Source organism: Muntiacus reevesi, chromosome 3 (genome assembly GCF_963930625.1).
Source record: "Muntiacus reevesi chromosome 3, mMunRee1.1, whole genome shotgun sequence".
NCBI classification, from domain to species: domain Eukaryota; kingdom Metazoa; phylum Chordata; class Mammalia; order Artiodactyla; family Cervidae; genus Muntiacus; species Muntiacus reevesi.
The window spans coordinates 264,866,666-264,937,031 of record NC_089251.1 but is presented as its reverse complement, the minus strand read 5'-3'; the positions used below and the strand labels follow the sequence as shown (position 1 = coordinate 264,937,031).

The 70,366-nt window shown below is 54.9% G+C and overlaps 1 protein-coding gene across 1 annotated transcript; it reads left to right on the top strand.

Annotated features, from left to right (window-relative positions):
* The first annotated feature begins 13,640 nt into the window (after window positions 1–13,640).
* Window positions 13,641–53,523, top strand: HS6ST1 (heparan sulfate 6-O-sulfotransferase 1). Its single transcript, XM_065931990.1, has 2 exons — window positions 13,641–14,470; window positions 50,279–53,523. Exons 1-2 carry the CDS (start codon window positions 13,944–13,946, stop codon window positions 50,985–50,987), a joined length of 1,236 nt encoding a protein of 411 aa, XP_065788062.1. The 5' UTR covers window positions 13,641–13,943; the 3' UTR covers window positions 50,988–53,523.
* The last annotated feature ends 16,843 nt before the right edge of the window (window positions 53,524–70,366 follow it).

Here is a 70,366-nt window from a genome sequence, read left to right as displayed (position 1 = left end):
GAATCAAGGCCACTTCTCCATGATCTCTCTCTCCCCTCACCCCATCCTGTCCTCATCTGTACAAGCTCACGTCCTCACACAAAACCAACACCTTGCAACAGTACTGTGGTTAGACTTGCACAGGTGGGCCGGTCGCCCAGGGCCTTGGTGTTCCCCTCTCTGAGCTGGACAACAGAAGGGCCGCCGTTGCGAGGATGCTGGAGGCGGTGGTCCTCAGGCTGCTGGGCACAGTGCCCCCCCAAGCAGGTGCTCAAGGACCTGTCTCACCACCTGAAATACTTAGTTCTTTTCTAGACAAGTTTCCCCAGGGTCCCCACCACTCAGCGGGTGGGGCGTCCATTGCCTCAAACACCTCCAGCCAGGGAAAAGATGTGGCTGGGGTGAGTGACCACAGCATCTCTGACCACCCCAGCATTGCCCACACCACCAGCAGTGGGATGGCACACACCTGGATCTGGTGAGCTGGACCATGGAGAGCCCTTGCTTCACCAGCCTGATTTCAAACATAGTTGGCTAGGATTAAGAGTTTTCTTAGAAAGGAATGAGAGGGTGGGTGTGGCTACAAAGGTGATCCGGTGGAAAGACAAAGGCTGTGGAGGCCCAGCGTGCCTCCTGGTCACACTGGGACCATTGCTGACACCTTTTCTTTGTCTAATCAGCGCTGACTGAGCATCTACTACATGCCAGGAGCTGCCCCACGGAGCCCGCCCGGTGAGCAGAGAGGTCGTGCCTGTTCACTCACCTCAAAATGGCAAGCTCATCTCCTAACCATCCTATATCATGTCCTTTGCAGAAGGTTTTTACGTGTGTTTTAAGAGAATCATGAACTTTCTCTCCTTGTATTCCTACTATAAATCCTATTTTGTCATGGTTCAGTATTACTAGATTTGATTTTCTCCTATTTATTGTTTTTACACTTATATTCAAGTGAATTTCGTCTACAGTTATATGCACATGTGCATCTGTGTGTGTGTGTGTGTATGCACGCACGTGTACACATAGATGCTGACCTTATCAAGTTTTGACATCAAGGAAATTCTATGGGAACAACTTACCCAAAGTTTGGTAGATTTTGACTATAAAATTGCTTGCACCAATGAGAAACTGCAACAGAAAACAAGTATTCTATTTATAGCAGCAATACAAATGAAGTATCTAGATATAAATTTTTCTCGGCTGTACTGTTCTTTTAATTTGATGTATCTTGTACATACAACCAAACACACAGATCTTTACCTTCCAGTTCAAGAATTCTGACAGTTTCAAATGACCAAGTCAAGTTCCAGAATATTTCCATCACCCCAGAAAGCTTCCTCATGCTCTTTTACTGCCAATTTTTGACACAAGCTTTGACAATCAATTACCATTCTGATTTCTGTCACTAGAGATTAGTTTTGCTTGCTATAGAAATTCATGTAAATGAAGCATGCCATATGAACTTTTTTGTATCTGGCCTCTTTCAATACAGCATATTTTTTGTTTGTTTGTTTGTTTGCTTTTGTTTTTGTTGTTTTTTATTAGTTTGAAGGCTAATTACTTTACAATATTGTAGTGGGTTTTGTCATACATTGACATGAATCAGCCGTGGAGTTACGTGTATTCCCCATCTCCATCCCCCCTCCCACCTCCCTCTCTTCCCGATCCCTCCGGGTCCTCCCAGTGCACCAGGCCCGAGCACTTGTCTCATGCATCCAACCTGGGCTGGTGATCTGTTTCACCCTAGATAATATACATGTTTCAATGCTGTTCTCTTGAAACATCCCACCCTCGCCTTCTCCCACAGAGTCTAAAAGTCTGTTCTGTACATCTGTGTCTCTTTTTCTGTTTTGTATATAGGGTTATTGTTACCATCTTTCTAAATGCCATATATATGTGTTAGTATATTGTAATGGTCTTTATCTTTCTGGCTTACTTCACTCTGTATAATGGGCTCCAGTTTCATCCATCTCATTAGAACTGATTCAAATGAATTCTTTTTAATGGCTGAGTAATATTCCATGGTGTATACGTACCACAGCTTCCTTATCCATTCGTCTGCTGATGGGCATCTAGGTTGCTTCCATGTCCTGGCTATTATAAACAGTGCTGCGATGAACGTTGGGTTGCACGTGTCTCTTTCAGATCTGGTTTCCTCAGTGTGTATGCCCAGAAGAGGGATTGTTGGGTCATATGGCAGTTCTATTTTCAGTTTTTTAAGAAATCTCCACACTCTTCTCCATAATGGCTCAATACAGCATATTTTTTATATTCAACCACAGAGATATGTATATCAATGTTCATTTTATTGGTATTTAGCATTCCAAAACTATATAACAAAATTGTTTAATTCATTCACCTATGAATGGATTTTGGATGTTTCTAGTGTTTGGTAATTTGACTAAAACTGTAAGGTACATTTATGTACAAGGTTTTTTTAAGTCCCTAGGGGTGGAATTGCCAGGTCATAAGTGTTTATTTAGCTTCATAAGGAACTGCCATCCTATTTTACATGCCCATAAGTAATGTATGAGAGTTTCAATTACTCCACACTTGATATTCTCAGTTACCACTATATATTGATCTAGAAGGTATAGCTAATCTAGTAGGTATATAGTGGGAACTCAGTGTGGTTTTAATTTGCTTTTACTGGATGACTACTAATACTGAGCATCTCTTAAGTGCTTATTGGCCATTTATATATCTTCTTTTGTGAATTGTCTACAACTCTTTGCCCATTTTAATTTGGGTTGTCTAAATGTTAATGATTTTTAGGAATTCTTCAGCACATATTATAAATACGAATCCTTTATCAGATATCCATATCATGATAATGTTTTCCTCATCTGTAGCTTGCCTGCTATTTTTTTCTTAATAGAATCTTTATATGCTCTTGATGATGTCCAATTATTATTTTTTGATTTATGGTTCATGTTTTTGTGCTAATCCAGTCAGTATCTTCGTCTTCCTCAAAGTTTTAAATATTCTCCTGTTTTCCTTCTAAAAGACTGATGGTTCTAAGTCTACATTTAGATGAAGTTTTGAATTATTTTCTGAGTGGCACTGTTTTATACAAATATCTAGTTTGTTTCAGCATCATGTTTAATGTTTTCCTTTCCCCTTTCCTGGAGAAGGAAATGGCAACCCACTCCAGTACTCTTACCTGGAAAATTCCATGGATGGAGGAGCCTGGTAGCCTACAGTCCATGGGGTCGCAAAGAGTCGGACACGACTGAGAGACTTCACTTCACTTTCACCTCTCCCCTTTGAATTAATTTAGCTCCTTGATAAAGAATCAGTTGAAAGACAAAGGCATTTGCCCTCCTATGTTCACTGTAGCCCTATTCACAACAGCCGAGATATGGAAACAGCCTAAATATCCATCCACAGAAGAATGGATAAAGAAAATGTGCTTCACATATAAAACAGAATGTTACTCAACCTTCAAAGAGAAGAAAATCCTGTCACTTGTGACAATATATATGAACCTGGAGGACATTATGCTAAGTGAAATAAGCCAGACACATAAACATAAATATTGTATGGGCTCACTTATATGTGTCGTATTCTTTTAAAAATCCAAACTCATAGTAACAGAAAGTGAAATAGTGAATTCTAAGGTCTGGGGCATGGAGAAAAGGAGCAAATTTTTAAAAAAAGCAATTGACCATATTATGTAGGTGTATTTCCCAGCTCTCTGTTCTGTTCCATGGATCCATCCGTCTGTCCCTATGGCATCCTATACCACCTTGATGACTGCAGCTCAGTTGGAAGTTGCAAAACCAAGTATGCACCTCTTTCATGTTACTCGTTTACAAGATATTTTGGCTCATCTATATCCTTTACTTTTTCACATAAAGTTTAAAATCAGCTTTCTTCAAAATGACTGCATGGAATTTTGTTTGGTATTGTGTTGAGCCCATAAACCAATTTGAAGAAAATTGGCATCTTCTTGATACTGTAAACTCTGATCCATGAACATGGTGTATCTCTCCATTAACTTGGCCCTTACTTAATTTCTCTCAACAACGTTTGTGCAGTTTTCACTATGAAGGTCTCGTTCACCTTTCATCAGATTTATTCACAGGTATTTCAATGTTATTTTTGAGCATTTTTTATCTCACTTTTGTAGTTTTAGTATGCCTCCTTTATAAGATTGAAGACATTCTCTTCTATTTGTAGCTAACAGAGATTTTTTTTTATAATGAATATATGTTGAATTTTATCACATTTTTTCTGCAGTTTTAAAAATAATGATACATTGGTTATCCTTTAGTCATTTAGCTTTCTTTATTCACCACTTTATGGTGGTGAGTTACATTGATCTGTTTTGCAATTAATATTAAAGGGATAAAGTTCTTTATCCCTGACATAAACCCCACTTGATCATTATATGGTATTCTTTCTAGCATTGCTGATGTCTTGCTAATATACTGCTAAGAATTTTCACGTATATGTTTATGAAGGATATTAGTCTAATTATAATTTTTGGTCAAGTTTCAGTATCAGGGTCAAGCTGGCCTTATAAAATGATTTGAGACACATTCCCTCTTCCTTTATTTTCTCCAAAGAGTTTTGTCAGATTGACAGTGCTTCCACAAATATTTGATAGAATTTTCTGAAGAAGCCATTGGGCCTAGAGTTTTCTTTGTAGAAGTTTTTAATTATAAGTTTAATGTCTATGATAGACATAGGGTTATTTAGACTTTCTATTCTTGTGTGTTTCAGTCATTTGCAGTTTTCAAGGAATTTGTCAGGTTCATCTAAGTTGTTGAACTTCCTGGCATAATGTTGTTCACAATATTCTCTCATTATCACTTTAATATTTGTATGATCTTGGATGAAAAGTTTTTTTTATTTTTGTTTTTGGGTTTTTTTTTATTTCAGTATTTAATGCTGTTCAATGACTGGGTAACTTGCAAAAGAAAAAAATATATGACCAAAAAGAATGAAAATGACTCATTGTAAATAGTACTTGAATAAATACAAATTAAAACAGTGAGATACCATTTATCACCTATCAACCTACTACAGTCTGAAAATAGTGAGTCCTTCATTTAATAAAGTATATCGTTGTTCTTTAATAAATCTCACCTGGCCACTCACTGTCAGGGACCTCCCCCCGACTCTCCTCCTGGTGCCGCCTAGCTCACCTGTGACTTCAGCGGCATCACCAGTCTTCCGGGTGCAGGATAGGCCCATGTAGGCTCCTTATGCTCCCAGTCTCGGGGCAGGAAATGCCCAGGTCCCTTCCTCCATCACATGAGGTCTCTGTGCAGCCCTGCCCCTGTGCTGTCCTCCAGTCCCAGGTCTCACACTAGCTTCCCCTCCCCTTCCGCCTTCCAGAATTCCCCTTAGGTGGTTTCCTCTAGTTTCCAGGGTTTGTAGCTGTACTTAGCAGGAAGCAGTAGGAAGAAACAGTCCAGATCAGAAGCTGAAGCATTGCTTTTGATTTCTCCATCTGCTCCAATCTGCTTGACAGCTCCATGCCAGGGTTACAGCAGAGAACACCTGATTTAGCCCCATCCGGTCATTCTAGTCTGAGCCAATCATTGTTAAGTCTTTATTTTAATTTTTAGCTCTTGTTTTTGAAAAGTAGAAATTCACACGGAAAGAGAGAGCATAGTATAACGAACGTGCACCTGCTCATCAGTCAGCAACATCTACAGATAGCAGCCCACACCCATCATGTTTCAGAGGCACCCCCTCTCCACAGAAGCATCTTCCAGCATTTAAAAGCAAATTCCATAAGTCATTCAAATTGTATCTCTCATCATACTGTGACCCTCAAACCCTCCCTTTGGACAACCTGATCTCTATTTGCATGGCTCAAGTTAATTCTTTCAGAATTCTGAATTCTTAGGAGTCTAGGAGGGCCCAGAGCAAGAGAGCACATGAGATGCACAGGAAGTGGGCTAGCTCCTGGAGTGGATCTGGCCACTGTCCTGCAAGGGAAGGCTGTGGAGCACCCTACATGCATGGTCATCGGCCTTGCTGCAGCCCCAGACTGCCTGTCACCAAAATAGCCTGGCCCCAGTTGGCCCATGGGAAGCCACCCTACTCTGGGATACAGTCAAGTTCAATATCCCTAGAAGGGGCACCAGAAGCTTCTGGGCCCCCTCTCAGCCACAAAGAAACCAAAGGCTCCTTGGGAAAACCAATTCTACCTGTTGGGGCCTGCCACTATCGACATGGGCTGCCTTGCAGAGCAGACTACCCGACCGAGCACCTCCGAGGAGACGGGGCCCCTTACAGACACCTCGGTATTCACAAACACCTACTTCATCTTGAAATGTTAAAGATAAAAGATTTAGAACATCTGTGTCTCTCAGTGAAGTTTGCCTTTTAAGCCAACTTGTTTGTTGTTTAGTCACTAAGTCGTGTCCTACTCTCTTGCGACCCCAAGGATTGTAGCCGGCCAGGCCGCTCTGTCCTTGGGATTTCCCAGGCAAGAATACTGGAGTGGGTTGCCATTTCCTTCTCCATCAAGCCAACTGGCCAGGTGCAAAGTCAGAAAGCCTCATTTTGGAGTTCTGATGCCCAAACTGCCCAAGACAAGAGGATGCCTCCAGCAAAAGAGAGCAATGTCAGGACCACAGGATGCAAATGAGATGGGTGTATTAACATATTCAAAACATCTCATTCCCATGAGGACATGATGGAGGCTGTGTGAGGGAAACAAGAGCCCGGAGGTGGAACACAGAAGTCCCAAACCTGCCAAGCCAGGGAGAGCTGGGTCAGCCCACGGGGAGGGGAAGGCTGGACCCCAACCCAGAACCGAGTTCTTGAATTCTCCCAGGGCTGGCAGCCCAGAAGTGGGAAAGTGACAGGACCCTTAGCCACAGTTCTCAGCAGGAAGGGAACAGTGCAACCTTGGCCAAGTACTTACACTGGTTCAGCCTCAACTTTCCCATCTGTAATGGGACCCTCTCTGCCAGGGTACAATGATGCCCATAGGGCAGCTGAGAGAACTGAATAAGATAATGTCCAGAGGAAGCACATGAGAGGAGCTGGTGGTCTGTATTCAATGGAGTGTTTACCTGGATCTTTACCCCTTGATGTATGTTAGTTCACTTATTCCTTACAACAATCCTATGAAGTAATCTAGGCTCAGAGAGGTTAAGAAACCTGCCTGGGTCATACAGTTGGTTGGACAGAGCCGAGAAGTGAACATAGCACTCTGATTCTAGAAGCCCCACTTTATATGGCAGAGGTGGAGACCCTCCTCCTTGGGATCCCAGCCCAGGGGGTCTCAAGGGACCAGCCTGAGGAAGGAAGGAGTGTCCCAAGTCTTGGTCACCCAAAAGCCAAAAGTCCCACGAGGAGGCTCTTACCCAGCCCCAGGGCAGCCAGGGTGTGCAGGCAGCCCCCTACCCCGGGCATCCTCATCTGACGGGCAGCCTCTCCCTGTCTTGCAGAGAAAGCCCTCGGTTCTCTGCCTGCCTCCTCCTCTAGCTGGACTGCTGGCCTTGGCCTGGCCTCCCCGAATCTCACTTTCCTCACCTGTAGAGATGGGGGCAACAGCCAGACTTGCCTGAAAAGTTGCCATGTGTGCTGACGGATTCCATGAGAAGCTGCCTAAGGGGCTGGTTGGGCTGGTTCTGGGCACAGAAGCAGGCTGACCACCTGGGGCCAGCAGGTCTGTGCTGTGTTTGACAGGCTCTGCTGCCTGCTTGAGCCAGAAGCAGACCCCTCTCCTGACCACCCGCTGCATGCAGCCACCGCCAGGCCTTGTCCACAGCCCAGGCCTCAGCCATGCGGGTGTCCCAGTTCACCCCACCCACAATGGGGGGTGCCCCCTAGCAGCCACAGAGTTGAAGGTGATGCTGTGGCCAGGGAAGAGTGTCCTCATCCCTCTTGTGGTGCCCAGAGGGTTGTCACCTGCCTCCTCCTAGACACTCAGAACCCCTCGGCCAGGGCCCAGTTAGGCCCGGGTCACAAAACACCCCTCTGTAGAGGAAGGGGTTAAAGAAGGGAAGAGAGAAAAATGAATGGCAAGAACATTCCCATCTGGAGAGACAGGTGGTCACTGCAGAGCAGGGAGCAGGCACTGTGGCCAGTCAGGTCCCAGCTGCTGGCTCTGGGGAACAGAGGGGCCATGCCTCCCAGGGTCCAGTCTCCAGGACAGGCCAGCCCCCTCCCCACAGGCCACTGGGGCAGGCCGCCCACACGAGCAGCAGCGCAGGGACCCTCTCTGCCACCCTGTCCTCTCCATAAAGATGCCGGCATCCCCACTTCTGTGTTCGCACCCCAGCTCAAAGCCCCACTAACGGCCCTGGACCTGTCAGGGAGAGAAGCTGCCATTAGAAAAACCAACCAAATGTCACACCAACTTGAATCTATCAGGAGGGTGAATGTTAAATAACTGCCTAAAGTAACAGAAGAATCTGTTAAAAAGGAAGGACAGCTGAGGCAGAAGTGGGAAACACACCCCCACGAGGCCCCCAGAAGTCGGTGGAGGGGCACACGCTAAGTGAGAGGTGACCGGCTGTGCTGGGGACAGAGACGCGAGCTGGTTAGGAGCCTCGCATGGAGGGGAGGATGCTGACCACACCCCCTAGCTTTGTGAGGCATTGGGGGGGAGCTGGAGAGACCCTCCCTCACCCACCACCCCGTGCCCTGGCCCCCGTGTCCTGGGGGCTCCCCCCATCTGTTCCATGTTGCCCTCAAAAGGGCCGCTGTCCCCCCAGGAGATAGTCACTGCCCTTCCAGGTGGCTCCCCCGACACCAGCTAGGCCAGGGCCCCTTCTGGGCAGAAAAAAATCATATGAATCTGGAATGAGGTCCCATTTGGAGCTGGACACACCAACAGACACTTCTCACCTCTCTCTTCCTTTGCCCTGGAATTTCCAAAGGTCTGTCCCTCTGTGAGAAGTTTCCACATAGAAGAAAGGGGACAGTGCCCTGAGGATAACCTGGTGCCCATCTACGCCTCCCCAAGGTGGCTGGACCTGACCCTGACTGCTTCAGGCACTGCCCGGCCAACACCCTGAGGCAGGCAGAGGAAGGCCCACCCAGCCCGTCCTGTGGACCCGCTGGGAAGGGAGACTCAGAAATGGGTCTAGGCCGGGTGGGTCTCTGCCGCCCCGCGGCCCCCATCAGTCCCCTCTGCACAGCAGGGACCAGGCAGAGGAGCAGGCCACGCTCCCAGGTGTGAGCTGCCAGCAGCCCTGACCCCGGCAGGAGCTGCGGGAGAGTCACTCACACCCATCTCCCCCCGGGCCACAGCTAGTTCACAAACTTCAGCTTTCAGAGGCACGGAGAGGATGTGGACTAAATCATTTTCATCTCAGAACAGTATTTGCAGAGTCCTGCTTGTCAGGGTCTGCTCTGTCCTCCAGACACTGGCCACTGAGCGCTCAGGACACAGAGAGTGTGCTCTCGGCGCCCCTCCCCCAGAACTGACAGGCCCCGAGGCTTCCAAAGTGCAGGCAGAGGTGGGGACTGCCCTTCAACCCCTAACCCTGGCTTGGGATAAAAGGAAGCGGGTACTGCGCAGAACCTGCAGTGCCAGCCAGCCCTGGACAAGGGGACAGCCCTGCGGTGTAAGGGGCAGGTGAGAAGGCTCCTGGAGGAGGAGGCCTTAGACAGGCAGCTAGGACTCCCCAGACGGGTGGAGAGGTTAGATGGCGCCAAGACTGGAGGCAAGCAGAGCGGGGACCCCTGCAGAGAGAGGCCTCCATAGACGGGAGGCTAAACCAGAGTGGCCGTGAGTCGCCCAACTCAGCCCCCTGGGGCCCCCACCCACCCAGGTCCCACTGGGGTCAGGACAGGCGTCTCACGTCCCCCCAGGAGGTGCCAATCGCAGCTACGCCGATTCCACCGCGATCCAGGGTCGGCTTTAAAAGTTTGCCCCCAGACAAACCCCTCTCTCTCTCCGCCACTCCGTGGGAAGTGCGGCCATCCCCGGAGAAGGGTCTGAGGACAGAGGCGGGTTGCCTTCCTCCACTCCAGAAACAACAATAGGCGACCGGCCGAAACAGAAGGAGGGAATCAAGTGTGGAAAATCCCCCAGTCCCGCAATGTCAATGCTGGGCACACGGCGGGCAGGCGGCCGGGCGGCCGCGGTGCTGCCCCCACGCGCCCTTCGGTGGAACTACAAGCCCGGGAGAGAGGGGCGCCGTAGATTGATCTCCTGGTTCTCAGACTCTGAGGACGGACGGCAGCGAGGGAGGGAAAGCTTGCGTTTGGATTCCTAAGGCTATTTTAGGCTCAAAGGAAATTACATTTTATTCCTAAAGGCTGAATCGTCTCACTTCTTGCATTTCCCCAAAGCAGACGTACAGTGACTTGTTTTTATTTGATCATCACATTCTACCATTAGCCATGTTCTTTCCCCTTTCTTCCACATTAAGTCAGAAATCATACATTAAAGACTTTATGAAGTGAATATTCAGAGGACAAAGAAAGTCACGGACAGGAGGGCGGTGACTGCTTTTCCCTGAACTCTGAAAATACTCAAGGCTGGACGCTGCCTCCAGCAAGCTATCAGCCCTCCTTATACTCATACCCGATCTTAGAACGATGGGGAGTCTTGGCTACCAAGCTGATCAAGGTGGAGACAAAGGAAGCAGGGTGAGGAGGCTCCACTGAGCGCCAGGCGCCTGGTGATGCCGTGCGCTCGCAAGAAACGCACACTGGCCTTCGGCGTACCTGTTTCTGCCAGTTTGTCAGGGGATGACAGTGAATGTTGATGAGGCTTAGGCTGGGGAGAGGGAAAGTCTGGATTCCATCCCTTCCTGAAGGTCCATGGAGTCACTGAAGCAACTTGACTCCGCTCGTGGCTCCTCTGACTCAACTCTGAGATGGAGAAACTCACCTACAGCCATGGGATCTCATAATGTGTGTGCAGCACTTAAAGGGGATAACTAAGTAAAATCCTATGGGTGTCTAGGAAGAGTTTCTTCCCCGCTAAGAGAATTTCTATAAGGAAAGTGCTTCTAAACTAAATATGGGGTTCCCTATGGCCATTCTGGCAGAAACAAGCTGGATTAAGCAGCTTCCCTGTTGTTTAATCACTAAGTCATGTCTGACTCTTTGTAACTCCATGCGCTGTAGCCCGCCAGGCTCCTCTGTCCATGGGATTTCCCAGGCAAGAATACTGGAGTGGGTTGCCATTTCCTTCTCTAGAGGATCTTCCTGACCCAGGGATCAAACTCATGTCTCCTGCTTGGCAGGCAGACTCTTTACCACTGAGCCACCAGCGAGGCCCCCAGCTTCCCTGGGGGAGCTGCTAATCCGTGGTCAGACAGCTCTGGGCAGAGCGACCACCCACTGGGGACCCTGTACTGGGACTCTCTACCCTCTCTGGGCCTCAGTTTCTCCATTGGAACAATCAGATTGTCACAAGATGAGGCCACAAGCCAAGCACAGATGGTTTGGGTGGCCTCTCGGTAACAGTCCAGGTTTCTTGTGAACATTCTGGACCACGTTCCCATGTGGCATCAGAGATCATCACGAGGAGCTGAGGAGTGGTCCTTCCGGACCTCTCTCTGCACCCCACTCCAGCCTTGGCCCCTGATCTCAGGAGCTGAGTGGAGTGCAGGGGTGAGTAAGGGCCAGACAGGCCAGGATCAGAATCCCAGCACTGCTGACTTCACAAGAAAGGAGCTCAGTCAGGCCTGGGGGACATCTGGGGTCTCCAGAGGGGCCTAGACACCAGGGCTGAGGGGGCGGGGTGCCTGAGGGGGAGGCTTTTGCTCAGGTTTTGTTCACCCTGCTCTCATAGATCAGGAAGAGAGACCACCGGCCACCCACATGACCTTGGCCAACATCTTCGCCTCTCGGACCTGTTTCCTCTTCTGTAAAATGTGTGTCATGGTCTCTGCAGACTTGCTGATGGGATCAGAAAAGACACATCTACAGTGACGGTAGCTGGTAGTTCTGGATAAAGAGCAGCCTTAATCACTGTTCACCACATGACAGAGTGTTGGCATCTGGGGAAGGACACTGTTGGGCTGACCAGGGCAGATCTGCCCTCCAGCTCTGGACTGCCACCTCCAGGATTCTGCAGGAAGACTCCTTGGGCCTCAGGCCAAAAGGGGGTCACATGACTGCAGACAGGCAGGTGGCTCCAGGTTCACCACTGTGCCAGCCTCCACTCCTGGCAAGAATGAATCCTCACTGGAGAAGTCTGACTAGTCCACCCACAGGGCTCCGGGACCAGATAGTTTTAAAGTAGCCACAGAGGGGGCAGGGATTTTGAGGCCCTAGGTCACCCTGGGGACTGGCCACCCCACCACACTCCCAGTGGGCCCTAGGTCACCCTGTATTATATTCAGGGTGCTGCATCAGAGTAGATGTGCCTTCAGTACTTCTGAAAATAGCATGCTCCCCTCTTAGTTAGATTTTGGGGTGCCGGTGGTTGGTTTTCCAGTTCTCTGGGTTGGCTTCCAGAAAGGATTTCTGGTGTGATTTTATATTTTAATATTTCCAACAGTTTAGTTGAAATATGATTGACACAATAAACCCTCACAAACCCTCTTCAGGACCCACATCACAGAAACCAGGGAAGGCCCTGGCAGAGGTTAATGCGGACATTTGAACCCAGGCCTGACAGCCGGAATCGCTCAGAGACCACTGGACCTGAGTCCAGACACTGGCACCGGCCCTCAGCGAGGCAAGGGCAGAGATTCTCAGCAGGTCATTTCACAACCTGGCCCACCTCCTGTTCCATGGAGACGCCAGAGCGTCTGAGACCAGTCAGGACCAGGCTGTGTGGTTCCGGGACAAGAGCAGGGTGTGTGGCTCGGGGCCCAAGCTGGAAGGCGTGGGGGCAGGCTGGGCTAACCGGGACACAGGCCCGCGGTGGCGGTGGGGCACCACCACGGACTGGAAAGGCCCAGGGCCGCCAGACCCTCTGACCCATGGACCAAAGCCAGAAGTTGAAATGTTTTTGTGGACGCTCACAGTTTTAAATATTGGCTCAACTTTTTATAACTTTCTCATTGAGATTATAATTAAACTAGGAGGAAAAAAATGCACGTTGGCTAAAGAACGAAAGATTGCATAAGGCTGGCCTGAAGTCTTCCGCGGACACTTCAGCATCTCTCCGCGAGGGGCTCCGGGTCAAGGTCCCAAAGCCAGGGTGCTGGGGATAGAGGAGGAAGGTCGACTGCCGTCGTGAACCCCAGGCTCCCCGCCCCCCACCTTCCCTTTTTCCTTAGCGACCCGCGCCCCGCCCCACCGCCCCCAGATCCCACCAAGTCCATCCAGCCCTCGACCCCTCGCGTCTGGAACTTCAGAGCGCCCGGCTTGCAAAGTCAAGGCGTTCCCTCCCGTGAAGCGAGAAGGGGGACCCAGTCCCCAAAGGAACCCGTCGCCGCGAGCCCCAGCCCCCCCACCCCGCCACCCCAGAAGGGCCATCTGCGCCCCGCTACACGTTTCTCCAGTCACTCCCCACGCCTCTGCGGACATCGACCCGTTCCCAGTCCTCGCTACCCGCCTCGGAGGGGCCTCGATAAGGCCAGAGACCCGCGTCGGAGCTCCGAGTCCGACCCTTGCAGCCCCGGGTCTCTGGGGGCGGGGCCGAGGATCAACTCGGGCGGCGACGGCAAGCGGCGCTGCGGGGGCGGGCCGGGGGCGGGCCTGGGCGGGGCGGCGGCGGACTGCGGAGACGCGGCGGCGCGCGGGGCGGCGCAGAGCGTTCTGGCCGAGGCGCGGAGCGGAGCAGAGGGGCTGGCGTAGGGCGGGCGTGGGGCCGCAGGGGGCGCGAGCCGGGGCAGGGCCGGAGCGGAGCCGGAGCCCAGCCGGAGTCGGGCCGGAGGGCGGGGGCCGGACGGAGAGCAGCCATGGCGCCGCGAAGGGCCGGGGCGCGCGCCGCTGCGGGCGGCCTGGGCGCCGAGTAGCCGGGCCGGGCCGGAGCGCGGGCGGCGGCGGCGGCGGCGGCGGCGGCAGAGCAGCTGCGCCCGCGCCCCCCGCCCTCCAGGCCCCGCGCCCCGCGCCCGGGCCGCTGGCGATGGTGACACATGCGGCGGCGGCGCGCCGGCGGCAGGACCATGGTTGAGCGCGCCAGCAAGTTCGTGCTGGTGGTGGCGGGCTCGGCGTGCTTCATGTTCATCCTCTACCAGTACGCGAGCCCGGGCTTGAGCCTGGGCGCGCCCGGCGGCCGCGCGCCGCCAGACGACCTGGATCTCTTCCCCACGCCCGACCCGCACTACGAGAAGAAGTACTACTTCCCGGTGCGCGAGCTGGAGCGCTCGCTGCACTTCGACATGAAGGGCGACGACGTGATCGTCTTCCTGCACATCCAGAAAACGGGCGGCACCACCTTTGGCCGCCACCTCGTGCAGAACGTGCGCCTAGAGGTGCCCTGCGACTGCCGGCCAGGCCAGAAGAAGTGCACCTGCTACCGGCCCAACCGCCGCGAGACCTGGCTGTTCTCCCGTTTCTCCACGGGCTGGAGCTGTGGGCTGCACGCCGACTGGACCGAGCTCACTAACTGCGTGCCCGGCGTGCTGGACCGCCGCGACCCTGCCACGCTGCGCACGCCCAGGTGAGCGCCCACCGAAGGGCCGGGGCGGCGGGATGCCGGCTCGCGGCCGCTCCCCCGAGCCAGGCCCCCGCCAGGCGGTCCTGGGCCCGCCCTTCGCTCCCTGCCCTCCACTCCTGCCCTCGCGGGGCTGCCACTCGCTGCAGCCTTCTGGACCGCCTCCTTACCGCAGGGCGCCCGAGTCCGCAGTCGGTCTGCCGCGGCCTGCTGTGGTCCCCGCGCCCGAATGCCCCCTCTCACCTCGTGTTCGGCACCTCTTTACTTTTCCCGACCAGCCGCCGGGCCGCGCGGCGTCTGGGCTTCCCGGGGTCACCGCCCCCTGCCCACGGGCTGTCTCCTGTCATGCCTCAGCTCTGCGTCCAGGCTGGCCTGTGTCGTCGGGCGGGATAGCAGGTTTCTGTGCGCGTGTAGCCCACCTGGCTTCCCCGCGCGGCTCTCGCGCCGAACTCGAAAGTGAGAGGAGTGAGGGGCCTCTTACCCTGCACCTGCGGGGGGCCCCCCGGCCCGCCAGCCTACCTTGAGAGGGCTGGGGAGGGGGCTGGCTCTGCCGAGCCCAAGTGTGCAGGTAGAACAAAGGCCCGAGTGTCACCTGGGGCTGGAGGCGGGGAGGAAGCAGTGCTGCCCTAACTAGGGGCCAGCTCGCTCTGAAAGAGGAGCAGAAGCAGGCCAAGAGCAGGCTGGGGGGAGCTGAGCTGGCTGGAGGCACCTGGGCACCCAGACACCTTCCCTGAGCGATTGGGGACACAGGGCTGTCCTGTAGCAGGGACAGCTTTCAGGGGAAGGACATTTTAGTCAGAAACACCCTCCCTCCCCATGGTGCAGGGTTTCCAAGTGTTAAAGTTGGGTCTCTTTTTCTCCGGTTTGTGTTCATGCCTTGTGGGGCCTTCTCCTTAGGACGTTTAGGCTGGGAAGGGCCAGACGGGAGGTCTTCTTGCCTGCCTTTTGTTTATGTGCATTAAGATTGTGTTCATGGGAAGGCTGGGCTTCGGGAGCTGTGTGACCTGAGTAGGTTGTTATCGGCATTCCTGAGTTGAAGGGGCAAGCTCTTGGGTGTGTTTGGAAGATGAAGGTTTGGTATCTGGCCAGCTCTGGATTCCCTGCTCGACTCTTCGTCCTTCTCCTATAGTGTTTCCTAGACTGTCAGAGTTGGGGGGAAGGGAAGGGGTCTTCCCACTTTCCCTTGGCTGTCCCCACACCAACAGCAGCTCTCAGCTTGAGAAGTGTCCTGCTGGGTCATTTAAGGCTATGTCAGTTAACTGGTCAGCCTGTCTGGGGTCCTTAAAGCACTGATGCCTGCCCAGCACTTGGTCTGATCTGTAAAGGTGCACTTTCCTGTTCTTGTACCACCTCCTTGCCCCCCTCTGCTACCCAGGGTCCAGCCCCTCTGTGCTAGATTGAGGCGAGCACAGGGGCTTGCAGCTACCTGCCCATCCATCGTTCTGTTCACCAGGACCATCGGCCCCCAGAACTGGACACTGAGCAGCCCAAATAGGCCTGGGTAGGCACCTCTCACCCTGGAGAAGGGAATGGCTACTCACTCCAGTATTTTTGCCTGGACAATTCCATGGACAGAAGAGCCTGGTGGGCTATATTCCGTGAGGTCACAGAGTCTGACATGACTGAGCGATTAACACACACACACACAGGCACCTCTCTGCCTGTAGCAGTGACGGTGGGAGTCAGAAGGGTCCCATCTGCCAGAAGGAATTAGCTATGGGGAGCCCTGGAGGGCAGAGTGTGCTGGCCTCCCTTTGGGCCCTGTCGAGAGGCTTGAGTCGAGCTTGTGCAGCAGACGTATCCCTCGGCCCTAGTTTGCCACCAGGACGCTTTCCTATAGCCCCGTCTTCTGAGGCTGATGTTCTCTGTGGGTCATCAGGATGAAGGGCCCCAGGTCTCTCTTCTCCAGAGCCTGTCCACCAGAGCAACAGGCCCAGCAACCCCACAGACAGGAGTAGGGGAAGTGGAGAAGCCAACTGGAGTCTCCAGGTGCTGCAGGAGGGACGGATGCCCGGCGCCCGGCGCCCCCTCCTCAGGTGGACGTGAGGAGCAGGGATGGAAGACTCCGTGCACGGTTGGCCTGCCGCCCGCCACACTGGGAAGTTGCTGAGCTCAGCAGCTTCCGGCCGCCGTGGAGGAGGGCTTTCCAGGGTCCGTGCGCCCGCCCTCTGCTGTCTGCTCCAGGAGTGGGCCGTGCCTCCAGGCCGGGGACGGAGCCTTGCCGGCATTCTTTGTCACTCTCTCCCACCTCTCCCTTCAGTTCTGGTCCAGGCGCTAGGTAGATGGCTTTCTTAAGAAGCTTCCTGGAGAAGCCAGGGAGATCTCTGCTTTGTGTGTTTCCAAGCCAGCTCCCCCGGTCTGGGGCTGGGCCCAGAGTGCTCGGGGGTCAGGGTGCGGCTCCCTCATCTGCCCAGGGACCCAGCACCCAGAAGGGCGGTGGCAGTGCCCAGTCTTCAAGGGGTGCCTTGGTGTTGAGTGGTGCCTGGTTTCAGGAGGCTCAGCTGCCACCCTCACCTCCTTCCTGCCCTCCCAACAGCCTGTGCTTGGAATGACCACCTGACTGGTGGCCTGAGGAATGACAGGGCACTTTGGGGTCTGGCCCTGTGCAAGAGCCCTTTTTCCTCCTCTAGTCCCTAGAGCCAAGCACTTTGCACTGGGTCCGGTGGGAGGGTTAGGGGCGGGTGGAGGGTGGCCAGAGGTCTCATTGCTGTGAGGTGTGCTTCTAGAAGCTCTCCCCAAGCCTCTCCCAGTTCCTGGTGCCAGGGCCTGCAGTGCAGGGAAGTGAGGGTTTTCACAGCTCCCACGCCTCGTTGCCTGGGTGCCTCTGAGCCGGACATGCGTCGAGGTGACAAATGGAGATGGATGGGATTCCAGCACTTCGCTGGAGTATGGTTTGGCACGTCCAGCATCTGTGAGTGCTTCCTGACTTGGCAGAGAGGGACAGGTGTGGGTACAAAGCATTGGCAGCTCCCTCTTTGGTCTTGTGTCCATGGTGGGAGGTGCCACACCTGCTGGTATCTGCCAGGAGTGTTTGTAAGGCCCCCAGGGAGGACTGGCCTCAGAGAGGTGTTGCTGTCCATGGCAGCAGGCTGGTGGCTAAGCGCCGCCAAAGCCCACTTCGGTTAGAGCGTCTCAGCACCCCTGGCTCCCATGTCGCCTTGTAGGGTCAGGACGGTGCTCCTAAGGGCCAGAATGACTCCAGTTCCTCTTCCAGAGGAGATGGAAGAGGAGCCACGGTCAGGATCCTGCCTGAGTAGCCCTGGACATGTCCCTAAAATTGGGTAGGTTTCATTTGGAGCCACAGAGGGCATTTGGGACCCAAGTGTGGCTTCTGGGCCACCTTCACAGGGTCCTTTCTGCAGTAGGATGCACCCCCTCCCCGGGAGCCCCTGGTTGAGCTCCCCCCACCCTCAGTGCTCCCCATCAGTGCTGTGCTTCCGGGCAGGAAGGAGGCGTCTCGGCGTCAGTGCCTCAGCCTCGCTGTGCCACCCACACTGCCTCCACCGTCCCAGAGCCCTCTCTGGGTTCAGAGATCTGCTGGTGCCGGCAGCTGAATCTGCTGCCCTCTGCCCAGCACACCCTCCTCCCTGCCACTGTTCTGCTGGCCCCGCCTCCCCCTCCAGCCTCAGTTCTGCTGCCCCTTCCTCCAGGAAGCCTTCCCTGGCTGCGCCGTTGTTGCCTTAGGTGCCCTTGGCCACTCTCCATCTGCCATGCTGGCATGTCCATGGCATTTTGACACCGGCCGGAGGCCAGATCGGTGCTGCCCAATCTGACAAGAAGAAAGTTCACCACCTGGTCCTGCAGCCTCTCCGGGAGCTGCATTCAGCCTGCCCTTCCCCCATGTGTCCTCTGGTGAGTCAAGTTCGAGGAGTCAGCCTTGAGTGCACTGCTGTTCCCGGAGAACCTCTGGCCCCAAACAGGCTAGCTGGGGGCATTTCTGTGGCACCTGACAGTCCGCAGCTTGCCTTCGCAATCATAGTCTTAGTGCACTCAAACAACAAAGTCTGCATCTGCCTGCAGGGGGGCAGTTGTCACCCAGAGCACGTGGCAGGGACTGGTGAGCAGGGCCTGGCCCCCCGAGGGAATCACCCAGACTGGTCTTGGGTTGAGACAAAAGGAATCTAAGGTCAAGAAACTCAGAGCTAGATTTTCCTCGGGAAAAAAAAGAAACCTCTTCTTTTTAAGCAAATGTACAAGACAAACTTTTAAATGACTTTCTGGCAATCATTTTACATAGTGCCCAGCTTGCGAAGTCGTCAGGCTCTACAACTCCTATTGTCACTGAAGAACCGTAGAGCATGTAGGACAGGATTTTCTGTTCTCCCAGCTACTTCCCTTACAAAATCCTGAGCAGTGCAGAGTGGGCTGGGCACAGGGTGGGGGGCTTATTTGCGCCCCCGTCAGAGAACCGTCCCAGTGGGCACAACCCTGGGGCCCCGGGACTGGTGAAGCCCCTGGTCTTTGTGGAGTCAGGGTTTCTTTCTTGGTGGCAGGACTGAGAAGTTTGCTGTTGCCCTTGGGGAGTGGCAGGCCATCGGTTGGAGCCTGGTCTCGTCATCCTTAGCTTCCCTGTTGGCTCAGACAGTTAAAAGTCTGCCTGCAATGCAGGAGACCCTACGTCAGGAAGATCCCCTGGATAAGGAAATGGCAACCCACTCCAGTATTCTTGCCTGGAAAATCCCACATTCTCTCATTTTTTGTTCTTTTTATAAAGTAATGATTATGGTAGACAATCAAGAGGAAAGTATAAAAAGGAAAATGACTATTATCTTTGCATGTGTGTGTGCTGTCATGTCCGACTCTTTGCGACCCCATGGACTATAGCCTGCCAGGCTGCTCTGCCCATATAATATTCCAGGCAAGAATACTGGAGTGAGTTGCCATTCACTTCTCCAGGGGATCTTTCCAACCCAGGGATTATAGCTGCAGTCTCCTGCTTGTCAGGCTGATTCTGTACCACTGAGCCACCTGGGAAGCCCATTCTCTATGCATACCTATTGTTTTTATTATAATTAAAACCATAGTGTGAATTGTCTGTAGGCATTATTCCGTGTCGTTAAAAACTTAGTGATTTATTGGCTGCAGCTGACTCACCTCTGGGTGCACCATGCTTGCTTCTCTGGGGCTGAGTGCGCAGATTTCCCATTTCTGGCTCCCGTAAGTCATGCTGCAGTGGACACCCCTGTCCATAAAATAAAATATCTTGCACAGCCCTGATTTCCTTTGGAATTTCCTAGGAGTGGAATTTCTGAGTTGAATGGCACAAATGTTTAAATGGTCTCAATGTATATGTTAAATAACTTCTCAGAAAGTCTATACCTTGTAGCCACGAATGGTATTTGAGTGCTCGTCTCATTGGTATTAAATATATTCTGGGTTTAAAGAGTTGACTTTCTTAAATGACTAAACTGTACCTGGTTTTTATTGAGAAGTCCTGCCTGACAAGTGTACCCTTGAGGGCGGTGCATCACTTTGGAGGTGGAGGCTGTGGACAGGGTGTGCCTTGCCACCCGAAATGCCTGTCCATACAGTCACAGATGTCTGCATTTCACCCCTGTCCGGAGCAACGTTGCAGCTCTCTGCCACGTAGGGCTGAAGGGGAGGGTGATGGGCCGTGAGGGCCCAAGTCTGGGAAGCCAGGGTCAGCAGATGGATGGGTATAGACGAGACATTGGCTCTTGTCCCCTGAGTGTTCAGTGGGTACTTGGAACAGGGGAGCTGGGTCATCTTGTTTAGCTCCCCCAGCTCCCACAAAGTAAGTGCATAACAGTTGTCCCCATGCTCCCCACAAGGAAGTCAAGACCCAGAAGAGTTAGGGAGCTGGCGTCCCAATGTCTGTCTGTTCTGAGACCTGTGTGCCCTGCACACCCCCCTCCCATGGTGCCCCCACCCGGAAAGACTGACTGCAGTGAATACTACTGCTCGCTATCGGGCATCCCACCCAGGCAGAAGGCGTGGGCTCCCCAGACCCTGGGCGGACAGGGGCAGTTTACTGTGCAGATCTGGGCCGTCGGTTTATCGGAAGACATCTGGCAGCCTTGACTTGTGTGGTAGCAAGGCGGGAATCAGGCCACATCCTCCTGTCTCTGGCGGGCAGCACAGGGGCATCTGCTGGGGGCATCAGCGCTGCTGGCAGCTGAGACCAGGCACAGCGCAGGGGCTCCCAGCCCAGTGAAGCCAGTGTTCCACCCCCTCTCCTAGGTGACCAGGTCCTCCTCGGGTGGTCCTGGGCCTGCAGCTGCCAGCCCCACCCCAGTCCAGCTGGAAGGGCCATTGGATTCAGGCCAGGACCTGATTCAGCTGGCCTGTAGGGTGGGCAGGACGGGAAGGGGCTGTGGGCCCTCCTGACCATGTGGTCTCCCTGGAGGGGATTTACAGCACAGAGACCCACCTCGTAGCCGCCCACTCTCCTCTTTGGGGGCCTGTCCTTTGGCCTCACTGGCCAGCGCTCATAGGCAGAAGGCACATTTGCAGGGTTTCCGCCTCTCAAGACTCTTACTCCTGACTCTTCCAGAACGCAGTTTGCTCTCTCTTGTTATTACATTTTTGCTGTCAGTTTGATTTGATTTTTTGGTCTGGGGGGGTGGGGGAGTGGTATTTGGACCTTTTTTCTGCATAACAGAAAAAAATTTCTCCTGATCACAAAAATAGGAATGTGAGTGGTGACAGCAGGTAGTGTGACCTGCAGTATCTGAGGGGTTTAGAGGAGGCACCTCTGCACAGGGCTTTGCAGAAGTGTCACTAGGAGTACCGACCAAAGCAGTGCTCTTGAACCAAGGTTACTGGTATTGTCTGAGACCTGCAGGCAGTCACAGGAGCATATGGTAACAAAAGACGTCTCTGGGGACAAGGAGGCGGTGTGCATGGAGAAGGGCCCTGTCACGTCTGGCTATGGGATATGCGGCCTGAACTCTTCCTCCCTGGTAAAGTGTCCCCTTCCTGCTGTGGCATTTTCCCGAGTCCCCAGCTTACAGGGCCTGTTATTTTGGAAAAGTGTTATGTGAACATACCCACACCACTGCTCCCGGACTGCCCCTCCCCACCCACCCAGGTGGGTACCATTGGAGGATGTCAGAGTCAGCAGGTGGGCCCAGGGAGGAGGCATTCAGCCCCTAGGGAGCACACATGTCCTGTCCCAGCCTCAGTGTGGACCCGGGGCCTGTTTTCCTTGATGGGGATGCAGAAACTATCCCGGGCAGCCCTGCACTCCCACCACCATCACAGCCCCCAGCCAGGCTCCCAGCTGGCTCTGGGTGCTGGGAGGTTTGCTGAGGCCGTGCAGCGCCCCAGCTGGCCAGTGGCCTTTCCTGCAATGCTGCCCTTGTGCATCTCTCTCGAGGCTCCCCCAGGACAGCTGGACCATTTGGAGGCCCTGTCCCTACCCCAGCCGTTGGCCTGTTCAGTCAGCTGTTCAGCCAGCTACCCAGGGTCCGGAGCCTCGGCTCACCAGGGCTGCCTGCAGGCACTGACACACCCCGAAATCTGCAAGGCCGCCCTCTGTGTGCCCCGGGGCTCAGGCTCCACGGCCTGAGGTACGTGGGGACTCGGCCCTCGGGTTCCTCTCAGGAAGCCCAGCCCATAGCTCCGGGCCCCAACAGCCCAGACTGGGACCTAGAGGAGGAGAGAGGAGCCCCAGGATCCTCTCTAACCTTGTGCCTGGAGCTGGTGGGTCTCGTGGGCACAGAGCAACAACCGTCTGAGGGTCAGCTTCCCCATCTCTAAGATGGGGATGGGGAGCTATCATTTGAGTCTAGAGGAGCCAGTAGCCTGTAGCCCATGAACCCTGGGCCTTCCAGCCCCAGGTTGTGTGTGTCCTGTTGAAGTAACCCCACAGAATTCTTCAGTCCAGGGATGCATGCAAACCTCAGCACCCAGGAACAAGGTCCAGGCCCTCGGTTGTGCAGGGGGCTGTGAAAGGGGGATGGGCCTGTGGCCCTGTGGGAGCATCTGGCTGTGTGTGAGTCCCCTCTGAGCAGCGCAGTAGCCTCTTTTATGTGGGGAACTTTAAAAGGCCCCAGGGGGCCAGGGACGGGGGATCAGAGCAAATCAGTAATTGTCTGGAAATGTGTTAATTGTAACTAAAAAAATAAAAACTCTGGAGTTAACAGTTTATAAAGCTGTAGAGTTGAAGTGGGTCAGTGGTGTGGGAGACGCACACTGCCCATTGGTCACAGGCAGGAGCTGGGCCCCCAACCTCTCTGCTGGCCAGGCCCCTGCACAGAAGTCTGTGCTGGCCCCAGCGCATCAGGTGGACACGACCTGAGTCAGACCAGTCTGGGCTCCAGATCTGGCCCTGCTCCGCACCTAGATCCTCATGCCGCTCTGAGCATCATTTTCTTGACCGGCCTAGTGGAGCCATGGAGGACTCAGTGGAGTGTGCTGTTCCCCAGCAGTCTATCAGCTCCATCAGCTTATCTCTGTCCTCCAGGAGAAAGAAGGACAGAGGTCATCCCTGGGCCGCCCACCAGTCGGGGAGCAGGAGCAGCCGGTGGCCAGGCCCTGCCTCCAGCAGGGAACTCCAGCTCCATGCCAGGGGTGGTGGCAGAGCAAGCCTGGGGCCAGGCTTCGAGCCACAGCAGCTAGGGTGAGTGCCTGGTTCTGCCACCCGCCAGCTCTGTGGCTTCTCTGCCTTGATTTTCCCATCTGTAACATGGGTCTGCCGACAGTGCCTGCCTCATAGGTAAGAACTTGGAACTGTGCCTATTGCTGGGGACTCTTATTTTTCACAAGAGGCTACAGCATATCCCTTCTCTCTCGGGACAGGAAAGAGCCCTTCAGAAGCGGCCAGGAACTGGCTCCTGTCCCCACTCTGAGTTGGTCAGCTTAGGGGCCAGCTGCTAAAGTCTGGGCAGTTATCTGGGCTGTCCGCAGGCACCAGTGGGCTTCTAACAGGATGACCTGGGGTGTGCTGTGTCCGCCATAGGGGTCTCCTGCCTACCCAGGCTGTGGCATTGGGGACCTCCCTGCATGTGACCGCTTAACAGAAGGGTTCGTTCGCTCCCTGGATCACCGGAAAGCCTCTGCCTGCCTGTAGTCATGGTTGTGGGGACAGTGCAGGTTAGGCCTGGGGTCTGGGTGGGCAGCAACTTTCCTGCCTGCCCCCCTGAGAGCCTAGAGACCCAGCCAGGAAGAGCTCAGTGGAGAGGGCAGGGAGGGGCAGAGAGGCCAGGTGGGTCCCCCGGTCTTGCCCCACAGGAAGCCAGGGGTGCAGGAGTCCACCCCCCTCTCTGGCCCCGGCCTGCGGACATCACCAGGGGTGGAGCGGCAGGCTCGTGTGTCCCGGGGTGATCCCCGTGAGCCGTGCCCCCGCCTCTGCCCTCCGCCACACTGCCGTCTGCTTCGTGTCCCACCTCTGCCCTCCCGTACACGCGCGCTCACTGTGGACACACTCCTGTGGAGAGCACCCTCACTGCTGCCGTTACACACTATCTAGACCTGTGTCAGACTGCACTCGACCTTCTGCTCGCTCCCGTCACTTGGCCTGGTGCATGAGGCTTATCTGTGTGGCTCCGTGACCTGCGTGTTTAGCTCACACGTCCTTTTCCTTATGCTTTGTCCCAAGATCAGATGGGAGGCATGTTTCGCAGGCCAGGTGACAGTGACCAGACTTCCCCACCCTCCATGTCCCCAGGAGTGAAGCCAGGGAAGGCAGGCCACCCTCGGCTCTGCTGGACATGGCCAGCACCCTCCAGACGGGCTCCGCTGACACACCACCCCACTTCCTACCCCAGCCGTGCCTGAGGCCCCCACCACTTGGCTTGTGAGGTGTTGCCATTTCTGCCAAACCAGTGAGATGGTCCTCTGTGGTCTTAGCACACATTTCTTTTCCCGTGACAAGCAAGATGGGCATCCTCTCATGTGGTTACTGGCCGCGGAAGTTCCCTCCAGCTGCTCACCTACTCACATCTTTGGGCTGTGTCTCCCTGAGAGGTGGCTTGTCCCTTCGTGTGTCCTGGTACAGAGTTCTGTGCGTGCTGTGCTTGGCAGGCAGCTCCTCCTGACCATCCTGCCACTGCCTGTGGGTCTGGGCATTTGGTTTACTAGTGCCTGGACCCGGTGGGGCCCAGTGGACCAGACGTGTCCTTGTCCTTGTGCCGATGGCCCCACATACACCTGCCGGAATGGGAGGGGCATGTACCTGCTGACCTGGGAACTCCTCTGGGACCCCTTTGTGGTAGGGACCCAGCCAGAGGCTCGGAAGGGTGAGTGAGTAGACAAGTCGCCGGCTGACCAGCCATCCCCTCTGCAGCAGGGAGGCCCCGGGACCCTCATCTGAGTCCATCGTCAGCAGCACCCAGAGCAGCAGCTGCACAAGCCCAGAAAGCCAAACAGGTGGTCTTCCTGCCGTATCTCACCCCCATCACCTCTGCTTTATGAGGTCCCAGTGAGAACAGGCTAGAAGAAGGATCCTGCAGCCAAAGCCAGAACCTGGAGCCCAGTGCTCTGAAACCACGGCACCTCCCTTCCCCCCTGATGGAAATATGGGCAGGGCTTCCCCAGAGGACTGACCTCAGCGGCCCCCAGCCTACTATACCTCCAGCCAGGTGCCTGGTTCCCCCATCTGCAGCAGCCACTCCCCAGGACTTAACCCCTGCATGACCCTTCTCTAGAACAGCTTCCCACATCCTCCTGGAAAGGCACTTGGGGCAGGGCAGCCTTGGCATGCAACCCCCAACTTGGCCCCCGCCTGGGCCACCTCCCACACCGTTCATGTCAGAGTTAGCTCCAGGGCTCACAGGGCCCCGAGACCAAGCACAGCAGGCATCTGTGGCCCGTGGGCAGTGGGCGAGCATCTCCCCTCGGAGTTAGGAGCTTGAAAGGCTCACGTGTAAATATTTACCTCCCTGGAGCATCGGTGTCCTTGGAACACGAGGACCTGTACCCATGGAGGTTTTGTGTTTGCGTCACTGCTACAGGAGGTGGGGTCGGCTGTCCCACTGTCTCAAAGCAGTGAGTCTCCTCCAAGTCCTGGGTGAAGTAGGATCCTCGGGGATCCTACTCACAGGAGGAAGTCCTCCAGCCAGACCGTGGTCGGGGAGGCAGGGGCTGGGGATGCACCCCGCTTATACAGGGTGCTGTGCCCGTTCTGGGAGCGGGGTGAACAGGTGTCCTCGCCCAGGAATGCAGTCTGGGGACAGAGGGTGGCTGTGTCAGCAGTCAGCCTGGGTGCCAGGCCTGCCTCACTCCCGCCTTACCATCAGGCCCTCACCTTGCAGACGAGGAAAGCAAGATACCAAGAGCCTAAAGGGCTCGTCACCCATGATCACACGTCACAGGGCTGGGACTCACACTTGGCCTGTGCCCCCAGGATTTCCTCTTAACATCTCCCCAGTGGCAGGGAGAGGGGAGGGTCCCCCAGAGGGGAGGGCCAGGCATCAGCCAGGCATACAGGGCTCAGACTCACCACACTGCCTGCCTGTCATGGAGGGAGATGTAGCTGCTTTGAGGGTGGGCTTTCTCCGCAGCCCAAGATGGTACAGGGTCCTGGTGGGAGACCTCTGGTGACTTCTGACCCCCCTCCTCTGGCCCAGCTGGGCGAGTAGCCGCCCTCTGGAAGCAGCTGAGCCATGAGGTCTGATGCGTTGCTCCCCAAAGGAGAGAATGGAGGCAGGTGGAACACATGGACTCCAGGGGGTTGGAGGTTTCTGATGTCACCTGTGAGGGGGGCCCTGCCAGGCAACTACACAGTGTGGGAGCATAGTTCTCACCTGCCTGGGGCACCACAGCCTCACCTGTCCAGCCTCCTAGCCTTGCCATTCTGGAGTCCTCTTCCCCCAGTTGCTATAGCCCCCCAGCCTGTGTCCCGAAGGAGAGGCTGCAGCTCGGGCCCAGCCACCCACCCCCCATTCCCTTAGCGAGCAGGTCGGCAGGCAGGCAGGTCCGGGCAGTGTGCGCCCCTCAGACAAGCCCAGACAGAAGGCTGCTTGTTGGCCCATGGTCTGAACCCTGCAGAAGTTCAAGGCCCACCACGTCTTGCTTTCAGACCATCCCTCAGTCAGGAAGCCCAGGCCTGAAAGGAGAGGTCTGTCCTTTGCTTTCCTGGAAGCCCGGCTGGCAGAGTGCCCAGCGGAAAATACTGTTTCTATCAAGTCAAATGCGGTCACATTTCAGACAAGTGGGTCAGAGACAGGCAACGGGATGGTGGGGGGTGGGAGGGCTTCCCCAGAGCAGAAGTGGACCCCCAACCCCAATCACTGAATCTAAAGGGGGCCCAGTGGGCATCAGACAGGACTTGCCACAGGGCACAGGCTGCTCGCCACGTGGCAGGGCCGGGGGGTCTGTCAGCCCCTGTCGCCTCCCTCAGCCCTGCTGTCTTTGGCCACCTGGCCCTCTGCTGGCCAGGCCAGAGGCAGCCTGAGGGGGTACCAGGCATGGAGGGACAGTCCCAGAGCTGCCGAGCGGGGCAGGGGCACTGACTGAGCACAGCCCCCACCATGGGCCAGAGGTGGGGTTGCAGGCCGGGGTGGGCCTCCTGCAGAGGTACCACACACGGGCAGAGCGTGTCCAGAGGAGCTGCCGTTCAGAGCGTCAGCGTGTTAGCACACCCTCAGGGTGACGGCCTGCGCTGTGTGTGGCAGTCGGCCCCAGCTCTGACCCCCGGCCCCAGAGTCAGCTGGCACGGGAGTATGAGATCTGTGGGCCCGCAGCTGTCACCTTGACCACCTGGCGCTCTGTGCATGGACCTCTTTGAGTCCTTAAATTCGTTTAGCAAGTTTTGACTGAGTGCTCACTCAGCAGTCTCCAGAAGGGTACCGCCGGTGTGGAATCCTGGCCCCCAGCCGTCCCTGCCAGGGCTGCCCAGTTGTGTCTGACGGGCAGCCAGAAGTAGGGGCCCCAGGCTTCACGGCATCCATCACCACCGTCAGACCGTGCCTGAAGACCCCCTCAGTTCCCGGGCAGCACGCGGGCCTTGGCCCCTCAGGTGGGGACTCTGCTGCCCGCTTTCTCCATGTGACACCCAGTCAGGGTCCCTGCACACGCACACCCTCTGCCCCCAGTGGCTCTGCCGGACTCTGCGCACTTGGCCGTGGCCTGCAGGGACCCATGGGCATGGCACTGCCCCAGGTGTGCCGTGAGATGCCTCCGCTGTCCTGTTACCAGTGGGGAAGCGGAGGCACAGAACAGTCAGGGAGCTGCCGAGGGTCCCCAGGCTCAGACCCGAGTGTCCAGGTAGGTGTGGATCCCATCTTTCTCATCTGCACCCATGGCTGCAGCCCCTTAGCTGTTGTCACTCAGCAGGGGCCGTGTTCAGATGGCCTGCCGGGCCTGCCCAGGCAGCAGCAATCGAGGGAAAGGCCATCACAGAGGCAGCCAGTGTCCTGGTGGGGTCTGAGGTTGTCTGAAGCCAGTCCACTCTGCCCCATGTACAGCAAAAGGGAAGCTCAGGGTTGTGGAAAATTTTGTGCTGGACCTGAAAACTAGTTTTTTTAATATTTACTTTCCGTTTTTCTCCCTAAAACAGCAATATGTATCATAGCTCAGGAATTACCTGGGAGTCGTGTGGCCCGGACAGGGCCTCCTCCTCTCACTCTGCCTCTCTGGGGAGGCCTCTGCCCTGTGGTCACACTGTGTACAGCCAGGGGCCAGGCGGGAGTCTTTTGTGACTGCCTGGGAATCGACTTTATCCAGGGGAAGGATGGTGGGCACATGGACGGGCTGGCACTCTGCCCCGACTCCGCCCTCAGGCCCAGCTGCGACCTCAGTGGGTCTGGCGGGGGAGACACAGGGCAGCCGAATCCCAAGGGCACACAGCACCGCAGTTTCCGCAGGGTGGGCAGGCTGTGTGGTTGGCAGGGCCACAGTCTTGGACCTGCACACTAGTGTTCCTGAGGTCAGAACCAGCACCTGCCCTCCATCCTGTGCACACACCCAGCAGCTCCTGGGCTGATGCCTGCTGGGTCAGCACCCAGCTCCCAGCCCCACCCCTGCCCTGCACACTTCCAGGGTAAGTGCCGACGGGCGCAGCTGTGGGGAGCATGGCATGGCCCCTGCTCTAGCTTGGAGGCCCTTTTTGTGATGTCTGCGCCACCTCACGGAGCAGCTGAATTCCTCAGGGACATGCACCCCCCCCCCCCCAGGAGAGGGCAGGGTGAGGGGCTGGGAGCCTCCAGGACTGACCACAGGCTGTGCAGGGCCCCCAGACTCTCAGGCGGTCACACAGCCGCACGCGCGTGGCGGCAGCTTGTGCTGCAGGGCCAGTGGTGACTCAGAAACACCCTGGAACAAGGATTCCTCTTTCCTTCCAAGTGGCTGACACTTTGAGACATTTCCTCCCATTTGATTCCTTCCCGCTAGCCATGTTTAAGAGCTGAATGGTTTTTCCACTCTGTGGCTGGGCCACCCCTTCATCCCTGCCCCCTCAGAACAGGCCAGGACTTTAAGGAAATAGTGTGTTCATGGAAAATTTGCTCTTGTTGTAAAAGTAGGGCCAAGCCCTCAGCCCCCTGCCCCCAGAGACCTGGGCCTGGGCTCTGCGGGAGGCCATCTAGGGGTGAACGGCCAGACTCCTCAACAGCTGGGCCTTGGGGCTCCCTGCCTCGCAGGAGCAGGGCCCCCGGCTGATGACATCTGTCCTGGTTTCAGGCAAGTGTGACTGGGATGAGGGGCCTGTGAATTAGCCGTGAGAACTCAGGGTCACAATTTGCTTAAAGGGGCCCCGGAGTCCGTTTACCCGGCAGAGCCGGGCAGCCTGCCTGGCTGGGGTCTGATGCCCCTCGCTGCCCTGGCCTGGGCCATGGAATGGAAATGTGGTGGTTGGGTGTGGAGGGCGTGACGAGGCCAGCAGGACCCCTGGCCCCAAGGTGGGGGTGTGCAGCCCCCTGCAGCAGCCCCCCAGCCTCTGCCTGGCGGATGGGCAGTGTTTGCAGGGCCAGAGGTTGGGAAGAGGCCATGAGCTTCCCTCCACCAGAGCCCCCTCCCTGTTGGCCTCTGTCCCACTACCATCGGGGTCTTTCAAGATAGGCCCAAGCCACTGGAACACTTCTGTGGGTCCCGGCTCCTGGCTGAGGACCTGAGCATAGAGCAGGTCGTGACCTTCAGGGGCACCCCAGCTCAAGCCTCTGTGTTCCTCACCCGTTTCACTCTCCGGTAGGTGTGATGCCTCTGTGCCTCAGTTTCTCCATCTGTCCACTGGTGCCAGGGCTGCTCTTCGATACCCCTGAGGGCAAGAAGCATGGCCTGCTGGGGTGCCTGACACCCAGGGAGGGTCCCCGAGGAGAGCGCATTGCCCGCCACCCCTTCTCTCCACCCCTGCGTCACAGGTTTGAGACCAGGGAACCCTGAAAGGGCTCCCCGTTGTCTCCTTGCCTCCCTGGGCTGAGCTTGAGGTCTGTGCCACGTTGGCTTTGAGAGTGCTGGGCCACCAGCGGGGCAGAGGCCTGGAGCCCCGGGGAGTTTGTTTGCCAGGAGTGTGGGACAGCAGAGCCCCACCTCGCAGGCGGTCGGGGTTAGGGACCGCCTCGTTGGCGTGGTGTGCCGGGAGTGGCTGTGTGCCCCTGGGCCCACCAGACGAGGCAGGTGCTTGCTGCCCCCTTGCTCCGTTCAAAGCACAGAAGCGGGATTCTCAGCAAGGTCATGCCCTGGGCTCATCTTGGTGCTGCCCGCCCCCTGCCAGGAGAGCTGAGGATGTGCCCCAGCATGGTTGGGGACAAGTTTAGACTGGGCGAGTTCCATTTGTCACCCCGTCGCTGAGGCTCTCGGGAGTGGCTGTACGCAGAGAAGGGCTGCCTTCTTTCCGCAGAAGCCTGGTCCGGTTTTGCCTGAAAGACATTCCACTGGAGAAGGGTGGGGTGTGTGTGTGGTGACAATACACATCAGATAAAATTTGCCTGAAAGACATTCCACTGGAGAAGAGGGTGTGTCTGTGTGTGTGTGTGTGTGTGTGTGTGTGTGTGTGTGTGTGTGTGTGTGGTGGGTGTGTGTCTGTGTGTGTGTGTGTGTGTGTGTGGTGATAATACACATCAGATAAATTTACCGTTTACCATTTTAACAGCTGTTAAGTGTGTGACTCAGTGGCATTAAGCGCAGTCACACTTGTACAGCCATCATCGCCCGCATCCGCCTGCAGAACTTGCCTGTCTCCCCCAACTGAAACTCTGCCCACTAAGCAGACTCCCCGCTCCCGTCCCGCAGCCCGTTACTGCCCCCCTTGTACTCTCCGTTTCTGTGAAGCTGACTCCTCAAGGGACTTCATGTAAGTGGAATCAGATGGCGTCTGTCCTTTTTGACTGGCTTATTTCGCTGAAGATGATGTCCTGAAGGTCCGTCCGTGTTGTGGCAGGTGCAGAGTTTCCTTTTTCAGACTGAACCGCACTCCACTGCACGTGTGTACCACGCTTTCCTTTCCCACTTGCCGTTTGATGGGCAGTTGGGTTACTTCCACCTCTTGTTCCTGGGAGTGGGAGCAGAAGTCTCTGTCCACATGTCTGCTTTCCATTGTTTTGGTGGAACTGCTGGGCCACAGGATAATTACATCTAATATTTTTAGGGAACCGCCATCCTGCCTCACTTTCCCATCAAGAATGCACATACATAAAGAGTCAGTTCCTCCGCATCCTTGCCAACATGTCTTCTGCTGCTGCTTGGCGGCTGACTGGTCGTGACCTAGGGCAGGAGGGTCTAGAATGCGTGCAGAATGATGGCGCGGGAGTTGCTTGGGGTCTCAGGAGGAGTCTGGCAAAGCCAAGTCCAAACTCCATGTGCCTGGAAGTTGGGGAAGGCTGGAGGCTGGGGGGACAGTGCTGTGTGGAGTTGGGGGCATGTGCAGAGGGGAGTGGGCAGCTCCCCCCGCCCTGGCTCCAGAGCCGAGCTGACCACTGGCAGCTGCGCGGTGTGCTTGGCCCTGCAGTGACCTCAGTGTGGACCCACGACCGGGGCCAGGCCCACACCCTGGGAACCCCAGCGTGGCTGGTTCCGCTTCTGCCGGGCTCAGCATGGCCATCTCGTCGTCTAAGGACGGCTGGAAGACTGAGCAGGCCCGGTCCTGGCCACAGAGCCCTGCCGTGAGTGGCAGGCAGACCCCTCCGCCCTTACTCGCTATGGCGTCAGTTCCTCAGCCCCGCCTGCTCTGGGCAGCAGCTGGGGCTTTGCCCGGGTGGACGGCCTGCCCTCTCTCCCAGTGACCTGCGGTCGCGCGTGTAGCCTTCTTGAGTCAGGCCACCCCAGTGTCCTCTCTGCCCGTCTGTCCCTGGGGAGGCATGCTGGCCAGGCTCGAGGTGCTGGGAGCACGTGCCGAGCTCTCGGGGCCTTGGGGACCCTGCACTCACACGGCGCCCCTGCACTCACACGGCGCAGGGCGGGCTGTGGCTCAGGGGTCTCGGCCATAGTGCTCCTGCCGCCCCTCCCCTGGGCACAGGGCTGTGAATGGCAGCCAGCACACTTAGGGTGCACCTGGCGCCCCCTGCAGGCTTGTTGCCTTCACATTCCCGCTTCCCGATTCCCACCAGGACGCACGCCACGTCAGGGCAGCGCACTGGCCTTTGCCTCTGAGGCCCTGGGTGCACAGAGGCGGGATGGGCCGCGGCCCTTTGGCTAGCCATCCAGACACAGTTAGGGCCATGGTTTTCTCCTTCCTCGTGAGACGTTTCCAAAGCGTGCATCCCCACTTCTGCATCTTCCTGGGGCCTGTCAAGCTTGCCAGGCAGTGAGGGCCCCTAATGGATCCCCAGCCCTCCCTCCAGAGCCCCTGTGGGGTTGACTGTGGCGTACAGAAGGCAGAGGTGCCAGAGGCTGTGCAGGGGCCATGGTCCCGCCCTTCAGGACCACTCAGACCCATCTTGCAGCGCCCTCGCCTGGGTCCCATGGGTGCCGTCCACCCCCAGGTCCACCCTGCTTCTCCACACAAGCTGCACACACCCTGACATGTGCTCTTGGCCAGCAAGGAGTCCACCCCCAGTGCCTGGGGGCCCATGGCTTTGCTGCTGATGATGCTCTTCAGCCTCCAGGGTCCTTCCTCTCTAGGAGTCGGAGAGCGTGGTTTCTGGGAAGTCCGGAAGCCACTCTCCTGACCGCCTGCTCTGTACACAGAAGCGACCTGATGGGTGAAGGACGGTGGCCGAGCCCACCACCCCTCACTGCTTTTGTTCGGGGCCCCAGGGAGTGAGTGTCAGGCTCCCTGATCAGTTTCATTTCCAGCCTCGGAGCCTGAGTCATTCTCTGAGTCCTTGCTCCGCACCAGGCCGCATGCTGGCCCTGGGGACTATGGCAGGTGGGCCAGGCTAGTGGGAGACAGGCCAGGAGAAGGAAAAAACCACAGCATGGTGGAGAGGTGGGCAAGGGCAGGGAGGGTCTGAGGGGGAAGGAGGGGAGAAGGAGGGTCCCCGGAACAAGACTGGGGAGCAGCACTTCTTGGCGTGGAGGTGCACGTGCAGTTGGGGGCTGGGTGCCGGATTCATTCGGAGTCCCTGCTGCACATAGAGGGCTTGCCTACTGGGGCAGAAGGACACAGCATGGAGGGTTACTGAGCAGGTGAGCAGTTCAGCCAGGGCCCCTGAGACAAAGCTTCAGGCCATGCATGCACAGCTAAGAACCTGCAGCCACACAGAAGACCCCAGACTTGGGCCTGGATGTCCCCAGGGTCGTCTAGGGTCGTCTCCAGGGACCATTTGTGGCAGGAGTGGGGTCAGAGTTGGAAAGGAGAGGCAGGTAGTGTCACAATGGGTGAAGAGCATGGGGCCAGAGAGGAATGCAGTGAACCTTCACTCAGATCCCTAAGGGAGCCCCCTCCCCAGGGACCTGGCACGAAGGAGGCAGACATCAGCCACGCTCATTGTGGCAGGAATGTGGGGTCTGCCCTTGATCTGTCAGCCCAGCTCTGAGGGTGACGATGGGCTGAGTGGCTCCCATGACACAGGGACCTCAGTCCTAAAAAAGACCTGTGTCTCCAGAGAACCCGCAGGGCCCGAGTCCCTTGGAAGCGCTGGGAAGACCTGGGCTGGGATGGCCCTAGGTCGACAGCAATGGGGGTGGCTCTCCATATACCCGCCTGAAGCGCCCAGTGGGCCAGGCCCACAAGGAGCCCAGCAGACAGGCCTTGGCTGTGGGCTTTGCCCGCCCTGAACCTTGCAGAGACAGACGTGACCAGATGGGAACGCTGGCCTGACCGTGAGTGCCTGGGGGAAGCAGATAAGGTGGCCTGCCCTCCAGGGGGTGGCTAAGCCTGTGCCGCAGCCCCTTGGACTTGTCTAGAGAGGCCCTGAAGGGGTGGGCGCCCCACAGTCGGGGCCCTTCAGTGCCCTGATCTCTAGCCCTGAGCTGTGACCTCTCCCTCTCACATCCCTCGTGCTAGCCACGCCCTGAGCCAGGAGGGGTGCCCCCAGGTCCTGCCTGCTGCCACAGTGGGACGGTGGGCAGCCTGTCCATGCTAGACATGTCCACTACCATGGGAGCAGAGCACCAGTGACCAGAGGCGCTGGCGGGGCCAGGCAGAGCCCTGACCACAGCCCGGCTGCCAGGCTGCCTCACTTGCACAGTATTTTTTGGGATCTGTGTCTCGGCATCGTCCTGCATTAGTCAAGCCGTCCTTTGCAGGTGGAGCCTGTCAGCTGACTGTACCCTGCCCACCGCTGCCCCCCACCCCCCCCCCCCATGCCGTGAGTCACACCCCATGCCCTGGCCCACAGCCCTGGGCGATCCCTGAATCCGGGGCCCTGCTCGCTTACTCAGAGCTGCTGCTCCTGTGCTGCATGACAGCCTGGGCCTCTGCCCCACGCCCACAGCCCGGAGGGCCCCACGTGCTGCTACTGCCCATTCACGTCGGCACACCAAGGGGCTTCTGGGTAGCCTGGCAGTGCCCCCGCCAGGGAGAGGGTGCCAGATCAGATGCTGGCATCCGCCCTGTCCTCTCCCATCATCAGACCTGGAGAGCCCTGCTGATGGGCGGTTTGGCCTGGCTTCTCCTGGGAAGCAAGCCCCTGAGCTTCTGGACACCGAACACTCTTTGCCCTTTAGTACAAGGCTCCAACCCTGGGTGCTTCTGTGTCCAGGCTCGTGTGGGCCTGGGCCCACCGCTTGCTCATCAGCACATGGTGTGGGTGTCACCGCCTCAATTGCTGGGCCTGAGTGTGTGGTTGTAGCTGAGCCAGAATCCCGCCAGGCTCAGCCTTTAGGGCAGGATAGGCGTGGGTGATTGGGGACAGCCCCTCTCAGGTCTCACCCCTTTCACCTGAGCTTGTCCTTGTGTTGGTGGAGGACCGGGGGCTGGCTCGGCCTGGCTCACTGGCCTCCGGCCCAGCTCTTCTGTGCAGTCCTTTCCTCCAACGCTGCCCAGTACAACCTCCCATCGCTGGTTCCCTCCACCCCAGAGAGACAGGGCTCCTCCTCTGGGCATGCAGGGGCCTTCTCCTGGGCCAGAGCCTCTCCCTGCGGCCACCCTGGCATCGAGGAGCTTAGCGGGGGTTCGCCTGTGTGGGTTGAGGGGAGAGTGTGATCCAGGTGATCCTGGCCCATGATGGAGTTAGATGGAGGAATGGGAGCACTGAGAACTGTCTCCTAGGAGGCACGGTTCTGCTCGGGCAGGAGGGCGCCTGTGGGCCCCTCAGCCAAACCAGATGGAGTGCGAGCAGGCCCCAGGGGCCAGAGCCTTCTGAGCTCAGGGCAGAGCAGTCGGGACTCATCCTCGCAGGGGCTATTCCCCTACGGTCAGTCCATGCTCCTCCTGTTTCCTGAGTACAAATAGAGAAGGGGCCAGCTGATTGAGACAGGGAGGGTCAGTGCCAGGAAGCAGGAAATAGGCTGGGAGAGGCCTGGCCCCACATCCTGCTGCCACGTGGGCACTGTTGGACCACTTGCTCCAGATGACACATCAGCCTCTGAAGACCCCAGGTCAGGGGCCAGGGGCTCTTCCTCGGGGCCGGGAGCCAGCCCACTGAGCTCACTCGGAAGCGCACGTTCAGGCAGCTGACGCACCTGCTGAGCTCACCTGGGACCAGGGCCCCAGGAGGCTCGGCACAGGGAGCATGCATAGCTGCCCAAGTCTCCAGAACCCTCAGGCCCCCAAGAGCAACCCAGACCTTACCTGTGGGTCAGTCCAGGTCCCAGCAGAGAGCACTGAGTGTGCAAAGCGGCCCCCTCCCTGAGCCGGGTTCTGAGGGTGAATCTTGCACACCGGTGCTCAGCAGAGACGTGGTAGACAGACAGACCCCTTCCCGTCGTTTCATCGTTAGACTGGAGAGATGCAGCCGGGAGAGCAGGAGCATCTTTGACCCATTTTTTGTCATAGAGAAAATGCATCGGACTCTTTCCCCACTGGGACCACGTTTATTCTAGGTTCTTTTGGATACTTTTTCAAGTTATAGGAATTCTCTTCTAATCATGAATAATTATTTAACTTTACATAACATAATTTTACATAACTTCTTACATATCTGTTGATGTCTGTGATCTGTTGGTGTGAAAATCCATATGTGGATTTTCTCATGTTAAATCATCCTTGCATACCTGGGATTACCTGATTTAGTCATAGTGTCATATATTTTATATGCTCTGCTAGATTCGATTTGACAAGATTTTTGTTTGCAGTTTTTTTACATCTATATTGAGAATGAATAGTTGCAATATTCCTTTCTTCTCCTGTGTATGTGTGATTTTGGTATTGGGGTTATGTTGGCCTCATAGAATGAGTTGGGGGTGGAGGTGTGCGTTTCCTTGCTATTATCTGTGAGAGTTTGCATAAAGTTGGATAATCTGCTTTTAAAATTTGGTAGAAAGTTTCTGTTTAGGAATTGTCCCTTCCCTTTTTTTTTTGAGAAATGTCAAACCTAGTACTTAAAATAGTAGTAAAACCTTAAACCTTTCCCCTAGAAACACACTGCTATTAGTGTCTGTCATTTTGGATGTGTGTACTATCCCTTGTTCTCTTGTGTGTGTGTCTGTGTATGCATGTGCTTTGTGTGTGTACATGTACTTGTGTATGTGTGTATGCATGTACTTGTATGTCTGTGTATGCATGTACTTGTGTGCCTGTGTATGCATGTACTCTGTGTGTATACATGTACTTGTGTGTGTATGTATGTACTTATATGTATGTGTATGCATGTACTTGTGTGCCTGTGTATGCATGTACTTGTGTGTGTATACATGTACGTGTGTATCTACATGTGTGTGTGTGTGTATACATTTTACTTCTGTGTGTGTCTGTGCTTCCTTTTGTTTTGTTGCATTTTGGCAGAACTGTGTGAAACTAGGCTACAGAGATTCCTCAGTACTCGAAAACCTGTAGGAAGATTTTTTACTGCTGCTTTGATTTTTTTTTTTTTTTTAAGCTTATGGGGCTACTTGTGAGTTTTCCATTTCTGACTGACGGCTTCTCTCTCTCTCTCTCTCTCTCTCTCTCTCTCTCCCCTGCACATTCTCCTGGTGCCCCTACCCATGGATGGCAAGAGCAGGTGAGTTCATTCTGGCTGTTTCCTCTCTCGTGGCCCTCCTCTCCTGCCTTCTGGCCAGGCAGGGGTCCCTGGGATGGCGTGGGGTCTGTAGTGCATGGTGAGGAAATAGATACAGAGATGTTCCTTGGGTTGCCTTTCAAGGCCACATATCAGCTAAGTGGCTGAGCTCCTGGCAGGCAAGGACCCCTTTTCCTGGTGCATCCTGCCCCAACTCCTCCTGGAGACCCTGCCTCCGGGGTCAGTGGCAGAGACACACACCAGTTATCACTCTCGTGACTGAGTGGCTTTGGCTGAGGACCCCTTGAGCCTCAGGTTGCCTGTCTGACAGTGGTGCCCGCCCCAGAGGTGGTGGGAATAAAACAAGTGAGTGCCAGGTGGGCCCCAGCCACAGAAGCACTTGGAGGGGCTCCTGAGGTGGCCTGGGAGTCCCTGGATCTGGTTCACTGCCGAGCTGCCCGCCCCCGCCCCCAGCTCCCGGGTGGTTGCCCCCAGGAACGTGCAGACCGCAGCGCAGGAGAGGGCAGGATGCGGCAGTCAGTTTGGGCATCACGTGGCTTTTGTCTGGACCACGTGCTGTTTAGGTTCTGACTTTCTGTATCAAGGAAAAGCAGCTCCTATTCAAAGAGCCCGTGAGACCATCATCCCCTGCTCTGCCCTGAGCATGGAGCAGGGGGTGTGGTCAGCCCCTCCTCTCTGCTCAAAGCCCTCGTGCGGCCACAAGGGAGGGGACAAGGAGGATTCATTCGGAAAGAGGGGTATCATGGAGCCTGGAGCCAGCCGCCAAGTGTGGGGTCAGAAGGCTGAGCCTGGAGGGAGTATCGGGCTACCCCCAGTGGTCCCCCCAATGAGCACTGACCCCCAGATAAGCAGTAACTGGTGGTCTCATGGCTTTGGAGACATTTGCACAGCCACAGGAAGGCCCAGAGCTCCCTAGGCCTCTGACTTCGCACCTCTAGTGAGAAAATCAGGTTAGATCAGGCACACAAAGGGCCTTTAATCTTTTTGTCTGTTTGCTTTGTAATACATGCTTGGTTATATAAAACTGGGAAAATAACAAAAAGTTGAAAGCAGAAGAAAAAGTTGCTTGGAGCTCCAGCCTGGGGCCAGGCCCCCTCCACATTTTGCGTGTGCTGTGTTTCTGCCCTGTCTTTGCTCTGTGCCCACTTTGTGTTGTCCAGGGCTGGCTTCAGGTTGTGACACGAACCCTGATGCGGTGCCTTTGCTCATCATGCATATGTTAGGTGCGCCCCTGTGTCATTGCAGGGCCCCAGAAGGGCTGTCCCGCTGGACGTGGGGTCGTCAGATGTAGGTTTCAAGCCCCCTGAGCTTTCTTGAGGCTCTGAACTGTTTGTAACCTGGCAGGGCCGGTGTCCGCTGAGCTGTGCCCTTCTGCATGGGCCTTCTGTGCTGCTCTTGACTGCTGTGGGGCATGTCCCTGGCACAGAGACACAGAGGCTGGCATGGCTGGCAGACGGAGCAGGTGGAGCCTGGCATGCGTGCGGCGTGCCCTGGCAGGGCCTGACACTGCCCCCAGGCCACACTCTCCATCCTTCAGGCCGCAGCGGGTCTGCAGCCAGAGTTCAAGAGGACATGGGAGGGCCAGCAGAGACCAGGAAGCACAGAAAGTGACCCCGAGAGCTCTTGGCCGAGACTCAAGCTGATGACAGGAGACGAAGGCTCTGCAGGCAGGTCTCAGGCCCCATCACTGAGCACACAGCCCCTCCCGGAGAAGGAGCAGGCTTGGCCACCTTCACTTTACCCCAAGGTGGGCACATGTGCTGTTCAGTGAAAGTGAAACCTCCCGCCAGTGTCGGAAGCCAGAAAGTGCCGGGGGGCAGGCATGTGTGAACAGCAGCCCCTGCGACCCTGCTGGTGCCAGGCTGGTCACCTCCTGAGCAGCCCCTCCCTGGCTAGAGCCCTGCTCAGGAGCCACGGGTGGGAGCCCAGTGGGGTTGGAGGGCAGGGGAGGCTCCCTGCTGCCTTTGGATGGCCCCGGACGGAGCACCGCTTCTGATGATCGGTCGGCAGTCCAGGGCTGGGACACCCTCACCGTGGTGGTTTTGGGGACAGCGGGCAAGCTCCAAGAAAGCCACCAGTCAGTCAGTCCTTTGTTCAGTGGAGAGGACATCCCTGGAGAGGCCTGTGCTTGGGTAGGTGGAGTGTAACCCCAGGCTTGGTCACAGCTGGGAGGACAGGACCAAGTGGATCGATCCTCTTGTGACCTCAGGCAGGTCAGCCACAGCCTTTCCAGTCACCGGCCTGGAGGGGGTGTCACTGCTGGGCATTGATGCTGGGTCCATCAGTGTCAGGGATGGCAGGACGTGCGTGGGTCTGTGCAATGGGAGGCCCCCTGTGGGTCTGTGCAGCCCCGCCCAGCACAGCAGGATCTGTTCCCACTTGCACCTGCAGGCAGCCTCACCCGCGCCTTCACGGGCGGGGCACCCAAGCCCCCAGTGCTGGACATGTTGCCTGAGAGGTTCTTGAAGGGTGATCGCCATGGCCAAGGCCCGAGAGCAGCTGGCACCACAGGCTGGAAGCAGGAGGCAGACGGAGGCGGGGGCCTGCCGAGGCCATGCACGGCCGGCCGGCTGCTCGCGGCTCCCAGCGCTCACTGCGGGCCTCTCCTCCCGCTGCCTGAGCCCAGGGCTCTGCCCCCCCAGTGTGCGTAGGCCTGGGGTTTAAGTCACACACACCCCTGCCCCATGAGTGTCCTGCAGGGGCCTTGTGAGCGTCCCGCGGCATCATGAAGGTCAGGGGGCTTGGGATGAGGGCCAGGCTTCCTGCAGACGTGGGGATCCCTCCTCCTAGTCACTCACCTCTGGAGGAAGCGGGGCTGCAAGCCCAGGAATGCACTCAGGAATGTTCCCTACCTTCAGGAGCACCTTGCCGTCCCCACCTGGCCTGGTCGGCAGTTCCTTGGATTCTCTGTGCCACAGAGCTGGGGGCTGAGAGAGCCTGCTCTGCTTCCCTGAAACTGTGCTAACCTTGTTTATAAACTGAGGGAAGTTGTTCACATGCCTGTGAAACTCTGGATGTTGTCAGGGGAGGAAGGGTCTGCTGAGATATTTCCTCATCCTCAACTAGGAAAACTTGTTTTTCTTCATACATGTTTTTTCAGCAACTTGGAATTTTGAAATAAGGACGAAATTTTCCTTTTTTCTCGGTGATAAGTGTCCTTGCCTCAGTGAAACCACAGCCTCCTTTCCGCTCCCCCCACCCATGCACATGATGAACCACTCTCTGCTCTTGCTGTGCCCACCCCGACCTGGCTGGACCCCTCCTGTCTACCCACTGTTCTCTGGGGGTTCGTGAGGAATGCGGCCTCCCACCGCTCACCCTCTGGCAGGCCTGCTCCTCCCTGTCCTTCAGATCTCAGGTCAGGTGTCACACGTTGGCCGCCCACCTGAGCCTGCCCTGGCATCAGGCACCCGACCCCTTGGCGTGTGTTCGGCCGGGCGTCTCGCGGGCAGAGGTCCAGCCCTTCAGTGCTGCCTGAGGGTGGGGCCGCCTTGCTCCTGCAGGGGCTTCTGTGACAGAGGGCAGTGCTACCCGAGGGGGCCGTGGGCTCCTGCAGAGGGCGCCAACGCCAGACACAGACAGATGCGGTCTCAGAGCTCACACACACACACCCATACCTGCCTGGGCTGCGAGGTCAGTTACGTATAACCTTTCACCAGATCCTTGAAGGAACCGGGGAGGTGCGGGAGACAGGTCACAGGCTCAGAGCGGCCGGCGACCCTCCCCAGGCCACATGGGTGGAGGGGGCGCTGCCCAAGTCTGATGCCTCGGATCACAGCGCCGCCGCGGCTCACCCCCCTGTCTCTTGCACACACAGCCTCCTTACTGGGACAGCTGTTTGGGCGCCGCGGGGCCTGTGTCCGCGCTGGCCCAGGCAGCGGGCTGGGGCTCTCAGCTCCCAGCTCCGGCCCTCTGAGCCAGCACTGGGCGTCACTGACAGCCGAGGTGCCCACATGGGTAGGAAGACAATGTATGAACCTCCAGGCGAAGGTGTGAGGCACGGCGCCTGGGAAGGGCCTTCTGCTCCTGTGGACTTGTGGGAAGGCCCCATCCCAGGTCCCGCAGCCTGGAGGCCAACAGCCCCGCCCCCGTGTCCCGCTTTCAGGCAGCCGCACACAGTCTGTCAGCCCCCTCCCGACAGCTTGAACATACCAGCCCTGGCCGGTAGGGGGCGCACTGTGTGCCAGGGCCATACTGGCACTCCCCCGCAAGCCGTTCCATCCCTTGAGATGCAGAATCCCAGAGGCTCTGGAAGCCGGTGCTCAGAGAGCCCTGCATCTAGAGCTGTGGACTCACGTGTCCCCGGCCACACTTAGGCCTCCAGCCAGGCCCCCTTCCTTCAGGCGGAAGCTCCTGGGGGCACGGGCTTCTCCCTAGAGTGGGGAGCGAGGGCATGGGGCAGAGCCACTGAAGCATTGAGGTGAGGGCTCAGGCAGCCTGGCTCTCAGCCCTACTGCTCCTGCCTTGGCAGGGACACCGGCCCTAGTGAGAGTCAAGCCCTGCCCCCGCCCAAGCTCTGCACCTGTATCAGGGCCATTAGCCAGCAGGAGGCAGGGTTGGAGCAGGCTGTGACCAGAGAAAAACCCGTCTGGAGGCCTCCCCAGCATCTCGTGGCAAGGTGCCCAAGTCCAGGGCCGGGCCAAGTCCAGGATCTTGGCTCTTTCCCATCCAGGACAGCTGTCAGGAGGATGGCCCCAGCTGCTGGGGAAAGGGGTTCCGCTCAGCACTGCTAGTTCATCCTCACTGTGGGCCTGGATGTGTTTTTCCTTTATGCAGACCATTCTGACTCTTAATTAACTCACTCTTCTTTAAAGAAAATAAAGAGTAATAAATTTATAAAGAATCATAAATTGTGTCCATGACTTAGTTTAAAATGCCACCACTGCTGACTGTTGTTTGGCAAGTGGTCAGCAGGTGGCCAGTATCAACCGTGCCAGGTTATATGATTGTGTGCCTTCTAGGAGGGTTTGCTCAGCAAGTGAACAGTTCTCACCAGGCGGTTACAGGGTCCAGGGGCTTGAGCACTGCCACCAGCCAGTTCTGTGGCTGGGTCTTCTATTTAACCTTTCTGGACCTCAGTTTCCTCATCTGAAAAATGGGAATATTTCCTTCCTAAAGCGTGTCTGGGAGTGTCCAGAATGACCAGGGTAAAGCATTGAGGGTTCGCTTAAGTCATGCAAGTTATTACTGAACTTCTGACACTTGGGCCTGGCTGCCCTCACCTCTGATCATCCCCAGGTCCTTGCGCATTGGCCCTAGAGTAGATGGATATGGTTCAGAGACCAAGATAGGGAGGCAGTCTTTTTCTGTCTTTGAAAAGGAGCCCAGCATAGGCAGGCCAGGCATCTGGTGCAGCCACAGGAAACACCAGGAACCCAGGCTTTTTCTCTTGCCCTACCATCCCCAGAAAGCAATGTTCTGCCTCATGGCCCAAGGTGGCTGCTGGCACCCTGCAGTCACATTCACATCCCAGCCAGCAGGAGCAAAACAATGGGGAGGTGTCACTAAGGACATCCTGATGGCCAGGCTGAGTCACACAGCCATACGTGGCTACAAGACACTTGCTGAGCGTCTTCCTCCTCAGGGATTTCCATGCTGTTTCCAAAGCCTGTGGAGTCACCTGGGGGCCCACATGAGCACCACTCCCTATAGCTGGAATTCCCCCATTGTCTGTAAGAATTCAGCTCACTGGGTGAGCTGTAGAGGGCCTCCCCACTTTGCTGGAGGTAGGTGGGGCAGGGACCAGAGTTGTGAGACCAGCTGGGTACCAGCCTGCAGCAGGCCACATGCCTCCAGGTGTGCCTGCTGCTGGAGAAGGAAGACGGCTCCCATGCCCAGGTGGCCTTGACCCATCATTTACCTCCCCGGCCGTCCAGCTAGGATGACCAGTGAAGGGCCAGGCCTGTCTCAGCGCTTCCGTTCTGGTTCTGCCATAGATGGTGTCAGCTTTAGGTTCTGTCGGCTCTGGGAGGAGGGCGGGAACTGGGCTGCCCGCCTGCACATAGCACTCAGCCATTGATGCTGTGGGGCCACTCTCCCAACCCAGGTATTTTGGGAAGCAGAGTCAGTGAACTGACTAAAATAACGGCTGTGAGTTCACAGCTGCTGTGCAGACACATGGGCCAGGAAGGACGGCCTTAGGCCAGCCTTTCCTGTATATGGAGGGGCGCTCCCCACCTGTGCTGCCAGCCCAGCACTTGATGATCTGCAGGTGACAGGGGGAGGGGGGCATGCTCTGGGGCAGGGAGGTGAGTGCTGGTCGGAGCCAGTGGAGACTGGCTATTCACTCACCAGCTGGTTCACTCTTGTGCTCCCGGGAATGGTCCAGTGCCCCATCCTTGCCGCTCTGATCAGAGTGGGGCCCACCTCTTCTCCCACCAGACTCCACTCACTTGGGCCCACACTGCCCCCTCTGCTGTGGTGAGGAGAGGGAGGTGACATGCCAAGGAGCTGTGCCCGTGGCCCCTTCCCGAGACGAGAAGAGGAGGGGGCAGCCAGCCCCGCACCTCAGCTGCTTCCAGCACCGTGGGAATCAGCTAGGTCAGGCTTGGACTTTTTTTAAAGCACCAAACCCCGCGTCTGAGTTCTGCACTGCATTGTTTTACGGCGTGAATGCAGTCCTTGGAGCTGACTGGACCCACATGCAGCATTTTCCAAAGCCAGAGGACCGCTGGGGGCAGGGTGCTGCCAGGCCGCAGGCCCTGGGGAGTGCCTGGCCTGAGGTCAGCAGCGCTGACTGCCAGCGGGAGCTCAGCTCGGTGAGCTGATTAACTAAGGTGGTCCATGCCACGATCCCCTGAAGGTTGTCGTTTTCTTGCTGGGAGAGGGACCCAGGGCTTGGTGAGGGGCTGGCTCCCCCGAGCGGGCCCCACGGCAAATTCTCCCCAGATCCTCCCTCTGAAGTTCCAGAGACTTCTCAGAGCATGGGTTAAAAACAGCTAACCCTCTGGATCCTGGCTTCGCGGTGTGGCCTTTGTCCTCATGAAGGGACTCCTGGGCCCTGAGAGACCACAGTATGCAGCTGGGGTGCCCCTCACAAAGTTTCCCTTGCTGCTCTGGAACCCCAAAGCCCGTCCTGGGGGGAGAAAGTGGCAGTGAAGCCAATCCCCCTATACGTTCACTTTTTTTTTCACTGACTGTGTATCTGGGAGTAATACACAGTATTTTTTTTTTAAGAGGGGGTGTTATGATTCTAATCCTAAATAACAGTGTCCTCACCTGCAGTTAGGGAGCTTCAGCTCTGTTAGGACAGGTAGAAAAATCCACCTTTGTTTCAGGGTCCAAGTTTGTTTCTGTGAGTTAGACCTTGTTCACAAACGCCTGCCTTCAGAGCCCACCACCCAGGAGGGGAGAGTGCAGCTGGCATCCTGTCACAGAGCACACATGAGCACAGACCTTGCAAAGCTGGCCCTTTGTGATGGCCTCTTTGCACTCCAGGCAACAGGGATGTTTTATAACCTTTATTACTTGTTTCAGTTACTTAAATAATGTGCGCTTACTGCAGGCAATGCCAAAGTATAAAAAAGAAAATTTTTAAATCACCTATTTGGGCATATGAGTGTTCACTTGTCTTTAAGTTTGAAGTTGTTCGTTATAAAATGTTAGAAAAGATCCATAGCCTCACCGTCCTGAGAGCCTCTTTGCAGTGCCTTCCCATCCTGGGTGGGGACCGCAGGTCACAGGGGTCACCACGCAGGTGGGCAGGCCCTGCTCCGTGCCAGCAGCCTGTGCCCGTGCCCTTGGCTGCAGGACTGTGCCGCGTGTGTCTGCCCTTGACTTGGGTATCCATGTCTCCCATGATGCCAGCATGCCACCAACATGCAGCAACCTCACCATTACTCAGCTTTTCTCTTTAGGGCACATTTCCTTCTAGAAGTGTAGTTACTCATCCAGCCACAGAATTGTGTACCCACCTAGGCTCTGGGCTCCCAGAGGGAGAGTCAGGAGTGGGGCTTGGGTCAAGCCCACACTTCGGCAGAAGAGAAAAAATAAAGCCCCTTCACTGCAGGTATGACCTGTGGAAGGGGAGGGGCCATTTCTGCTTCAGAGCACAGGTGCTGGCTCTGGTTTCCTCATCACTGATAAAGCGCGAGGGATACAAAGCCGACCTCCCAATTGGGACGGGGTCTCCAGCTTGCCTGATGCCCGCTGCAGGTGCAGGAAGGAGCAGGCTTATGAGGACAGAGTGAGAAGGGTCCTCTCCCTGATCCCAGCCCTGCAGCAGGGTCGGCTCCCCAGCCCCTGCCATTCAGCCACTTCGAAGCTGTCACCTTCCAAGGAAGGCTTACAAAGCTGCGTCTCGCAGAATCCTCCCAGAGGCCATCACTCAGGCTTTGGTGGTGGTGGTGTTGAGCCAAGAGCAAGAGATGTCTTAGTCATCCCACCAGGATTTGAACACACGCCCTCTGCAGTGGAAGCACAGAGCCTTAACCAGCAGACCGCCAGGGCGGTCCCAGAACTCAGACTCTTAAAACTGTAGAGCGGGCCAGTCCTTGTTAGTGGTGTTTGCACCCAACAACAAAACACACTCCTTGTCGACTAGGACATCCGTGACGGTGGGATGCACTGAACCAGGGCACCCAAAAATGTCAGAACAGCCAAGGTTGCAGAAAGCATTAAACGAAGCGTAATTAAACGCAAGGAAGCATGACACTGGAGGTTCCTGTGTGGGCTGTCGGGTGCTTGCAGCCCATGCAGGCTAGAATTATTTCACAGCCTGAAGTTTCTCTGAAGTCCCATGTTCTGTCTTTGAAATCCATGTGAATTTTGCACCCTGTGCCATTTCCCATCTGAGTTTGTTTTCCTGTAAATGAACAAGACCCTTCTCTGTCTGGCCCTGCCTGCGCCTCAAGCCTGTACTGCCCCCTTCTCAAGTCACGGAAGGCCGAGTCCCCACTGTCTCTGAGAAGCCCTCCTGCCCTCCCCCTTGTTGAGACGTGCCATTCATTACCACCTACCAAGCTTGTTGGTTCTGCCCCTCCCAGCCCAGAGCATTCTGAGAGCCCTGCCCCCTCTGAGCCTGAAAGGGGGAAAGTGTCTGGGTTCAGGCTGTGCCTGGCTTGTGATGGGCACGGTGGCCATGACCACTGGTGCCGTCACTGGGGCCCTGGGGACCCTGCTGGTCCATGTCCTTTGCCGCACATTCATGGAGTGCCTTGGGGCATGAGTGCCAGGGCAGGGCCATGGGCTTCCGCCGCCGCCTCTTCCTCACTTCCCCACCCAGCTGCAGTCATGCCCACTGTGGCTCCTCCCGGTTCCCAGGAGACCAGCCCCGGCCCGCTGCGTTCCACGGGCAGCCTCAGTGTTGGAGGCAGAGAGGCTGAGCGTGAGGCCGCCTCCCTGTGCTCCAGGGAGCGGAGTGCACTGTGTGCTGGCCCTGTTTGCACCCCCAAAGCCCGCTTCAATGGGAAGCCAGCCAGCAGCCCAGGCCTTCGGCTCCAGAGGAGCTGTGGTTCCTCCCTGAGTCAGGAGCAGCTGGCCGGGGAGCATGTGGTTAGTTCCCAAGCCTCAGGGCAGCCCCGGCTGACCCAGAATGCTGGCCACCCTCGAGGTCCCCAGAGGTGGTGCCCACAGGGCTCCTCCCCTCCCCGTGGAGCCTCTGCCTATTCACGTTAGCAGGTGTGACGGGGATGGGTGAGGGAGGAGCCGCAAACACCTGGTGTTAGCTGGCCCAGCAGTGGAGGGGAACCAGTACACCTCGACAAAGCCCTTTAGGGCCTTCGCAGGCTGCCCAGGAGAAGGCTGCCCTTCGTTTTAAAACTGCTTTCCTTATCACAAAGTGTTTGGGACACACAAAGAAATACGTCCCAAATATGTCCCAAACATACATTGGATGAGTGTACGTAAGGAATAAAGTATGAAGATAAGCCCCTCACTGCCTCTCTTAAGCACAAGGTCGTGAACCATGCCATGGAAGCCACCGTGCCCACCTCCCCCCAACAGACCAAAGCTAACCTCTGACTGGAACTTTCCTGTGTATTACACCGTCTCATCTTGCTAATGTTTTAGCAATATTTTAACATCACCTTTTCTTTACCACTAAATAGTATTTCCTTTGGTTTTATTTTTAGAAGCTTGGTAAACCATAGGGCTTCTCTGGTGGCTTAGACAGTAGTACTCTACTGTGTCTTCTTAATTTGCTTTTTTCCAGCGACATCTTATTCATCACATTTAACCGTGCTGCTCTGGGCAGCTGTAGTTTGTTCCTTTTGTGACTGAGCCATGCTCTGTTGGAAGAATGTACCCCGTTTGTGAGTGCATGCCTCTGCGGAGGATGTTTGGGGCTATCACGAGCAGTGTGCTGTGATGGTCTTGTCCACATCTCTCAGAATTCACGGACAAGGGTTCCCCAGGATGTGTGCCTAGGAGAGGACTCGAGGGTCATGGGGTGGTTGTGTGTGCCATCAACCTTCCTGTGAAGTCACCCCATGACAGCTGTCCCCAGTAAACATCCCATAAGCAGTTGTTGAAAGTTGTCATTGCCCCACTTCTGATTTGCCACTCCAGCAGGTATCACATTGTGACTGAGGGTGCTGTTTCCTCAATGCCTAATGAAGGGAAGCATCTCTCCATATGTTTTCTTAGCCACTTTCCTTGTTGTTTTACTTTTAATGGTTTTAGTTATAAGAATTCACACACATGAGTAAAAACAAATAGCTCCATGATACAAACCAGCAGATCTGCTTTTCCTTCCCAGCTTCCCCAAAGAACCTCTTGCAGCTCTCTTCACTAGTCTCATGTCAGACTTCCCTGGTGGTAGAGAGGTTAAAAATCCCCCTGCCAATGCAGGGAACACGGGTTTGATTCCCGGTCTGGGAAGATTCCACATGCTGCCAGGTAGCTAAGCCCATTCGCCACAGCTACTAGCCCATGCGCCTAGAGCCTGTGCTCCGCAACAAGAGAAGCCACTGCAATGAGAAGCTTGTGCACTGCAGTGCAAGAGTAGCCCCCACTCACTGCAACTAGAGAAACCTCGAGCACAGCAGCGAAGACCGAGGGCAACCAAAAATAAATAGATAAACGGAGAATGGCCTTCATGTTTTTACTTTCATGTTTCTAAATGTTTAGTGCTATTTCTTTTTTTTTTTTTTTAATATTTGCTTAGCTGCTCTTAGTTGCAGCATGCAGGATCTTTGTCACAGCAGGTAAAATCTTTAGTTGTGGCATGTGTGATCTAGTTCCCTGACCAGAGATCAAACCCAGGCCTCCTGCATTGGGAGCTCAGAGTCTTCACCACTGAACCACCCAGAAAAGTCCTATAGTGCTGTTTCTTGGTTGATTAGTTTAAAAATTATCAGTGCACTTTCTGTTCTGGTGGATGAGGTAGGTTCTTAAACCCTTATCCTTCTCCACACCCCACCCATCCTCCAAGGAGAGTTAAAGCTCAAGTTTTTATTAAATTAATAACCACCATTTACATCCTGATGTCTCAAAAACCAGTGCTTTTCTTCTGAGTCTAGTAGTACACTTAGTTTTCTTTTTTATGTGACTTTTCATTTTTCCTGGATGTAATGATTGCCCTACCTTTTACTTGGTTTGTCTTCCATCTTCTTAGACTAGGTTTTTTCCAAATGATTTCAAAGATCTGCCGTGTATCTACCATACCATATGTTTTTTCCCACAAATGCTCTGTGGTGTAAGGTGATCTGTCCGTGCCCCTTTTTCTAGAACCCCATCCCTCTACTCCTGACAAGCCGAGTGGGATGCCCAGGGGATATCTGGGATCTCCCTGGGTTCCAGCTCCAGTCTCCTACACTTTTTTTTAATTTACTAAATGAGGTACACATTCCAGTATCTTCCTAGAGCAGGATTCACAGAAAATACATTTCCCAAGTCTTCATTGGTGTGAAAATGTCTCTCCTCTCCCCTTACACTTGGTTGATAGCTTGGCTAGACCTGAGATCCATTTGGTCATTTCCTGCCAGCATTTTGAAGCCATTGTTCCATTGACTCTTAGCATCTAGTGGTCCACAGAGAAACTGAGTCCCATTCTGACAACCAACCCTCTTTACGTATTCTGATTTTCTGTCCACATGCTTCATGGGTTGTCTCTATGATCCTGGGTCTGATCTCCACATTCATTCACGAGGTGGTGGGTGAGCCATTTCACTCTAGATGAATTAAGTACTCTACTTCTCGCTGTTTCTTTCGTCGTCTCCTCCCCTGTGTCCTTTCTCCCCTCCTCTGGAACTCTTACAGGCTAGCACTTGGTCGGCCTGATGGGCAGATCCTGCTAGAGGGTGAGAGGCAGGATGCCCCCTGTTTGTGAGGGACCCCAGATGTGAGTGCAGGAGGAACTTCACTCTGGGCAGAGACTCTGCAGTTTCCTCCGGTGTGGGGCTGGGGCAGGGGTCAGCTTAAGCCTGGGCACTCGGTGGCAGAGGCTGGTCTCCCATGAACGTGCAGCCTGTTGTTTGGCGGCCTGCCCAGTTCCTCGTGTCTCTGAGCCATGAGCACCTCCAGAAAACACACATCCAGTCTCATCCTGGGCAGGGAGCTGCCTGGATGTGGGGGGGGTTGTGGTCATCTGGGGGTCTTCTGCCCTCCCCGCCCCGCACTGCACCTCCCCTCTGCTCACTTTGATCAGTGTCCTTGCTCCCCCTTTCTGAAGATGGTAAGCCAGAACATAAGCAGCTGACATGTCTGCGAATACGTATAATGGGCAAAGGAGGGCAGAGATGGGAGTGGGGGCTCAGGACAGCAGGTGGCCAGCACAGGCCTGTGGCATAGATGCCCCTTCCTTACAGTTTGGGCAGATGGCATCTTGAGGGACGTGGGGGTTGGAACAGCTTCTGGGAGATGATACACACGATAAGTTACGGCTCACCCAGTGGGCCCTGAGCTGGGTGATCTCCTGGTGCCCCTCCCCCAATGGATCACTGCAGGAGCTGAGTGGAGTGGGCCCAATGGGAGGCCCTGACCTAGGGGGTCTGTGAGTGACTTCTGAGTGGCCCCCCGGGTGGCACCAAGCCTGCCCCCATGAACAGATCTTTAAAGTGCTGGCTCCACATGGCTTTGGGACCACCCTCCACCCCCTGGGGGGCAGAGTCAAGTTTTCCCTAGCAAGGCATGATGCCTGGGGCTCAGGAGGAGGTCCTAGAGAGGACCCTGGACCAGGGTTCAAGAGGGCACTACAGCTGGGCGCTGCAAGATGCTGTGGTGGTCACACTCTGCATTAGAGGTGGTGGTCCATGATCTTTGCAGGTCAGGCCACATTTTACACCTGGATTTCTCATCTGGCCGTGGCCCTTGGAGAACTGAGATGTGGGGGGCAGCACTCCCCAGAGGTCTTATAACATAGACACTGAGCAGTCAGGACTGCAGCCTGCCCCCTCTTTCACCCCCAGATGGTCCCTGTGTTTCCAGCCTCTGCCTGGCGCCCCAGCCTCACTTCCCCCTCCCCGTCTCGTTGCAGGAAGTTCTACTACATCACCTTGCTGCGTGACCCCGTGTCGCGCTACCTGAGCGAGTGGCGGCACGTGCAGCGGGGGGCCACGTGGAAGACGTCGCTGCACATGTGCGACGGGCGGACGCCCACGCCGGAGGAGCTGCCGCCGTGCTACGAGGGCACGGACTGGTCGGGCTGCACGCTCCAGGAGTTCATGGACTGCCCCTACAACCTGGCCAACAACCGCCAGGTGCGCATGCTGGCCGACCTGAGCCTGGTGGGCTGCTACAACCTGTCCTTCATCCCCGAGGGCAAGCGGGCGCAGCTGCTGCTGGAGAGCGCCAAGAAGAACCTGCGGGGCATGGCCTTCTTCGGCCTGACCGAGTTCCAGCGCAAGACGCAGTACCTGTTCGAGCGGACGTTCAACCTCAAGTTCATCCGGCCCTTCATGCAGTACAACAGCACGCGGGCGGGCGGCGTGGAGGTGGGCGAGGACACCATCCGCCGCATCGAGGAGCTCAACGACCTGGACATGCAGCTCTACGACTACGCCCGGGACCTCTTCCAGCAGCGTTACCAGTACAAGCGGCAGCTGGAGCGCCGGCAGCAGCGCCTCCGGAGCCGCGAGGAGCGCCTGCTGCACCGGGCGAAGGAGGCGCCGCCGCGGGGCGACGCCGAGGAAGCCGGCCGCGTGCCCACGGAGGACTACATGAGCCACATCATCGAGAAGTGGTAGTGGCGGCTGGCGGGGGGAGCGGGGCGGGGCGGACTGACCAGCACACCCGGCCCCCGGAACTCGGGGAAGAGGACCCCCGTCCACCAGCCAGAAGGCAGATGCCCCTCGAGCGGTGGAGGAGTGAGCCGGGCGCGTGGGTTCTTCCCGCCCTGCCGGGCTGGGGTCTGAGAAATCAGCGTGCGAAGAGTGTTGAAGGACACCCCACCTGGCCTGCAGGGCTGGGAGCAAGTGGGCACCCACTCTCCCGGCCCCCACCTCATGGTGACAAAAGCCACAGGTTTGAAGACTAGAAAAGGCCCGTGTGGTGGAGAGCGGCCCTGCCAGGTTGGGGGTGTGGCACACCCGCCAGGCACATGGCCACCTCCCCCCAGCCTCAGGCCACCCAGCAGCCCCCCAGCCTCCGGGGGACACAGGCAGCCCTCTGAGGTAGCCACAGGAATGGAGCTCTCAGCTCACCCGTCTTCAAGGTCAGGGCCCACCTCGTGCAAAGCCAGGAAGCTTCTAGTCTAGCCCCTGGGCAGCCCACTCCCCTCTCTAGCCCAAGGTCAAAACCCACAGTGTGGCTTCATGCTTTGCATGAGGCGATCAAAGCACATCACCCGGGGTCCCCCACCCCACTGTCCACAGTCCCCAGGCTGAGGGCAGCTGTGGGGGGACAGCCCTGCGCTGCAGTGCTCTCTCCCGAGGGCAGAGGGCATCCCAGGAGTAGGAAGGCCGTGGCTGAGACCATGCTGGCGGTGACTGAGCAGACCACCCAGCCTGCAGCTCAGACAGGAAGCGGGTGGAAATCCAGAGCTCCGCCTGGCCCCGGTCTCCTTCCTGACCCTCTGGGCTTGGTTAGTGGACTGCTTGGTTAGTGGTCTTGGTGCTCCAAGACCACCACTTGGACATTCGTTTGAGGTTACACCCCATTGCCCCCACACCCTGTGTATCAAGTTCAGTCAGGCCTCCGTTGGCTAGAACACTGCAGACTATGGCCGCGCCCACGAGCCCTAGTTTGGGGCCATGGTGGCTCGGGACAGCCAGGATAGGATACACAGTTCTTTCAGATTCTTAACTAGAGTTGGAAGAAACAGCTCTGGGTGGCTTCTTTGTGCCCAGATACACAGCCCCCCATTCCCAGCCTCTCCCCGCATTCTCCGGTGCCCTTGCCCATACCAGCTGGTCAGGCCTGTCCCCAGAGCCCTGCAGATTGGAGAAGCCATGTTCAGTCATTGCCAACACTTGCCCCATGCCCATCCCTTGGATGTTCGAGAGGGCCAGGCCAGCATCACCTCTGGATGTACCCTCATCCATGTGAGACCTGAGATCTGGGGAGCTGAGTGTGAGCCCCACACCTGGAGTGGACAGGCTCCTCCTCTGTCCAGTAGAGGACTCATACTTGACTCGAGGAGGTGAGGGCCACAGCAGCCTCCTGGGCAGATCCCCCTTGGGTTCTCCATCCCAGCTTCCCTACTGTGGAGTGAGAGAGTGGGAGCAGGGACCCTTCCACACCACTGGGAAAGTTAGGGTGTTGTCAAATGAGGTGGCTACCCAGGAGGCAGAATCGTTATTGCTTGTCTGGCATAGGGGCTTCCTATGCCACTGGCCACTTCGCCCTGTAGTTCAAGGGCAGAGCAGTCAGCAGACCCCAGAGTGGACACATCATGCTGAGGAGGTGAGCACCAGGTGACTCAGTGGCTCTTTTGAAGGAATGTGAAAGTCAGCATGGGGATCTGCTGATACTTACGTGAGGTGCGCGTGCTCCAGGTTCACAAGAGCCCTGAGGTCTCACACAAGCGCGCGCAGTGGCCTCCCACTAGGAGGAGAGCTCAGCCCTGTCCTGCCGGAGCCCCTGGCACCCAGCCAGTAACCTGGCTGCATCAGCCCTCCTCAAGGCGGGCTCCTGAGCGTGAGGGCCTGAGTGCAGGATCTGTTTGTACATAATAGAACATTGTAGCTTATGGCCTGTTGTCCCAAGTCACATGGTCTCCTTGGCTTCTCCGCTGCATCCAGGAGGAGGTCCTGGCTCTGGCCAGCACCCTGATGGGTGCCAGTGAGGGTCCCAACTGGCATCACCCTCAGCTGCTGGGGTCTCCCATCCAGCACTGCCTGCTCAGGACATCCGCCCTGAGGCGAAGGCTTCTCATGCCTGCAGCATCTCCTCCGACACCACGGGCTGGGGCTTCAGGAAAGGGTGGCCTCCCTGCCCCTTCCCAGGGCCAGGGGACAGAAGCGAACATGCAGTGAGCGGATAGCTCACCCATGCCAGCCTGCAGCGTCCCCTCTCGGAGGAGGAGTCAGGGACCGCAGTACTGTCCTAGCAATGAGTTTGTGAACTTTTTTGGGAACTGGAAGTCTTTAACTTGAACCCAGGAGCATTTAAAGCTTTATTTATTTATAGCTTCTTATTAAAAAAAAAAAAAAAAGTGTTGAGAAGAAACCTTTTGGTGACTCATACAAAAAACGAGTTGATGGAAACGCAAGTCATCATCATCTAATTGTTTTTGTCTAGGTCAAGATGAATGTGAGCAGATGAAATAAACCCCGAAAAGGAGCCCTGGTGTGTGTAGTCTGTGGTCTCATAGCAGCAGCCCACATGGCGTGGCGCCCATTCCGGTTTGATTTTTGAAATGTGTCAGTGAGCCAGGAATCACAGGAGCAGATGGGCTTCCCTCGGGGCCAAGAGGCCCCGTAAGAGGAGCTCACACACTGTGTCACCAGTCCTTGCTTTGCGAAAGTAAGAGACGTGACTGTCATCACCACAAAGAAGAACTTCGGGAATTCCCTGGCGGTCCAGTGGTTAGGACTCAACACTCTCACTGCCAAGGGCTCGAAATTGTTCTCTGGTTGGAGAACTAAGATTCCACAAGCCCCGCAGCATGGCCAAAAACAGCTCATTAATTATAGGATTTGAAAAGATGCTGCTGCTGCTAAGTCACTTCAGTCGCGTCCAACTCTGCGACGGCACCCCACCCGGCTCCCTGGGATTCTCCAGGCAAGAATACTGGGGTGGGTTGCCATTTCCTTCTCCATTGAAAAGATAAGCCCAGCTTAAAGGAAGGCCTACCCCGTGTGTTTATTTTCTCAGTACCTATTTCCCCTCCACTTTTAATTTTAAAAGATTGCAAGTGACAGATAGAAAAAGTAGTTCATGGACATCATGAAGCCTTCCCCAAGATTCACCTGGGTTAACCCCGTGTCGTGTTTACTCACCCTGCACTCCCACGCTCTTTCTGCTTCTCTGAACATGCGTCACACACATTTACAGGGACGTTTGTTCAAAACATTAGAAAAGAAACTTTAAATAACATTATAAAATATCCCCAGATATTTCTAAATTCTTCAATATGTACCTCCTGAAAAAGACATTCTTTCACACTCACACACACACATCATATTCTAAAATTTAACATACAGTAATATTAGCTGATATACAGGCAACATCCAGATTTTCTGTTCATCCCCACACTGTGTCCAGAATGTTTGTGTGATCCTTATGGCACTCGTCTGTCTTGCCTCTCCTGTGTCCTTAAGCTGGGCAGAGTCCCACCCACCCCTCTTCTGCATCTGCCTCAGCCTCAACGTTTTAACATAGGCCAGTTGTCTCTTCCAAGGTCAGACCGTGTTTTCTCATAATCAGATTCAGTGAAAGGTTTGGGGCATCACTGCTGCACAGATGTGGTGACTCCCTGGCTGCCAGCACTGGTGAATTTTAGTTCTCTGTCCCACAGGAGGGGGAGGAAGGCCCTTGCTCGATCTCTGGGTCCCGATGTGCTCACAGGCCTCTCTGGCTTTTTCTCCATGAACATGGATCCATTGGGCTTGGAGGTGGGGCTGACTGTTGCCAGAGGGTGTAGGGCCAGGGACCAGTGTACCAGCCCCCTGCACTTGCCCCCGCAGGCACAGCCACATGCAAGTCTCTAGAAGGGCTGTGTCCTGACCCCAGGCCCGAGGGGCCCCCTCTCCCTCCCCTTCCCACGATCTTCATCTGGATACTCCTGCCTTGTGCATGCAAGAGGAAAGACTGGTGGCCCAGGCTTCCTCCCCACCCCTGCCTGCCTGCAGCGAGGAGGGCAAGACAGTCACAGCTGAGATCACGGAGGTGCCATGGGCACAGGTGGCCACCTCCTGGTCCCCCAAGCCCCCTCTCCTACGTGGGAGAGGCAGAGGGGGTGCAAACACAGCTGTGCCTTAAGACTCAAATGCAGTGTGCTCTCCGCCACCTGAGCCTGCTAGGGAGTGTCCTCTCAGAGCAAAGCACAGAGTGTGGGGGAGAGACAGAGCCTGCCGCCCCCTGCCCACCGAGGGGAAGCCCAGTGGATGCCCCGTGCAGTCCCCACTTCAGCCCACCCCAGACACCTCCCTCAGCAAACCCAAGGGGTTCCTCCCACCACGGCAGCTCCGTGCAGCCCCGCAGGGTCAGCGTGTGAAAGACACAGGCCGGGTCAGTCCTGAGAACACCTCCCCACAGAGGTATTTTCACCTTCTGTTTGAAGTTGAAGGTCACATCCAAGTCTTCCTGCACTGGCGGCAGCCTCCAGCCTGCGAGCCCATCCACCTCTCTGGTCCCCCAACCCTCCCCTCTGACCTTGCTCCTCAATCTCGCCCCCCTGACCCTCTCCCCTTCCCCGACTCCCACAGCCAGCTGCCCCCCCAGCCCAGCCTCCCCACCCCTGCATCCCTTGCTGTTTGCTCTTCACACCAGTGAAGAGCGGTGGGTCCTCGGCCCCAACCTTGGGGCAAGCTCACAGACCCTTGGCACTCTGAGTGAGGCTCCTGCTGGGGAGGCAGTCCTGACTGACCTGCCCAGGCCCTTTGCATGGGAATGAGAGGACCCTCCTCCCAGCCCAGAGCACAGGGGGTCCTTGGGAGCCATCACCAGCCCTAAGAGACCCCTCCCAGAGCACGCGCCTGGTCTTGGGGACCTCCAAGACCAGAGACCTTGGGAAGATCATGGGGAGCCTTGGCCAGCACCCCTGACTGGCCAGGCCCCGTATACGTAAGCTCCTGCCCTAGCAGGTGTGGCTCAGAGGGCCTTGCCCTTGGCATGGGGGCCGGGTCTGGCTCCCCTCCCTGCTGCAGCAACAGACATAGCCCCTGGGAGTACAGCCTGTTGTCAGGCCAGGTTTAGATTCAAGTGGCCGGTGTCAGCCACCCTCTATGACAGGGAGGGTTGCTGAAAGGGCTCACCTGCTTCTGGAAGAGAAGAAACTGGGTCCAGACAGCAGAGTGGGGCCACACTGAACCACAAGTCAGCCCTGATCAGCAGCCAGCCCCTGGGGAGTCCCGACCCTCCCATGACCAACTCAGCCTCACCCACTGCACTGCCCCCACAAGGAGTGAAGCCATGTGGGCTGAGGGTCCGCAGCAGAAACATCTAAGGACGGTCCTCTTGCCTTCTTCCCCTCAAAGGACCAAGATGAGTTTCCAGGTCCCCTGCCCACAGCCCCATCCATCCCCACCTCATCAGTGCCACCTGGTTTCCTGGCCCCACCCGCACTGGGCACCCCACTTCCCTGCACCTCCAGCCCAGCCCACCCAGCCCCTGGGCCTCTCTACTCAGGCTGCAGGTGGGACCCAGGTTCCTGGTAGGCTCCAGAGGAGGGGTCTGAATACACAACATTGCCCAACTTGCTCCCAAACAGGCCTTTTTTAAAGAAATTGTTCATACACTGACTAAATTTCCATTGCCTTTGAAGTGTGACTGAATTTTTAAAATATGTCCGTTCAAGTTAACAGACTCTCCCGGATAGAACCAGCGTGTAGGGATCCTCTCCTGCTTTCCCTCCCCTCTGGGAGGCATCTGGGCACAGAGCACTTTCCTATCCCCCAGTGATGGGTGGCAAGGTACTCACACATGCCCCCCGCCGTCCCCCAACACCTTGTCAAGTAGGTCATCAGGGCCCGGCCAGGACAGCCAGCTTCTGTCCTCACCAACTCCACTGTGAGGTGTCCAGAGCAGTCTGAACTCGGAGTGATCTCCTTAGCTTGGACAAGGCACAGAGATCTCCCCCAAGTCTGGCCCTCCAGCCTCTCCCCCTGTCACAGGGACCCTGACACCAGCATGCATAGGGTTCTTAAATTGCCCCCAGACAGGTATCCCCAGCCCACCAGTCAAGGGAGGCCAGCTCACTGCCCTGGCTATCTCCCTACTCCACCTCAGCTGACCCGTCCAGCAAACACACAGCTCCAAGACCCCAGACAGTCACACAAGGTCCCCTTCCCTTCTCCTTCTCAGCCACTCTGTTTCCAGTACCTGGCCCTGGCCAAGGCCAAGGGCATGGGGCACGGAGACCCATTGAGCCTCCCCTTTATCTCTAAGAGGACCCCCACCCCAGGCCCCCAGCAGCTTCTCCCTTTGAAGGACCTGTCCTCACCTACTCCCCACCCCACCTTCCACCCCACCTCGCTCTTCAACCAGTCACGGGACCCTGAGATTTCTCTGTGAAAGGAAGCCTAGAGACTGGAACACACTTCTTTAGCAAACAAAAAGCCAAGCATTCAAGGCACAGCCTCTCCAAGACTCGAGGGAGTTGGCCTGGAGCCTTGTGGCTGGGGCTGGGCGGGTTGCTTTGCTCTGTGTGACGGGCGCCCTTCCCCAGAAGACACAGGCCCAGATTCAGGATCCAGGGCTCCAGACAATCCTGAGTGCTGAAGCTCAGTTTGGCACTTTCTCAGTGCCGTCTGCAGGGGGTGCCTCAAGGGGGGCTCTGGCCAGAGGGCTTCCCGCACAGCAGAAGCTGGCTTGTACAACTCACATATTGCTCTCTAAGAAGGACTTTAAGGTGCAGTGTGCCCTTGTGCCTCCAGAGCACGTTGAGAGATCCCACACACGACATGGCCTGGACTCTGCCCTTTTTCAGCTGGCACTCCACACAGGAAGTGATCTCCACATCAAAAGATTTTCGAACTCGGTCATCAGAGCCTGCTGGTTACCCCTTAGTATATGTGCTCCTCCTCTCCTTCCAAACCAATAGCGCCTCCATGGATCAGTGGGAGCACAACCAGTCAGGGTCAAGACTACACCTCCCAGCCCCTTACAATGACACGTGGTAACAATGACGTGAAGTAACAATACCACATCACTCTGACTGACGGTATGCAAGAGGAGATGACGTGTGCAGTTTTAGCAAATAATACTGAAGGAAGCAGTGGACCCTTCTTCCTTCCTCCTACAGATTGGCTACAGTGAAGATACGATGGCTGGAAGTCAAGCAGCCATCTTAGCCCATGAGGCAGAAGACTGTGCTGAAGATGACAGAGCAACAAGATTGGTCTCTGATGATTATGGAACTGCCCTACAATCTCTGAGCTGTCCACTCCACGTAAGAGAGAAATGGACCTGTCCCTAATGTGGGCAACTGCTGCCCACAACTTCCTTCACCCTCAACTGAACCTAGTCCTATGTACAATGGGCCACATGGCATGATCACTGAAGGTGATATTTCTGCAAAGGGAGCCCAGCTTAAGGCACCAGCCAAGGGGCAACACAGCCACTCCACTGGCTGCTGAGGATGTGCTGCTCCAAGTCTGCCCTGGCATCACCCACGTGGACCTGTGCCACAGGGGGAGTGGGCCTTTTTCCAGCATATACTTTGGTACCTTCTGAATTTTGAAACACGTGAATGAATTACCTATTCAAAATATAGATGGCTGAAATAAAAACAAAAGTGAAATGGAAGATAAACACAATTCGAAACTGTGATTTTCTCAGAGCTGACAGAGCAGGAAGCAGGTGGGACTCTGGCTGGAGGAATAAGGGAATTTCAAGTTTGTCTATAACATTTTATGTGTTACAGATAGAAAACAAGGCACCTCAAAGAAAAACAATTGTCACTTCTGGGTGGTGGGCACAGGGCAGGGAGGTCATCAAGTTATTCTCTATTCTCTGCGTGATTTGTGTTTCTCAAAATGAAATCATCATTGTGAAAAGCCCGCACTCAGGCAGGCCAAGCTCAGGTAACTCAGGCTTCAGACTCCTGATGCAGGAAGAAGCCAGGGAGACAGACAAGGCCGAGGACTCCCAGCTGAGATGTGGGGCTGAGGGATGCAGGGTTTGGAAACTTTGCTTCACATCACTCTGCTGGATGAGTCACGGAGCAGTCGCGATGGTTCCTGGTGTGGGCCCAGCCTGCCCACACATCCGTTTGTCCCTTTCACTGAAGCGCCAAGTGCTCCCCCATTGGCCTCTTTTGACACTTGGAGTCAGAGGGCTCCTCACTACAGACCCTCATGAGTGGGCTTATCACCAGCCTAAGGGGGTAAAGAAAGTCCTGGCTCCCTGCTTGGCCCTCTGTTTCTCCTGCCTCCTGGCAGGGGCCTTGAGTAAACTAGGGTCCCCACTTGGCCTTTGCCAGGGATGGTGGGGGCAGGGCCACAGGCTCCTCCGTGAGGATTGGCTGGAATAGGGTGGTTATCGCCTGAGGGTTTTCTGTGCTGCTAGGCTGCCCCTTTCCTGGTCTTTCGACTATGACAGCAGGTTTCCTTAGGACTTTGCTGCCTATGCACACTGGGATTTCTGGGTTCCTGTCTGTTTCTGCTCCAACTCTGGGACATGTGAGGTAACAAGAAAACTCAGAAACTTAGTACCATGTCGCTCTTTGGGTTTCAAAGTCCTTAGCCGTTGGGTCTTCTTTTCTTTGCCATTTAGAGCCTAGATAGATAGATAAATATAAGAGATAGATGGGCTTCCCAAGTGGCTCAGTGGTAAAGAATCTGCCTGCAAAGCAGGAGCCACAGGAGATGCGAGTTCAATCCCTGGGTTGGGAAGATCCCCTGGAGGAGGGCATGGCAACCAACTCCAGTATTCTTGCCTGGAGAATTCCATGGACAGAGGAGCCTGGCGGACTATAGTCCATGGGGTCACAAAAAGCAACTTAGCATGCATGCATGATAGCTAGATATAATAGAAGGATATACAGACGATATATGTTGTATATAATATACATTATAGATAGATTTTCTATATAGATACATAGATATGATTTAACTTAGCAGGAAGAATAGGGAAAACCATGTCTACTCCATATTCCCAGAGCCAAAGCTTCCTGTCTAGAAGACTGTTATAACCAAGCTGCCTTTGGGAGTGGTTATTCTTAACCCAGAACAGTCTCTGTGTTGTCTCTGGCCAGACTTCAGAGGGGCTCCACAAGAAGGGCCTCAGGACCTGAGAAAGTGGGTATGAGGGCAGAGCAGTGACCACCCGGCATCCTTGCTGCCTGGACTTAGGTTGACGCCGGCAGCAGGCTTGGCTCGGGCCCTGCTGAGCTGACTATTTTTCACTTTCCCAAGCACAAGAGAGACCTGACTCCCTCCCAAGACAGCTCCGCCTTCAGCAGGCTCGGTCAAGAAGCGGAGCCTCTCCAGTTACCTCTTCTTCCTGCTGGTTTGGCTGCCCATCCCTGACTGTGGGAGCTGCAAATGCCGGGCCTCCCTGCAGAGACCCTAGCTCCCCCGTCAGGGCTGGGCAGGATCAAGTGACAGGAGAGGGCATTGAGCCAGGAAGTGGGTATGACAGGCTCGCCCCTCAGCTCCAGTTCAACTCACATGCTTGTAGGCTGGCGAGACAGGGGCTCGCTTGAGTGTGCCCCCATCCTCCCACCCCGGCCACTCCTCACACGCGCCCCTCCCACGCCTGCCCCTGCCCATGACTCTGGTTCCGAGCTCAGCAGCCTAGGAGCCAGTGTGGACACTGCACCCCGAGACCCTCTCCTGCCAGCTTTGGGGCAGAATGCTGCTCTCACTGGACTTCCCAGGTGGCACTAGTGGTAAAGAACCTGCCTGCCAAAGCAGGGACATAAAGACACGGGTTCGATCCCTGGGTTGGGAAGATGCCCTGGAGGAGGGCATGGCAACCCACTCCAGTCTTCCTGCCTGGAGAATCCATGGACATCAGAGTCAGGTGGGCTACAGTCCATGGGGTCGCAGAGAAGCGGACACAACTGAGGCTCTCATGGTACCTGTCTTTCTGCTCTCAGATGAGTGCTCAGACTGGCACTGAGAGGCAGGCAGGCAGTGGCTGCCCAGAGCTCCCTGTGAGATGCTGTTTGCAGCTGGAGAACCAGTGGCTCTGGGACAGAGAGGGTCAGTCCCCCAGGGTCCCAGCAGGCCTTGTACCCTGTTCCCGGTCCACTCCACGTCCTCACCCACATACTGGAGCTTCCCGGAAGCACCTCCCGACCATGCTGCTTGCACTGGAATCCTTGCTTCAGGCCTGCCTATGGGGAGTACAAGCCCAGAGACCCTGCTTCTAGGGCCGTCACCCAGAGGCCTCGCTCCAGTTGCTTCTCCCTGGGTGGAACCACAAGGGGACTGAGGGGAGGGGGCCACCCTGGGGGTGGGGTCTGCAAGGCAGCCAGAGGTCTGGCACTACGGACAGTGACCACCTCATGCGGCTTCAGGGACTCGGACAGACGTGCCTCCCTTGTAGCCACATTACAGATGTCCCCTTCATTATCCCAGCTTGTTCAAGCCAGGGCAAAATAAAGGGCAGAGGGTGAGCGGTGGGGCAAAACAAGCCTAGTTACCCCCAACAGAAAAGTGACTCTGCCTTAGGCCAGACCCCCAGGAGAGCCACCCCATGGTGGCTAGGTGCTAGGTGCCTTACACGCCTTGTGTGTGCACATGCTGTTTCTGCTATAGGCCGAGTGATTCACGCTACGTATGTTACATGCCGTACGTGGTGTATGCTATACACACTAGACACCCTTTGTTACGTGTTAAACATGTATGCATGCTGTGTCTGTTGCAGGCTGTATGTGTTTGCTGCATGTCTTGTGGTACATACTAGGCATGTTATATACCGTGTGTAGTATGCTGCATGTACTGTAACATGTGTATGTGCATGTGCTGGCCCAGGCTGTGTGTGCTATATACTACGTCATATCTGCTATGTATGTTACATGTTATAAAGAGTAAAAGTGTTAGTCGTTCAGCCACGTCTGACTTTTCTTGACCCCATGGACTGTAGCCCCCAGGCTCCTCTGTCCACGGAATTCTCCAGGCAAGAATACCGGATTAGGTTGCCATTCCCTTCTCCAGAGGATCTTCCCAGCCCAGGGACTGAACCCAGGACTGAACCCATTGCAGACGGACCCTTTACCATCTGAGCCACAAGGGAAGTCCAACACATGACAGCTACGTATGTTTCTTGCCGTAATATTGCTCACTGTGTTACATCCTATATGTTACACGTTATGCATTATATGCTGTTGCATGTTCTGTGTTTGTGCTATACACACACACACTGAATTGCACGTTATGTATGATTGCAGTATGTGTTGCATGCTACATGCTTTTTTAGCTTCTATTGGAGTGTAGCTGATTTATAATGTGCTGCTAGCTTCAGGTGTACAATGAAGTGAATCAGTTACACATATGCATATATCCATTCTTCTTCAGGTTCTTTCCCCATACAGGTCATCACATAGCATTAAGCAGAGTTCCCTGTGCTCTACAGTATGTCCTCATTAGTTATCTATTTTATGTGCAATAGGCGCATGTTACGTGTTACACATGTGCATGTGCAGCTGTGCGTGTTTGCACTATGTATTACATGTTACATGTCCTGTGTGTGATACACATTATACACCATGTGTGTTAATATGCAACTCCTCACACACACTGGTGGTGCCCTCCAGTCTCCCTGGAGGAGGGGCCACAGGCTGCTGCTCACCGCGCCCTCCCTGCTTTAGTCCCAACCCTGCCGGCCACGGTACTATCACACGACACCGGATCAGGCCCACAGGGGCCGACCGTGCTCCACCTGGGCCTGGGGAGAGCCTGGCCCACAGCGAGTCCCCTCGTGCTTTTGTAGATCAGTGACAAATCAAACTGCATCATTTCTTTATCCATCCTCCTGTTTCAGGACACTGAGATGTTTCTCAGTCAGTCCGTCAGTTCAGCCGATCAGTCGTGTCCGACTCTTTGTGACACCCACGCCAGGCCTCCTTGTCCATCACCAACTCCAGGAGTTTACTCAAACTGACGCCCATCAAGTCAGTGATGCCATCCAGCCATCTCATCCTCTGTCATCCCCTTCTCCTCCTGCCCCCAACCCCTCCCAGCATCAGGGTCTTTTCCAGTGAGTCAACTCTTCACATAAGGTGGCCAAAGTATTGGAGTTTCAGCTTCAGCATCAGTCCTTCCAGTGAACACCCAGGGCTGATCTCCTTTAGGATGGCCTGGCTGGATCTCCTTGCAGTCCAAGGGACTCTCAACAGTCTTCTCCAACACCACAGTTCAAAAGCATCAATTTTTTGGCACTCACCTTTCTTTATAGTCTGACTCTCACATCCAAACATGACCACTGGAAAAACCATAGCCTTGACCAGAAGGACATTTATTGGCAAAGTAATGTCTCTGCTTTTTAATATGCTGTCTAGGTTGGTCATAACTTTCCTTCCAATGAGTAAGCGTCTTTTAATTTCATGGCTGCAATCACCATCTGCAGTGATTTTGGAGCCCGAAAAAATAGTCTGACACTGTTTCCACTGTTTCCCCATCTATTTCCCATGAAGTGATGGGACCAGATGCCATGATCTTAGTTTTCTGAATGTTGAGGCTTTTTAGTCCCTCTTCACTTTCTGCCATAAGGGTGGTGTCATTTGCATATCTGAGGTTATTGATATTTCTCCCAGCAATCTTGATTCCAGCTTGTGCTTCTTCCAGGCCAGCATTTCTCATGATGTACTCTGCATATAAGTTAAATAAGTAGGGTTGTTTCTAAGCTTTAATTATTTATAAATGCACTTGCTGTTAAATTACTTACTGAAAAATGTTTCTATTTCTCTTGGGTAAATACCAAAGAGTGGTATTTCTGAGCCATATAAAAGTGCATTTTAACTTTATAACAAACTTCCAGTTTCTTTTTTAAAAAAAGCTTTCAGTTTTTCAAAGTGTTTGAACTAATTTCCCCCACACATTCCACATCTTGCCAACCTTTGTTGATGTCAATCTTTTCCATTTTCATCATTTTAGCAGCTGAATAGTGATATCTCATGTGGCTTTTAATTTTTATTAACCAGATAAGTAATGATGTGGAGTACCTTTTCATATGCTTGAGGATCGAGAATCTTCTTTTGTAAAATGTCTCTTTTGCTTATTTTTAAAATTTCTGTTGTCTTTTCTTCTTAATCTGTCAGAATTATTTATGTCTTCTTGATAGGAATCCTTTGTCAGATGTATGAATTCTGGATATCTTCTCTAAGCCTTTGGCCTGACTGTTTACTCTTTTGCTGAAGACATCTCAATTTTAATGAAGTCTAAATCATTAATTTTTTGTTGGTTTTGTGGTTAGCGTTTTTTGGTCTTTTGGCCAAATAAATGTAAGCATAAATGTTATACATGACTTCCAGGAAGCCTCCCTTAAAAGGACAGATCCCTTCATCTTTCTTTCCTCTAGAAAGGTTCCTCTAGAACACAAATGTGATGGCTGGAGCCCCAGCCACCATCTCAGACAATGACGTGATTTTTGAGAATGGGAGCCACAGAGAGACGGAGCCTGAGACATCACGAAAGCACCATACTGGCCCTAAAACTGTCTACTTCCAGACTTCTTCTGTATGAGACAGACTGTGAGTGTCCTGACGGTCTGCTATGACTGCAAGCCTTGCAGCACCATAGATATGATTGTGTTGTTCAGTTGCTCAGTTGTGTCCAACTCTTTGCAACCCCATGCACTGCAACATGCCAGGCTTCCCTGTCTTTCACCATCTCCTGGAATTTGGTCAAACTCATGTCCATTGAGTCAATGATATCATTCAACTGTCTCATCTTCTGTCACACCCTTCTCCTCTTGTGCTCAATCCCAGCATCAGAGTTTTTTCCAAAGAATTGGCTTTTCACATCATGTGACCAGCTTAAGGATCAGTCCTTCCAATGAACATTCAAGGCTGATTTCCTTTAGGATTGACTGGTTTGATCTCCTTGCTGTCTAAGAAACTCTCAAGAGCCTTCTCCAGCACCACAGTTCAAAAAAGCATCAATCATTTGTCACTCAACCTTCTTTATGGTCCAGCTTTTACAGTACATGACTACTGGAAAAGATAAGATAGGGGAAGATTCTTGAGACTGTTGAGCCCCTGGAGGAGGTCAGGCCAACCAAGCCCCAGGCTTAACAATATTACAAGTTGTTCATGACAAAACAAACAGCATTAACATGAAACCAGAGCTGCAATTTGCTCACAGGTTGAGGATGATATCAGTTTGATATCCTAGAATTATGAGAGGAACCCTGAACTTTTGAAGTGTCTTCAGAAGAGACATGCTGAGAGCTGCCTAGGACCTTTCCCCAGTTGTACCAGGACACCAGACTTCCCAGCGCTATTTAAGTCTAAATGTTGGTGATGTATCCTCCACTGTTTCTATTTATCTTTTCTTTTAATGTTAGTATATTGGAAGTAAGCTAGATGATTCTCTAGTAAATATTGGTATTATTTATTTGTATATAAGAAGTGGCTTATTTTATTAACAAATCCTTTGAGCATGAGATGAAAGTGAAAACTTTCTACAAAACGCTCCTGCCAAATAACACCTCCCTGGTCCCCAAATTGTTGGGAGAGCCAAATAAGACCATGGACTTCAAAAGGACTTGTCTATCACATCCAGCCACGTTTTGAGCATCACTGTGGCACAGCATGGAGGTTCTGTCCCACCTCAAGGCCACACACACAGCCTTGCCCCTTGGAGCCTCACACTGAGCCCAGATCACGGCCAAGGCCCCCTCACCACCTGGAGCTTGTATGTTGAAACTGTAACCGCCACACTGTATTTGGGAAAGGGCCTTTAAGGAGGTAACTAAGGTGAAACAAGGTCATACGCGTGGGGCCCTAACCCAATAGAACTGGTGTCCTTATAAGAAGAGAAGACACACCAGGGATGTGCATCCACAGAGAGAAGGCCCACACAGGAGACAGTGAGAAGATGGCTCTCTGCCAGTCAAGGAGAGAGGCCTCGGGAGAAACCAAACCTTCAGACACCTTGATCTGGGACTTTTAACCCCTAGAACTGTGAGGAAGAAATTTCTACTGCTCAAGTCACAGTCTATGACATTTTGCTACCAGCCCTCACAGACTAAGGCAGTGCCTGTGCAACCTGAGCTCTTAACTTTTGGGGTGGCTGGCATGGCAGTGAGTGAGGTGTCCCCAGAGCATAGCCTCATTCACACACCTCCACGCGCCCCCCATGGTAGAAAAATATTGGAAGAAGAAGTTGGGAAAAAGTGTTGAATCTGCAGTTTTATTTAAACATAACACTGACCAACAATTGCATAACATGAATCACTCCTTGAATTGAAAAACCCACAACTTCATTTTTATTACGTATTTACATATTCCTTTTCACAGAATAGTGCCCAAGGATCAGGACTCAGCCAGTTGTGGCCCATTCAAGCTGAACAGCCCTGCCACTGCCTTTCAGCAGGCCAAGATAGTCAGTCCCTGCAGGAGTGGCCACCCTGATTCCTGGGCCCTGTGTATTTCCATTCATTCGACTGGCAGCACAGACAGCATCCTGGGAGAACTGTGCTCAGCACTCAGGCGTCCTGGCCTTGGCACCTGCCACTCCCACACACACCTGGTCTCCCCTTGGGGCAGAACTGGCCTCCACTCATGAGTGAGGCCTGCACTGTGACCTCAGCCACAGCTGCCCTGCCACGCTCTAGAGCGGCCGACTCCACCTTGGCCCCCCAGGCTTCACGGCCAGCAGCCCCAAGCTCAGGATGGCCGCGCAAGGCCAAGCACTAACAAGGCATCTTGGTTTGTCTTTCTTTCTAAGTAAGTGGACTAATTAATCCACAAAGCACATCCTTCTCTCCCCCACTGCCACCAACCTAGTTCCCTTAGTCATGGCAAGAGCCGCCTCCCTGGGCTTCTGGCTTCTTCTGAATCCTCCGTGTGTCCTCCATACAGCAGCAACTGAGCCATGCCAAGTTATTTCTCGGCTCAGGATTCTCCAGTAAACTGTATTACTAATGTTTAAATACAATTTATCAGAACACAGTCACATACCTGCTTTCATGTGTGTTAACGAATCTATGGCTGATTTCCTGCTATAAGGGTTCATCTGGGATTGCCCTAAATGTTGTTGTGAACACACTCAATTAGCCCCATGGAGAGGCACACTCAGAAAGATCAAGACCCCCAGCCAACAGCCAGCCCCACCCTGCCAGCCCTATGTACAATGGGGATCCTCCAGCCCAGGTAGCCTGCAGATGACTGTGGCCCCAGCTGTCCACTGACATCAGGTGGAAACTGCCCAGCTTAGCCTTTCCCAATACGTGATGCACAGAGTCTGTGAGCACGAGGTACAGTTGTTTCACACCACTTACATCAGGCCTGTTGATAGTCCCATCTGCCATTCTGCCATGATCATATGGTAAGCACACCTTGAATTACATATAAAGTCTGTATGTATATGTGTGTGTAAATATATAAGTGTGTGTGTGTGTGTGTATAAAATACAGAAATGCATAAGACTGGGTTTCTTTTAATTTAATCATTTTTCTTTTTTACTTGACTCCACATATGGCCCTCTTGTCCCATCTCATCTCCTACCTGTCCTATATATAATTTTATTCCATCTATTCTCCATATTCCCCCCTTATTTGTGTGTAATAATAATCAAGCATACTTACACATTTTCATACATGTAGACATCTGTATATCTGTACAGTTCAGTTCAGTCACCCAGTCATGCCCTACTCTTTGGAACCCCATGGACTGCAGCACGCCAGGCCTCCCTGTCCATCACTAACTCCCAGAGCTTACTCAGGCTCATGTTCATCGGGTTGGTGATGCCATCCAACTATCTCATCCTCTGTTGTCCCCTTCTCCTCTTGCCTTCAACCTTTCCCAGCATCAAGGTCTTTTCCAATGGTAGAGGATTTTGGTAAATTTCTTTTACGAAGAGGGATCTGGTTTCACACTTTTCTGCATCTTGATTTTTCTCACTCAATGATATCTTGTAGAAATCCCTGTGAAATCTTCTTAGAGCATTCACTGGATCTTTTCCATGGCTGCTTCATGTTCCACATGAGGAAAGTATATCTTCTCTGTGTGTACAGCTTTCAACTGCTGCACACCAACTATTATGATGCCCCAGAGTGGCTGCTGGGTTTGATGTATTTTAACTTTTAACAGATGCAGCCCAACTGTTTTTCAGGAAGCCTGATGTCCAGCAAGACCTGTGCTTTTCCTTGCCATGGACACTGCCACCCAGTGTCCAGGGCTGTCACAACTACACAGACCAGCCTGCTCCAGCTCCCCACATGCTCCACAGGTCTGCACAAAGCCTTCTGCAAAACCACATCCCATTGTTTCTTCAACTTTCCTCATGCATGCATGCATGCCCAATTGCTCACTCATGTCTGACTCTCTGTGACCCCATGGGCTGTAGCCCACCAGGCTCCACTGTCCATGGAATTTTCCAGGCAAGAATACTGGAGTGGGTTGCCATTTCCTACTCCAGGGGATCTTCCCGACCCAGGGATTCAATCCAAATCTTTGGCATCACCTGCATTGGCAGGCAGATTCTTTACAACTGCACCACCTGGGAAGCCTCTCAGCTCTCCTCAGCCCCAGCTAAACTTCATCAGCTGGTCAACACCACTAGGTGTAAATAAAAATCATACCCAAATTCCTCTGTACAGTTTTACTCTCAGAGAAGAAATGTTGCCCATCAATGGTCTAGGAGACAAGGCCATTGCCCTTCCCATCTCACTGTATCCAGGCCCCTCTGATGTCTTCTTGGCCGGAGGGAGCTGCCAAACCACCTGTGGCCACCCCTTCTGAGGGCCAGTGTCAATTGTCAGAGGCAGAACCATCTAAACCACAGATGTCTCTCTACTCTCAAGATCAGAGAGATCTTGGCTCTCAGAAATACCTAAGCGGCCCATTTATTAAGCAGGTCAAAACAGTTAGCAAGTATGTATATACTAATAACTTAGCTGTCCGAAAGCTATATGCATAAATTCTAAAGGAGACTATTTTTCTTTCATTTTTACATAACTTCCACTAGTTACTAACGGGGTATGTGGGCTTTTGGACGCTGCATAGACTCTCAATCCTCAATCCTCGCAGATTGTCTGCCGCCTGCCCCACGATGACTTCCATGTGGTACTGAAACGCATCTTTAGGACGAAAGCGCCGCAGTGTCACCTGCTGAGGCCACGACCTCGAGCCAGCAGCTTCGCCCGCGTCCAGCAGAGGGCGCTGCGTGTCCCCAGAACTGAGCATGAGCGGCCCCGCAGCTTCTCCTCCGGGTGTTTCTGGAGTCCACGCCACTCATCCTTCCGCTAGTGCCTACAGAAATGAGGTTGGGTCTGGAAGCAGAGGCGGGTCCTGTGCTGGGACCTCGCCTACCCAGGCAGGAGTTTGACTCAGGAGTCGTCGCCAGCATAGAGTACAGGCGCCGGGGCCTCTGCACCCGGGACCCCATCTGTGCGCGGCTTGTCAACAGGCGCTTGCGTCCCGCGGGCACCAGCGCTGGGGCGGGAGCGGGAGGCTCCCTGGGTTCGGAAGGGTCCTGAGTGATGGGAGCACGACTGTCCTCGGCCACCGCCGAGAGCGGGCCTGAGAGGCTTTGGGGACCGCGGGCAGCCCTGCCCTGGGCCATGTGACAACAAACCAAGACCGGAGTCTCTCTAACAATGAGCCAGGCATGGCCCACCGCGCGGTCCCCACAAACCAGGACCGGCCCGGGTGTGTCCGCGGCCTCTGGTGTCTCGGGAGCCATCCAAGGCTGGAGCCCGGGCCACGAACACAGCTGGGGACACAGAAGACGCCCTAAAGACATTTAAAAGAAAGGACTACACAGAATGCCTGAGGGCTTTCCTGGTCGCTCAGACAGTAAAGATTCTCCTGCAGTGTGGGAGACCCGGGTTCAATCCTTGGACCTGGAAGATCCCTTGGAGAAGCAAATGGCAACACACTCCTGTGTTCTTGCCTGGAAAATCCATGGACAGAGGAGCCTGGCCGGCTACAGTCCATGGGGCCGCAAAGAGGCAGGCAGGACTGAGCCACTAACACATAGGATGAGGACAAAAAATATACAAGCAATATTCACAGTATTTACTTTTGAAGTGAGAATATAAGCTGTTTATCTGCACCTCTCTTAACTTTATAAATTACATAGGTATCACCAGAATATACTTTTTAAAGCAATGGTTTTCTCACAAAGCTGGGTATTCCTCTCCATCTAGGAGGGCTAAAGTCTGAAAAAGGAGATCCCAAACTCAGATGTTTTCAGGTGCCTGGTGAGCTGGGTGATGAGAAGGCAGAACTGAGCATGAGGCAATAGGGAGGTGTGAGGATTGCAGAGAACCAGCTGCTCTGCAGGAAGCAGGCTTGTCCAGCTCAAGTTCACCTTTGATCTTCATGAAAGCCCTGAGGGCAGGCCCA

Excerpts from the sequence above, each read along its gene's own strand:
- HS6ST1 (XM_065931990.1), top strand. The coding sequence starts at position 13,944 with ATGCGGCGGCGGCGCGCCGGCGGCAGGACCATGGTTGAGCGCGCCAGC. Across the intron at positions 14,471-50,278 it reads GCCACGCTGCGCACGCCCAG|GAAGTTCTACTACATCACCT; the intron begins GTGAGCGCCCAC and ends GTCTCGTTGCAG.